This window comes from Pelmatolapia mariae, linkage group LG1 (genome assembly GCF_036321145.2).
Source record: "Pelmatolapia mariae isolate MD_Pm_ZW linkage group LG1, Pm_UMD_F_2, whole genome shotgun sequence".
Taxonomy (NCBI): Eukaryota; Metazoa; Chordata; class Actinopteri; order Cichliformes; family Cichlidae; genus Pelmatolapia; species Pelmatolapia mariae.
Window position 1 is genome coordinate 36,855,923 of NC_086227.1, and position 72,089 is coordinate 36,928,011.

At 40.7% G+C, this 72,089-nt stretch overlaps 1 protein-coding gene and 1 long non-coding RNA gene across 2 annotated transcripts; one reads left to right on the forward strand and one right to left on the reverse strand.

Annotated features, from left to right (window-relative positions):
* Window positions 1–21,781: 21,781 nt before the first annotated feature.
* On the reverse strand, window positions 21,782–48,040 carry LOC134623848 (adhesion G-protein coupled receptor G1-like). The gene is made up of 14 exons (XM_063468859.1): window positions 48,001–48,040; window positions 46,635–46,753; window positions 44,402–44,477; window positions 44,100–44,241; window positions 43,270–43,389; window positions 42,445–42,570; window positions 42,278–42,323; window positions 41,697–41,791; window positions 39,623–39,741; window positions 39,089–39,357; window positions 38,913–39,000; window positions 38,494–38,623; window positions 38,178–38,334; window positions 21,782–22,225 (listed from the first exon to the last, which is right to left on the reverse strand). The coding sequence occupies exons 1-14, from the start codon at window positions 48,006–48,008 to the stop codon at window positions 22,131–22,133; spliced, it is 1,590 nt and encodes a 529-aa protein (XP_063324929.1). The 5' UTR covers window positions 48,009–48,040; the 3' UTR covers window positions 21,782–22,130.
* Window positions 32,397–33,116, forward strand: LOC135933615 (uncharacterized). Its single transcript, XR_010573850.1, has 3 exons — window positions 32,397–32,545; window positions 32,658–32,690; window positions 32,995–33,116. It is a non-coding gene; the product is annotated as an uncharacterized LOC135933615 (long non-coding RNA).
* Window positions 48,041–72,089: the final 24,049 nt, after the last annotated feature.

Here is a 72,089-nt window from a genome sequence, read left to right on the forward strand (position 1 = left end):
AATGTCCTGTTATATTTTAGATAGCAAGGAGCAGACGGCCGAGTTTATTAAACTCCACCGAGACAGCGGTGACGCAAATCTGAAGGCTAGACCGTCCCATTTCACAGCCTCGCACGTCCGGTCTTCTCGGTCTTCGAAGGACCCGGCCCACGTAGACCGCGAAGGCCGAGTCCTCCGAAAGGTGAGAAAGGTGACTGAAGAAGAAATACTCTGTGCATCATGGGAATCCCCCAGCAGCTACACCTATTACAGCATAACTATGGGAAGATTCAGGGTCACCTGATCCAGCCCTAACTATATGCATTAGCAAAAAGGAAAGTTTTAAGCCTAATCTTAAAAGTAGAGAAAGTGTCTGTCTCTTGAATCCAAACTGGAAGCTGGTTCCATAAAAGCGGGAACTGAAAACTGAAGGCTCTGCCTCCCATTCTACTTTTAAATACTCTGGGAACAGCAAGTAAACCTGCAGTCTGAGAGCAAAGTGCTCTAAGATGGGGACTGATTATTCAAGACCTTGTATGTGAGGAACAGCATTTTGAATTCAATTATGGATTGAAATCAAAATTAAATCCCTGGATTTAACAGGGAGCCAATGAAGGGAAGCCAATGTATGAGAAATATGCTCTCTCTTTCTAGTCCTTGTCAGTACTCTTGCTGCAGCATTTTGGATTAACTGATGGCTTTTCAGGGGTTTTTAGGACAGCCTGATAACAATGAATTACAGTAGTCCAGCCTGGAAGTAATAAATTCATGAACTACCCCAAAAGGATGGTTCTGTTTATCTGGATGTTTTCAGTGGGAGAAGCATTTCATCATTCATCCAAGTGACTTCTTCAGTCTTAGCTGACTGCAAGTTTCTCCAACCTGCGTACATTTGCACAGTGATTGAAACGAGCCCACTGAATGAACAATGGGCTGTGTGGTCAGTTCCTTCGTCAATAATATGCAAATTGTCATGGCCTTTGATCAAAGGTCATGACAATTTGCATATTTTCAGGGAGTTTTTAGGACATCCGGATAATAATGAATTACAGTAGTCCAGCCTAGAAGTGATAAGTACATGAACTAGTTTTTCAGTGTCACTCCGAGACAGGATATTTCTAATTTTAGAGATAAGGCAGGGTAGATACTATATTTTCAAGGCAGACTACAATAACCTCAGTGTTATCCGAATTTAGAAGCAGAAAGTTAGCGGCCATCTAGGTCTTTTTGTGTTTAAGACATTCCTTTTTTCTTTCTCAACAGGTGATCCAGGTGATTGATATATGTATTTTTTGTCTGTTTGTTTTGTTGGTTTTTGTTTTTTGCCCTTTATCACCGTTCCTCCTCCCTGCTGTTTTTCTTTCCCTCTGTCTTTCTCCCTTTTCTTTCCCCCAGTCATGTCTGTCCCGTGTTAAGCAAGTGAAAATAAAATAAAATAAACAATAAAAGCAAAGGTGAATCAAATAGACCAATACGGCAAGGCCGGGATGGTCCATTTGGTAAAGTAAATCTGTCGGGCAGCTTTCTTTACCTTTAGACAATAATTCTGATGGCAAAAGAACCAAACGGGACAGGCGGGGAAAGAAAAAAAAAGTATCGAACACCACACTGAGGTCTGGCAGGATAACCACAGAGTGAGTCCACTGTCAGAGGCCACAACATGATCACTTGTAACCTTCACTAAAGCTGTTTCTGTGTTGTGATGAGCTCTGAAAACTGACTGTAACTCTTCAAATAACCTATTCCTCTGCAGATGATCTGTTAGCTGTTTGACAACTACTCTTTCAGGAATTTCTGATATGAAAGGAAGGTTGGAGTTTGACCTATACTTAGTTAAGACTGCTGATCTTATTATGGTGTTGAACAAATGTGTTAAGTCTGGGCAACTTGCATGTTTTGGAAAACAATGCTGAAAGGTATATAAAGGTTTATACCCTCTCCTGATCAGGTTAGCAGTGGAGCCACTGGCTGTCTGTTTTCATTGGGTGGCAGGAGGGGAGGGCATCACCAGAAATTGTATTACCATTGTCAATGGACTTCTAATCTGGACACTGGAACTGTCATCTGCAATGTTCCTTTTTCTGTATATGAAAAAAATCCTAATAAAAAGATTTATAAAACAGCGGATTTCATAGCAGCAGGACATTGCAAAACTGCATACTGCACGGCTTTGTCAGAGAAGACTGAATTGTACTGAATTGCCTCGCCTGCAGTCCAGATCTTTCACCTATACAGAACATTAGCTGCCTCATTAAATGAAAACAATGTCAAAGATGACCACAAACTCTTCAGCAAATGGAAACCTATGTCAGGCAAGAAGGAGACCAAATTCAAACACCAAAACTACAGAAACTCAGAACCTCCATTCCCAGAGGTCTTCAAACTGTTTTGAAAAGAAGAGTAGATCCTACGCCATGGTAAACATGCACCTGTAGCAAGCATCAATTTTGAAATGAGCTAATTTTGTGCTTAAAATTGTAAAATTTATATTATTTATGTTCCGTGGTAAATAAAAAATTTGCTCATGTGACTTGAAAGTCTTTCAGTATTAATGTTTTTCAAATTTAAAGGATGTCGTAGTGTCTACAGTAGTTGCAGACAGTACATTGAGGATAGGATGCGTTCTTCTAAAGTGTAGTAACGTAATTTAATGTAATTTAAAGGGACGTGACATTTTAGGGCTGTGGTAGAATATAGTGTGTACAGACTCTTTATATAGTATAAGAGAAAGAAACACATGTAGCTAAAATTGACAGAAAACAAGCTGAGTTTAGTTTATTCAAACTCATAAAAGGCAAAAAGAAAAAGTGAATAAGCCTTGTTTGTTAGGTTAGAATCTAAATTGTCTGGCTGTCTGGCTGTTGCAGTAATAAAGTAATTCTTTTGTTACAGCAGTTAATATAACAACTTACTTATTGTAGCTGATATATCGCATGCAGTCCTACAGAAAGCCTGTGCCGACAGACAATTCGGATAAAGCATGTAATAAGACACAAAAGGCATCAACCACCAGAATATCCAGCTCTTCTTCCTGTGAAGAGACTCTCTCATTTAGAATGGAATAAAAGGCTATCCTTTTCAGTCAAAGTTCTTTTCTGATTAAAATGTCTTAATTTTTTAGATTAGCACAAAATTTATTTTTTCGCCATTGCTGAAGGTAGATAGAAAGGCATTCCTACTACATTTAATAATGTTTCTAATTGACTAAAAAGGAAATTTGAGTTTACAGTATGGAGAAGGAATAATTGTTACATTTTACTCTTACAGACTGTATAATTGGAGAAAAGCAGGAATTACGTTGGTAATAGCCATATGAACTTATAAGAGGAGGTCACAGTGGATTTCCACTCAAAGTAGGAGTCATAATTCAATAATGTTCTTATATCTTATACTCAAAAGACAGAGACAACCCACCCATAACTGTTCAGGTTGGAATGCAGTATTAGTAATAAATGCACTGGTAAAATAGCACTTATTACATGTAATTTATGTTATCAGTATCAACACAGTTTCAATTTGCTGAATGGTTTCTAACTTAATTGTGAGTTGGAAAGAATTATCATTATCATTATGGTCTGTTTGATCAAGTAAGACCTACAGTCAATGTGGGCATATTGAGACAGCCACCGAAACTCTTACATCACCACCCTGAAGACTCATCATCAGAACAATGCAAAATGTGTTTTCTACATAAAGATTTTGAGTTTTAGAGACTGTACCAACTTGTAAAAAACACAGGTATAGAAATAAAACGAATTCAACTTCTACTCCTCCTATTTCTACTACCAATAATCCTAAGAAATTGAAACAAACACTGAAACACTGATACAAAATCACAAATTAAAAAAAGGTTAAAGTCAAATGTCCCTAATAACACTAACAACCCTTGTTATTAGCATCAACACAGAAAGTAAAATGTATTTTAAAGTGAACCAAAGCATAGCCTACCTTTCCATGTTGCTGTGGAACTAAGTTAATAGAGGACACAGAGTAAAGCAGAAGTGACAGCGTGGGTGGGTGTGTGTGTGTGTGTGTGTGTGTGGGGGGGGGGGGGGGGGGGGGGGGGGGTTGAATTTCAAGAGCTGCAATGGAAGTTGATGAAACAAATGTAAATGCTATTCTGAGTAAGTAAAAAAGAGGAAGTATCAACTGGCAAAAAATACATTAGCCTCCTTGTCACTACTCAGTATGCAGCAAATACAGGATGACATCATTGAAGTATTATACTTTACCCTGTTCACATGTTCAGCACTAAAACTACTACTAAAGCTACTTTTTTTCCTCAAAGCAAGTCATTGATCAATATCAGGAAAATTGCATTATGACTATGGACAACAGAACACAGTACTACATTAAGTTTTGTGTGTATAAAATTGAAAATAAAACTGATTCTGATTTTGAAAAAGAAATTAAGATGAACACAAATTTCCAGTTTATGCACAGTGTGATTTTCCTCCAGCTGTTACAAGTCAAAGTTAAAGCCTGTAGGAAAACAGCTATATCTAATCTTACAGCTTGGTGTTAAAGTTCTGAATTTGCATAAAAACCTTGATTTGCATTGCAAATCATGAACAACAAAGTGATGCTGTAATGCAATGGAACCTGATACTATCTGAGGTTTATCTAATCTGACTGTGTGTGTTTGTGTCGTTTCATCTGTTTTGAGTTAAAATAGGATGACATGTCCTTGTGACTAGGAAAAATAAATGGTTTTCTGGTAACTGTATCAAAATTTTTTGCTGTTGGAGACTGATTAAAAGCAAATGCAGCAACAAGGTGGTCGCATTTCAATGACCATTTCCTATTTAATAAATATGTTCTCTCAAATGGCTGCGCAGGCCCAAAGTGGGTGGGATGAGATGAGCTCTAAAGCTGTATGGGAAGGGCAAACCCAGACTTCTCCCACATTAGTCTCAAATGCATGTGCCCAAAGAGTCACAGTAAAGCTTTAAGGAATACTGTAGTCAAGTCCTCTTTCTTTCAGTTGACGTGGCTGTCAAAAATTAAGCCCATCTTGTCTAGATGCCACCCAGAGACTCTGATCCATACATTTATCACCTCTTGTCTGGATTATTGTAATTCTCGGTTGATTGGAATTAGCCAGGCATCCCCCTCACTTCTACAGCTGATACAAAATGCTACTGCACTATTTTTAACTGGTACAAGCAAACCATAACCTCGGCCTCATTGGCTTCCCATTAAGTTTTGAATCCATTTAAAAAAAATTTATTTGTTTTTAAGTCTCTTAATTGTCTTGCTCCTTCTTATTTTGTTATATCTGCTACACCCTTACATGCTGTGGATCGTTGTGAGAGAATCTTCAGTTTGCTTTGTAGCTAGTCTGTGAAAGTGTTAGGTTGTCATTGGTGTGAATCCTCACTAATGCCTCTCTGGTTTCCTGTAGGATTATGGAGACGGAGGAACGGAGCGGGCGCACTGAAAATATTGAACAAAGGAACGAATCATGTCATTGGAGGAAGACACTACACAGGAGTCGGGGACACATATATATATACTGCACTTTGTTGTCTTTCACACTGTAAATAAACGAACTGTCGTCCTTCAAAGAGTTGGGTCCTGTATCCGCAAACCTGACATTTTGAGTGCGCCAAACACATTTTCTAAATCCCAAAGAGACAGAGTCTTTGCAGTTTCGGCTCCTAAAATGTGGAATGAGCTGCCTCTGGAGGTCAGGCAGGCTCCATCCCTTTCTGATTTTAAAAACTCATTTAAAAACATACCTTTTCTCCTTCGCTTTTAACAACAAAAACAAACAGCACACAAGAAAAGTGAAGGTGAGAATGCAGGCAGGCTGAAGTGGGTGGAGAGTGTCAGCGGGGATTTTTGAAATAAGGACAGCATAAAGAGTGAAAAAGGGTGAAAGGGAAGTGTTAAAGTGAATTGTTAAATGTTGTCATTTTTTGTGCTTACCATCTCTACATTGTTTCAACTCTGTGATCAAAGGAATTCTTTTGTCCCCCTCCCCAGCCTCTCGAAGTTCTGGGGGGGGCTGTAGTGTTTTATCACAAGCACATCCTTGTGAAGGTTTGTTTGATGTTTGGTAAGCTTCCTGCCCTTTTTATGGCTTCACTGTGTATGGTGAACCAATACAGGAATTGAACCATACATTGGGTGTGGGGGAGATTACTGGTCCAGCCCTAACTATATGCTTTAGCAAAAAGGAAAGTTTTAAGCCTAATCTTGAAAGTAGAGACAGAGATGGGCAGTAACGCGTTACTTGTAACGCGTTACTGCGTTACGGGAAAGTAACGTTACTTGTAACGCGTTACTGTAATCCGATTACTTTTTTCAAGTAACAAGTAAAGTAAGGGATTACTATTGCAAAAACGGTAATTAGATTACCGTTACTTTCCCGTAGGAACGCTGCGTTACTGCGTTACTAAAACCGTGATTTTTTTGCGAGAATGTCTCATGACAGTGACGTAAGCGAGTGTGACGTTCGTGACAACAGCTGTGTGCAGATCAACCATGGATAATATATTGAGTGCGGGAGAGAGTATGAGCATGCAGCATTTAAAGCGTGGAAGTACTGACCTTACTTTGACTTTGATTCCATAAAAAGTGACAAAAACATTTGTGTCCGTTGTGCATGGGAAGAAAACTTATTTTTACAGCGAAAAAATCCCCTAAACTTCCAAGCAAGCACCGAGTGCGCTACCACGTAATGGGAAATTCACAGAGAAACTCGCGGATTCTTCAACTGACCGCTGCGGCTCACCTGCACCAGGGTAAACCTCCGCCTACCCCACTCCTGCTTTACAGGTGAAAATAGAGCAACAGAACCGCTAGTCTTTGATTTTATTTATAGACTATGTGCACGTTAGCATATGCTACTTCCGGTGCGGAAACTCCTGTGGGGAGCTTTGTTTCCGGTGTCCTATCCGCGCTTTGTTAACGGCCCAAAACAAGTTAAGCAAATGAATGAATCAAGCGGCGATTTACATTTCTATAGATGTCTCGGGCATTTACCCAATATATCTGTAAATGATGTTCATCGACTTGTCGATATTTTTTCCCCCACACCTCAGAGCAAAAGAGAAAAGGGATTCAAATGTTATATTTCTCAGTATCTGTAAACAGCTGCCCCTCGTTTATCGGGGGTGTAACGTTCTAAAAATAACCAGCAATAGGTGAAGTCAAGTTTCCAATTTTATTTTTTGACGGTGCAAAACGTTTCGTCGACATACAGTACTGCACTTCAGAGTCACACTGCTAGCGATCGATGCATCGATTGTGTACTGTACAGGAGAGACGTCACGGAGGAGATCGTCTGCAGCGATCAGGACGCAGGACACAATGTGATGTAAAAAAAACAAAACTTGCACTTGCACTAAAAAATCTGCGAAACAGCGAGGTGAAAGGTGAACTGCGTTATAGCGAGGGGCCACTGTAATTTTGAAGGTAAGTCACAACATACCCTTCGTAAATACTAATGTATAGAAACCCTTACCAGCAATCATTCATTTTTTGTGTGGCTTTTTTTCACAGTTTGTTAACATGCTGTGTAGGTGTGTACTTGACTAGCTGATATTGACATAACGGGGGAAACATCTGGTTTGACTATTCTTCACCTGTAGTTTGAATGCTGAACATTTGCCTGTTTAAATCATAAGACCAGTCACTATACAGAGATGTGCTTCTGAATGTGGACGATGTGTCTTCTGATTTTGTAATGCAGTTCTGCTTGTGTTGAGTGATGTAAACAACCGATCGATCTAAATGCTTTAAACGTCAAAATTGATCATTAGATTTTTTTTATGACACAACAGTGGTGAGTGTTCCCACCTTCTGCTCTTCGTAACTTAACGCGATCTTTCCGTTTTCGAGTTTTGGACATGATTTTGGAGTATATCTTCGCAGTAGCGATTGACCGCAAAGTAAAACTACCGGAAATTTACAACCTTACATCCGGTCTCAAACCAGGAAGTTAGCATTTTCTCGTGCACAGGTCTGCTGTGTTTTACTTGCATCTATTTGAAAGAGTGAGTGTAAACACAAAAAAATATTTTATTTTATGTGCTGGAATGTGCAGAAAATAGGTTTAAATGTTAAACAAATTTCTTCCAGTCAGAGAATGTTGCATATAATTAAATTTTTGCTTGATGCATAAAGTTAAAAGATTAAAACTAATAAAACAAGTTTTAAAAAGAGACTTTTCCATTTGATTACATTTTGTATGATAGATTATGCAGAAAAAGTAGAATTGGGCTGAAAGATCTATTGCTTTATCACCTATTCAGGTTGTAAATCGTGTTTTTAAAAAGTAACTAAGTAACTAAGTAATTAATACTTTTGAAAATAAGTAATCAGTAAGTAACGGGATTACTTTTTTGGGGAAGTAATCAGTAATTAGTTACTGATTACTTTTTTCAAGTAACTTGACCAACACTGAGTAGAGATAGTGTCTGTCTCCCGAATTCTACTGCAATTCATTATTATCATGAATCATTAGCCGCTCCGGTTCCGTGTGCCAGGACCCTCCGTCCTTTCGCCTGCCGGGACGGCTCCTGGATCTGGTCGGTCCAGCTGCCTGCGGTCTCCGTTTTCGGCCGCGGAGCCGACCCTGCTGCTGGCGCTGCTGTCGACTAGCTGTGGCGTTCGTGGGTGCGCGTGGGAGACAGCGAGGAGGCCGCGTACGGAATCAAGGTTCAGAGGATGGCCCTCTGCTCGGATGAGGCTTTTCATCCGAGCAGAGGGCCATCCTCTGAACCTTGATTCCGTACGCGGCCTCCTCGCTGTCTCCCGCGCGCACCCACGAACGAATCCACGACATGGAAATGAAAATCCGACGCCTTGAGTAGAACGCCAAAAGTAATAAAAATCTGCCGGTGGCCTACGGCAAGCAACCACCGGGCGGAGGGCGTTTGTCGGGAGGAACTCCCCATTCATCAGACCTCTGGCCCCCACTTAAACGGGAGACTCCAAAGAAGACAAAGGAACATCGAAAGACACCCCAACAAGAAACAACTTTGATTATTCCCCTAAAAAATAGATTTGCGCCTCTTAGCTCACCACCGTCCAGCCTGCAAAGACTGTCAGCTGCAGAGCGAGGTCACCGGAATGTAAATAAAGATAAAACAAGCCGCACGAAATGGGCAAAGAGAACAGAGAACAGCAAGCGAGGGAGAGCACTTGCTATTATTCATGACGGATCAATCAAAGGAATTGAACGGCTATGCATCAACACTAGTGTCTTTAATTGTCCACAAATGACAGTAAAAGAAATTTCTGAGAGGATTCCATCAATTATTGAGAATAACCCAGTGCTAGAAAACGTTGTCGTCCATGTTGGAACTGCTGACATCCTTTTGAAAAAAATCCGAAATTTTAAAGAAAGACTTTTTGGATTTACTTCAGAACTTTGACAACCACAAGGTACAACTCCACGTATCTGGACTGATTCCAGCAACGCCCTACGATGAAGAATATAGCAGGATGAAATCGTTCAGCAGGTTTGCTAAAACTGTCTGTGCTGAAAGGTCAATTCGATATCTAAATAATTTTAAGATTTTTTGTGGAAGGAAGCACCTGTTTACAAGAAATGAACGTAACATCAATAAGAAAGGTCAGAGGCTTTATCTTCTGAACTTGATGTCTCATGTGAACTCACCGCCCTGTTCTCAAATCGAGATAAAGACATCAGTATCAGCCGAGACACAAAGCGGACGCCAACCAGCTGTATCACACAGAGACCACGACGTACTTGCACCTTTCAGTGATAAGCCTGCCAGAGACGTATCAGCCGACCCAAAAACAACGGCACCCGACAACTTTCGAAAGAAAAACAGAGTTTCAGCAACGCTGTGCAGAAACACATCAGTGGACATAGCTCAAACAGCTGAGTTACTATGCCAGCCCCCAACAACCTCACTTCCAGCAGAGATTACAGAGACTCCAGCTAAATATGAAGGTTCAACTCCATGCAGAAACTCACCAGCTGATGCCCGTACACCTTCATCATCATCTTCATCAGTGATCATATCACCATTTAAGTCGTTTCCCGATTCCCTTCAAACCCAAATAAACAGAGGGATTCATCTGACACCAAAAGTGGGACCACGCTCACCTACTAATTATAAACAATATGGCTCTCCGATCCATCTAACCGAGCCTGATATCTGATACCGACCGGACGCCGTTACCAGACTGCATCATTCCCACCAAAATGTGTCCGGTCACTTTCATTCATATACTGAAAGCAAAATACCAGTTATTATAAGCAACAGATCCTTACACACTAAAAGTACTTATAATCGAACAGTACAGAATTTGAACATAATACTGTGCAAAAATAATCTCTCAGTCACTGAAAGGAATATTAAAGCTGCTGCACTAAATATTAGATCTCTATCCGGGAAGTCTCTCCTTATCAATGATTACATCATTACACATGATATACATGTTCTCTTTCTTTCAGAAACTTGGCTAGATGGAAATTCAGAACAAGCTGTATTAATAGAGACTTGCCCAACTGATTATCACTTCGTTAGTGAGATCAGAAAAAACAAAAGAGGTGGTGGTCTTGCTGTAATCTTTCACCAATCACTAAACTTTAAAAAGGTATCTCTAGGTGAATTCAGCACCTTTGAATATTTAGCTACTGAAATTAATGAACCAAACAAAGTTTTATTTCTAAACATATATAGACCGCCAAAATCTAATACAAACTTTTTTAATGATTTCAATGACCTTTGCTCTGCAATATGTTTAGACTATGACCAGATAGCAATTGTGGGAGATTTTAACATTCATACTGACAAGCCTCAAGATAGCGGAACAAAAGCATTAAATGATGTCCTCCACAACTTTGATCTAATCCAGCACATTAGTGAGCCAACGCATAATCGAGGACACACTCTGGATTTACTTATTAGCAAAGATTTAAATATCTCTAACATTGCTGTTACTGATATTGCATTATCTGATCATTTCTGCATTTCATTTGATAGCAATATCTTAGCCAATTTGCCTAATCAAAGTAAGTTCACTGTTAAAAAACGATTCCTTAAAGAAAACTCAGCTGAATATTTTAAACTGATGTACACTTCTACCTTATTTAAATCACCAACATCCACCAACACACATTCAGTAAACAAACTGACAGATGATTTTCTATCCAAAATCTTAGACATGATGGATAAGGTTGCACCACTCAAGGTTAAAACTGTCTCTAGTAAAAAGAAATCTCCGTGGAGAAGTGATCCACTGGTATGTAATGAAAAAAGAGAGTGCCGGCGTGCTGAGAGAAAATGGCGGAAAACTCGACTCCAGGTTCACTGCGAGATATATAAAGAGAGGCTGAATAAGTATCAACTAGCCCTGAAGGATGCAAGGGAGTCATTTTTCTCTGAGATTATTCACAGAAACAACAATAATGCTAGGACATTATTTGCTACAGTGGAGAGATTAACTTCTCCTCCAGTGGCAATAGCACCTGAACTAAGCTCCATCAGGGCCTGCAATGAATTTGCCAACTTCTTTATTAAAAAGATCTTGGAAATCAGAAGGTCAATCGGCACATTAGTTTCAACTCCAATCACTTATGCAGAGAAAATGACTCACTTTCAAACAATAAATCAATCAAGCCTCGATAAAATTATTAAGAATCTCAGCTCTGCCACCTGCTGCTTGGATATATTACCGACAGGTTTTCTTAAAAAGGTCCTCCCAGCGATCAGGGAGGATCTGATCCAAATAGTTAACGCATCCATCCTATCAGGTGTCTTTCCCAAAGCCTTAAAAACAGCAGTTATCAAGCCAATATTAAAGAAAAAGAATCTAGACAGTACATTAATGCAAAACTACAGACCAATCTCTAATCTTCCACTTATCGGTAAAGTTATTGAAAAAGCTGTTTTCCAGCAGTTAAACAGCTTCCTCACAAAGAACAACCATTTTGATATTTATCAGTCTGGTTTTCGTAGGCACCACAGCACCGAGACAGCCCTTGTCAAAGTGTTTAATGACATCCGTATAAATACTGACCGTGGGAAATCCACAGTATTGGTACTACTGGCCCTTATTGCGGCGTTCGACACCGTTGATCATGATATATTACTGGAACGTCTAGAGAGCTGGGCCGGACTCTCTGGTACAGCACTCAACTGGTTTAAGTCCTACCTTAAGAACAGGAACTTCTATGTGTCAATTAGCCAATTTTCATCACAAAATATAGAAATCACATGCGGGGTCCCCCAGGGTTCCATCCTAGGGCCCCTCTTATTTAGCATTTACATGCTCCCGTTAAGCCAGATTATAACCACCTATAATATTAACTACCACAATTATGCAGACGATACTCAACTTTACATTTCAATGTCACCAGGTGATGTTGAACCTATCCAAACCCTTAATAAATGCACTGAGCAAATTAACAACTGGATGTCTCATAATTTCCTTCAACTAAACAATAACAAAACTGAAGTACTTATCTTTGGACCCAAAAAAGATCGATTAAATATCAGTAATCAGCTCAAACTGGTCCAACTAGAAACTACCGACCAGGCCAGAAATTTAGGTGTAATAATGGACTCAGACCTGAAACTCCAGGGCCACATAAAAGCTATAACAAAGTCAGCATTCTACCACCTGAGGAACATTTCCAGGATTAAAGGACTGATGACACAAGGAGACCTAGAGAAACTCATCCATGCATTTATCTCTAGCCGCCTTGATTACTGTAATAGTATCATGACAGGTTTACCAAAAAAATCAATTAGACAACTGCAGCTGATCCAGAACGCTGCTGCTCGTGTTCTTACTAGAACTAAGAAAATAGAGCACATTACCCCAGTTCTAAAGTCATTACACTGGCTCCCTGTAGCCCAGAGAATAGACTTTAAAGTGCTTTTATTAGTTTATAAATCCTTGAATGGGTTAGCACCAGAGTACATTAGGGATCTGCTATCATGGTACAAACCCTCCAGATCACTTAGGTCCTCCACCTCTTGTTCATTGACCGTCCCTAGAACCAGAACTAAACATGGAGAAGCAGCTTTTAGTTTCTACGCTCCTCATATCTGGAATACAATACCGGGAGAATACAAAGCTGCAGAAACATTGAACTCTTTTAAGTCTAAAATTAAAACTTACTTATTTAGACTTGCTTATGAGTAACTGATCCTATTATGGCTCTCTACTTGTTTGTTTTAATATCTTCATATAAATTATTGTCTTGATTATTGTTTTATTGTAAATGCTTTCTTGTAAATGTTTATTGTATTTTACTCTTATAGTGTTTTATGTTTTGTGTTCTCTTTTAATCATCTAAAGCACCTTGAATTGCCTTGTGCTGAAAGTGTGCTATACAAATAAAATTGCCTTGCCTTGCCTTATCAGGATGTCCAAAAAACTCGCTAAAAAGCCTTCAGTTAATCGAAAATGCTGCAGCAAGAGTACTGACAGGGACTAGAAAGAAACAGCATATTTCTCCTTTTTTGGCTTCCCTTCATTGGCTTCCTGTTAAATCCAGAATTGAATTCAAAACCCTGCTCCTCACATACAAGGTCTTAAATAATCAGGCCCCATCTTATCTTAATGACCTTGTAGTACCATATCACCCTATTAGAGCACTTCGCTCTCGCACTGCAGGCTTACTTGTTGTTCCTAGGGTATTTAAAAGTAGAATGGGAGGGAGAGCCTTCAGTTTTCAGGCGCCTCTTCTGTGGAACCAGCTTCCAGTTTGGATTCGGGAGACAGACACTATCTCTACTTTCAAGATTAGGCTTAAAACTTTCCTTTTTGCTAATGCATATAGTTTGGGCTGGACCAGGTGACCCTGAATCCTCCCTTAGTTATGCTGTAATAGATGTAGGCTGCCGGGGATTCCCATGATGCATTGAGTTTTTCCTTTCCAGTCACCTTTCTTACTCACTATGTGTTAATAGACCTCTCTGCATTGAATCATATCTGTTATTAATCTCTGTCTCTCTTCCACAGCATGTCTTTATCCTGTTTTCCTTCTCTCACCCCAACCGGTCGCAGCACATGGCCGCCCCTCCCTGAGCCTGGTTCTGCCGGAGGTTTCTTCCTGTTAAAAGAGAGTTTTTCTTTCCCACTGTCGCCAAAGTGCTTGCTCATAGGGGGTCATATGATTGTTGGGTTTTTCTCTGTATCTACTGTACAATATAAAGCGCCTTGAGGCGACTTTTCTTGTGATTTGGCGCTATATAAATAAAATAAAATTGAATTGAATTGAATTGAATTGAATTGAATCTTCGAAAAGCAGAGATGAGATCCTGAGACCACCGAAGTGAAAGCTTTCCACCACTTGGCTACGCCTAGAAATTCTGTCCATAAAAATTGTGAACAGAATTGGTGACAAAGGGAGCCCATCACCCACCAGGAACGACTTATTGCCGGCTATGCGGACCAAGCTCTTGCAACGGTCGTATAAGGACTGAATGGCCCGTAGCCATGGGCCAGACACCTCATACTTCCGGAGCACCCCCCACAGGACCCCCCGAGGGACATGGTTGAATGCCTTCTCCAAGTCCACAAAACATATGTAGACTGGTTGAGCAAAGTCCCATGCACCCTCGAATATCCTCGAGAGGATAAAGAGCTGGTCCAGTGTTTCACGACCAGGACGAAAACCTCCTGTATCCGAGGTTCGACTAACGGATAAACTTTCCTCTCCAGCACCCTGGCATAGACTTTCCCAGGAAGGCTGAGGAGTGTGATTCCCCTGTAGTTGGAACACACCCTCCGGTCCCCTTTCTTAAAGATGGGGACCACCACCCCGGTTTGCCAGTCCAGGGGTACTGCCCCTGATCCCCACGCAACATTGCAGAGACGTGTCAACCAAGACAGCCCTACAACATCCAGAGCCTTGGGGCGGACCAACATCCAGAACTTGGGGTGGACCTCATCCACCCCAGGGGCTCTGCCACCAAGGAGTTGTTTAACTGCCTCAGTGACCTCGCTCCCAGAGATTGGTGGGTCATCCCCTTCGTCCCCAGACTCTGCTTCCGCCATGGAAGACGTGCCAGTGGGATTGAGGAGGTCCTCGAAGTATTCCTTCCACTGCCTGACGATTTTCTCAGTCGAAGTCAGCAGCACTCCACCCGCACTATACACAGTGCAGGTAGAACACAGCTTCCTGAGTCGCCTGACGGTTTGCCAGAATCTCTTCGAGGCCTCTCCGAACTCCTCCCACACCCGAGTTTTTGCTTCTGCCACCACCCACGCCGCATTCCGCTTGGCCTGTCGGTACCTATCAGCTGCCTCCGGAGTCCCACAGGCTAACCAAGCCCGGTAGGACTCCTTCTTCAGCTTGGTGGCTCCCCTCACTTACGGTGTCCACCATTTGGTTCGGGGGTTATGTTAGGATAAATGTACTTTTCCTAGTGCTTATTTTCTGATTATTTTGTCTTATGCAGGCCAGTATATTAAAAGGCCACTTTTCAGTTATAAACTCTGTCATAGGTTATTGCTTAGCAAGACTGAAACTGTGCAGCGCAGGAAGCTTTGTGCAGAGTTGCAGAGAGCATTGGCTACGTTTGCACTGCTAAAAGAGAACAACAAGAAATGACCTTTGGGTTGTAAGAACTAGACATGAGGAACTATGGTGCAGATGCTTTTGCAGCTAGGTTGCAGACATGTAGAATTAAAATAGATAAAGTGACGGTTTTGTAGAGTGATAAATACTTTGATCACTCTGAGTCTGCGTCTTCTCTTTCCGGTCTCAAGAATAAAAGAACCTGGGTCAATAGTTACCATCATGACGGGCACCAACTACCTTGCGGCCACAGCTCCATGCAGCGGCTTCGGCAATGGAGGTGCTGAACATGGTCCATTTGGACTCAATGTCCCCAGTCTCCGTCGGAATGCTGTTGAAGCTCTGCTGGAGGTGTGCGCTGAAGATCTCGCGGACAGGGACCTCTGCTAGACATTCCCAGCACACCCTCACTGTACGTTTGGGTGTGCCAGGTCTGTCCGGCGTCCTCCCTCGCCACCTGATCCAACTCACCACCAGGTGGTGATCAGTTGACAGCTCAGCCCCACTCTTTACCTGAATGTCCAAAATATGAGGTGAGCCCGACTATATCCAGCCAGTACCTCTCAACCTCACGCACTAGCTCAGGCTCCTTCCCCACCAGAGAGGTGACATTCCTTGTCCCACTTGCCAGTCTTGGTAGCCGGGGATTGGTCCACCAGGGCCTCCACTCCTGGTTGCCGCCCGACTCATATTGCACCCAACCCCTATGGTGCCTCCTGCAGGTGATGTGCCTACAGGAAGATGGGTCCATGTCCCTTTTTTGGGCTGTGGCCGGCCGGGCCCCATGGACTAAGGCCCGGCCACCAGACGCTCGCCCTTGGGCACCCTCCCAGGGTCTGGCTCCAGGGCGGGGCCCCAGTAACCCTATCCCAGGCAGGGTGAACTGTTCCCTCAATGGTATTTTTATAGGGGTCTTCTGAATCGCTCATGGTCTGGTCCCTCACCCATGACCAATTTGCCATGGGAGACCCTGCCAGGGGGCAAAAGCCCCCAGACAACATAGCCCCTGAGATCCCTGGGACACACAAACCCCTCCACCACGATAAGGTAGCGATTCGCGGAGGGACACCATAAGGATTAATTCAAAAAAATCTAAATTAGGCGTTAAGACGGCGCTGGCACAGCTGGCAGCCAATTTCCCTCGGGATGAATAAAGTATGATCAATCAATCAATAAATAAATAAATTAGCTGTATGTAAGTGGCAATACATGACAAACCGCGGGACCCACCATACAAGCGAATTTAGGGTTATTTTAATAAAATTAAACATGTCTATGCAGATGCCCATAGCTTAACAACACAACCGCTATGACACTTTAACTTTTGTACAACCAGATTTTCATATACTTACATTTGAAAGTGTTTTCCTCTCCCGCTTCGACCACCATCATTATCAGAAAAAAAAAACTCATTTATGGCCTGCAGTGAATCCTGGGATATGGTAGGACATGAAGTATACATCGAACCGATCCTTAAAATTTGGGGAAAAGTTTTGAGTACTATTTTGAGTACTCTTTGAATTCGGACAGCCTTCATCGCATCGCTGTGACGCCATTGCCTCCAAATATGGCATCGAAGCATCCTTCCCTTGAATTTTGGCACAGCTAACCCTCAAATTCATGGAAAAGTAGGACGCATTTGTCGCCACATTTTGAGCACTCTTTGAATTCGGACAGCCTTCATCCGGTCGCTATGACGTCATTGCCTCAAAATACCTCCTTCGCGGCATCCTTCCCCTGAATTTGGACACACCCTCTGTCCTCACACACTCAGGATCTGAAGTTCTTCTCTTACATGTTTTCAGCCCTACAGCTCTGCTGACAGCTGACATATGAGCTGTTTATTAAAAAAAACAAAAAGCCTTATATACTAACAGATTTTCCAATATAATCTTTATCTTTGAGTTGTTGGTAAATGGAGCTCTGGGAGGTCAGTTCCTTAACCTAATTATGCAAATTCTCATGACCATTGATCAACAACCACTGACCAAAACCCACTGATCAAAGACCACTGATCAATGGCCATGAGTACCATTCACAGAGAGTTGGGGAATGGCTGCAATCACAGCATTGTAAGATGGCGAAATATGTACCCTTAGGCCCCCTCCTTGATTCAGAGATGGTCTTTCCCTTTTCACGTAAATGGCCTCCTTGACCCCACGCTCAAACCAGTATTCCTCCCTGTCCAAGATGTGTATATCCTCATCCTTGAAAGAGTGTCCACTGGCCTGTAGGTGTAAATAGACTGCAGAGTCCTGGCCTGACGAGGTAGCTCTTCTGTGTTGTGCCATCCGCTTCGCCAGAGGTTGTTTGGTTTTTCGATATATAAATCCTGGCACTTAACAGCGTACACTATGTTACTCTGTTTGTGTCGGGGGACCCGATCCTTGGGTTGGACCAGTTTTTGGCGCAGCGTGTTTTGGGATATAAAAGCCACAGAGACCCGGTGTTTAGAAAAAATGCGTCTCAACTGCACCGATACTCCTGACACATACGGGATCACTACAGGTTTTCGCTTGGGCAGTGGATGTCCTTCTCTCCTGGATCGGCTGGAGCTTTCTTTAGGTGCCTTTCCAGCTTTAACAAAAGTCCAGCTGGGATAACCACATTTATTCATTCCCAGCTGGGAAATGAATAAATGAATTCATTAACAAGAATTCAGACAGTTTTTTTAACCTGAATATTTGCAACAAACTAAGTAAAAAATATACAGTGTCAGTGATAAAAAAAATAATCAGTGGAAAGATTAAACATACATTTTAATTTAAGCTGCTAAGCGGAAGTAGTTGGTTTCAGTACATAAATATCGGGCTTTGCTATTTAATCCATAGTTACTAATTAATGAGGGGTTACTGAAGTACAAGTTGTTGTTTTTTTAATTTGGTGTTACTGTCTTTACAGATGTGGCAAGAGACTGAAAACATGCTGCTGCTTGAAGATTTAATAATCAGCTCTGCACAGGAGCTGAAGCAGAGTGCAGCCTGTTGCTTCTACAGTATGATACTCATAATAAAAGTACAGTAACGATAATTAGTGACTGAGCAGCCCGGGGCGTTTCTCTTGATTTCTTTAGTCAGGGTAAATTCATTCACCTGCACGAATTAGCTAAACGAACCTTACAAAACAAGTTTTCCCAACAGCCGAGTGCTCATCTTAGCTAGCTAGGGCTCAGGACCTTGCTAAGGACGTTAGTTACGGATTAGCTTACAAACATGTTTAACTTACTGAAAAAGAAAGAGGAGGTGGGGTTTATGAGCTATACTGCAGCCAGACACCAGAGGGCGATAGAGACGTTTTGGCTTCATTTTTGGGGAGCTGTCCCGTCGTCCATGTTTTCTACAGTCATTTGGCTGAACACAGAGCAGGACTGTCAAAATAAAACAGGAAACACACCAACTACCCTTACAGACAGACTCAAAGACACAGCTTCACACAGAGACATGACTGACAAGGAACAAAGATTAAAAACCTAAAGACTAGAAATTACAGAACCATGAACCAAAAGACTAGTAATGATAACCTATTAAGTAATCAAAGCTTAATAATAATACAAAAAAATCAAAACACTGGTTCATCAACCCAGGACCGTGAAACTCCGGGACAATTGCACTGCAAAACTGGCAGCATCGGTGGAACCAAAACCAAGAGGTGTTCTATTGAATTTAGATGAGAGGAACCCACTAACCAAGTTTAAGGTCTGACAATTAAGGCAAGGATTTCTTCCTGATACCTAAAGGCAGTCATGGCTCCTATTTTAATATTATTAACTGCAATGAAATTGTGTTTGATCTCTGCATTAGAGCATCACTTCCCATTTCTGTTCCAACAAACATTGGTGTTTTTGTGTAGCTTATCTGTCTAGCAATTTAATGAAAACTTATAGATACCTTCTTATTTCATATCGTAATCCTCACATGCTTCATCCGAAACACACAAAAAGAAAACAGTGTAATGTGGATTATTAAATGTTAGGTCTTTCTCTTCCAAATCTTCTCTCAACATGTAAAAGAACCCACCCACCACTTTAATCACACTCTAGATCTTGTTTTAACATATGGCATAGAAACTGAACATTCAACAGTGTTTCCTGAAAACCCTCTCCTGTCTGATCATTTCCTGATTACATTTACATTTACAATAATTGATTACACAGCAGTGGGGAGTTGACTTTATCACAGTAGATGTCTTTCTGAAAGTGCTGTAACTAATTTTAAGAATATAATCCACCCACTGTTATCATCTTCAATGCCCTGTACCAACATAGAGCAGAGCAGCTACCTGAACGCTACGCCAACAGAGGTCGATTATCTTGTTAATAATTTTACCTCCTCACTACGTACAACTCTGGATACTGTAACTCCTGTGAAAACTAAGGTCTCAAATAAAAAGTACCTGACTCCGTGGTATAATTCTCAAACACGTAGCCTAAAGCAGATAACTCGTAAGCTGGAGAGGAAATGGCGTGTCACAAATTTAGAAGATGATCATTTAGCCTGGAGAAATAGTTTGTTGCTTTATAAGAAAGCTCTCCGCAAAGCCAGAACATCTTACTACTCATCACTGATCGAAGAAAATAAGAACAACCCCAGGTTTCTCTTCAGCACTGTAGCCAGGCTGACAAAAAGTCAGAGCTCTACTGAGCCAACCATCCCTTTAACTTAGTTTATCAGTTAGTATACATTAACCACATTTAGTGTATTGTCATCCTTAAATTGTTGTACTTACCAAATATAGTTAGATGGCGATGGATTCAATCCATGCTACTGAACACGGTGCCAGTCAGGCTTGAAAATGGTGTTTTTCAAACATGACTGGCATCTATAAAAAGCCAGGCAAGGTCTCCTTCATGTTTTTCTGTGTTTTATCCTCAGTTACTTTGACACAAAGGGATCTGCTGTGATACTTACAAGGCTGATGAGGTTTCACAAATGTCAGCTTTGTTTTTATACATAGATATAAAAAATATGAACATGCACTGGTAAATGATTAGAATTATAATATTTCTGACTGTCTGAGTCAAAAGTGAATTGAATTTAATCAGGACCTTGTGAATCGGAATCAAATCGATTATAGAAATCAAAATTGATACCCAGCCCTAAGTGGAACACCTGTACAGATGAAGTTAAGAAAAATACATCAATACACAAATTCACACAATTTTTTAAAAACAATAAGGTATTAAGGTATTTGTCACACAGATATAATATAAGCTCAGCAATTTAGCGGGTCTTAACCATACGGTGCTTAGTTTATGTAAAAATGTAAAAAAAAAACCATGGAAGGAGACGGAACTGAGTTTAAACAAAAGGAGCGCCGTTTATTATGGCTGATTAAACATGAAATACAAAAAAAGGCAAAGCGAGGGAAAAGCTAAACTGAAACCTAGACTGAGAAAACTCTATTAAAAAAGTGACATGAACAGAATCATGAAATCTTTAACCTGACGTCACATGGGAGGAAGGAACACAGACGACATGACAAAGACACAAAAAACACAGACTAAATACACACAGGAGGTGATCAGAGGAGGTGGAAACACATGGGGAAGCAGCTGACTGGAATGAACATAATGACACCACAGGGCAAAAGTAAAAATAAGCAAATACATTGAACATGGAAACACAAGACTGTCAAAATAAAACAGCAAACATGGAGAGACGTAGACATGATAACACAGGCTTGACGATATGAAACACGCAGACAAGAAATACATGACAGACTAACAAAGAAGACCTATAGCCTAGACTAAAACTCAAGGCAAACTAATAATAACCCTAGAACTCAACATTATCTCAAAATATAACAAAATAAATTAAAAACATAAACTGAAAATGCTGGGTCACAGACCCAGCCACTGACAATAAAACAAGATTTTGGCATTAGACGGCTATAACTCTAAATTTTATTAGTTGATGAAAGTAAAAATCTGTCTGGCCACATTGCATTACATTAGAATTGTATTCTACAAATTAATAAATATCAGTTGATTCTTAACGAGTCAAGTTGGAACTGTTTTCAGATCTGATTGGTTTAACGTGGATTAGCCTACTGTTTTGGTAATAAACTCGGTAAACCGAAATTGTTTTCCTTTCATGAGCTAAACAAGCATGCAGTAACATGATTATGCTTTTAATACTGGCTCTCAAGGTATGCAAGAATATATGTTCAGATACAAATTTGCACTAAAAAAATATGTTTATATACATTAAAATAATAAGAAATTATAACCAAGATAAAAACTGAATAAGTATCAAAATATAAAACATTCTATAAATGCATGTATGTAAATAACTGACTTTAGGCAGAAAACTAATAAAGACAGTATTCTGTAGTTATCCCTTTACTTTTACTCTCTGAAGTGCTCAAATATGGAAAAGCTTACAATACATAGGGAACCCATCCTCTAAGTTGCTCTTAGGAGAGATTAATTCGTTACCACAAATCTTTTACGCCATGTATTTCACCAATAAAACTTCAACCATAACAATAATGTTCACACTTGCTCAGCTGCCTTCTCTGCTGTGCTGTTCTATAAATAAACATCATGATTTGAAGAAGAAATAATCATGTTGTCACTGTATTACAATATGAATTATACCAACACACACAGATTCTTATGGAGGTGTTGCTACTAGCTGTTAATGCTGCGTGTTTCACTGCTCATCTTAGTAGCCGAGGTTTTAGCCTTTCTCAGTGACATCACAAACCAAAGGAAGATGAAGAAACCTGCAGTCACAAAGGAGAGAGAGAGAGAGAGAGATGTACAGGCTTAGATACGAAACGGATGAGTTCATGAAAGTGCTGCTAATAATGGATCTGTGTCAAATCTCTGTCCAGTAACTGTGTGTCCATATCCAACACAAAATCTTACCTATCTTTTAGTCAACATAAACAGATTTTTAACAAAAATCTTAAATAGTTCATTTGTCGTCATTAGGCAGAAGAGAGAATTCACGTCTCCCCTATAATGGAAAGTAACGTCACTTTTACAGTCTATTATTACACAGCAGCTGTTTAATAATAATGTAGATTTTATTGAGCCCCATGGGTAAATCACTCTCTCTGCATTTGACCCTGAGGTAACCCCTTGCCCAGGGGTACTTCAGAGTAGCCGTTCAGTGGATTCGAACCCCCACCCTTCTGATGATGGGGCAGTCACTCTACCTACTGAGCTATGCGTGCCCTAAACGTATGAATGCTGTGGCTTATCTTTTGATATATTTTAAATCTTTTATTGCTCACTTAACTTTTTAATTCTAATCAACTGATAGGTCATGAGATTTCCTTTTTAATGTTATGCAAAATGTAATTTAAATGGAGAAGGATCTTCATTACATGACTTTTTGTGTGTTTTAGTACAAAAATTTTTGCTGTAGATTTAATTAGAATCCTGGCTGGGAGATAGATCTACTAAGGATCTCAGGACTAGACTCTCCGGCCTCTGACCAAGGACCTGACCCTTAAGGACAAACAAAGACTATATGTTATGCCTCCAGAAATGTGTTTTTTTTACCTTGTTATCACAGTTTAGAGTGACTTGTTTATTTTCGTAACCATGACAACATAGAAGCAGTGCACGCTGGGAGTCAGGAAGTAAATTTACCGTGTGGCTCCGGATATTGTTGTGTGGGCTCACGCAGCCGTCAGCTCCCCAGTTACAGGTTTAATCCTTTTTCCCTCCGCTAAGGCAAAGTCTGTGAGTATAATTCATTTTGTACAATTAAGCGGCGAAGCGTTTTGAACTGTTGTCTGTTATTCGGTTAGCTTTGTTGTGTCTCATATAAGCTATGCGGCTAGGCTGGCAAGCTGTGATAATTAGCCAGATGCTTTGACTTTATCGCATTGATAATACATTTCATATTTCATATATTTCATTGTATTGTGTTTACAGTTTCACAAATGCCCAGTAAACCTCCTGGAATTGAACCGTCCGTGTCCTGGAGTGTTTTTTGGGAGTGTTTAAGCTGAATGGAAACTTAGCCCATGACAGTGAAAAGACTGCAACACAGCTAACAGGGCATACGAGGATTGCCATCTTACGGAGCTATTCAATACTAAGAGATAAGCGGCTTCCACTACAGCTTCTAGAGAGCTTCGCAACAGCCTTCTTCTCCCGATACTGGAGACCCAGCGATACGTAATGTCACAACGTAGCAACGCTAACAAAGGAAATGGAGACAACCAGTCAGAGTGTGTGCGCTCAAGGAGCAGTCGCTCATCTGGTACATCGTCCGGCTCAAAAATCAGCATAGCCATCGCCATGGCAAAGGCAAAAGCTGAAGCCGCGCAAGCTAGAGCGGCACATTCGAAGAGGGAAATTGAGCTCAAAGTGGAGCAAGCACGTATTCAAGCCAGCCTTGACGCATTAATCGACGAAAAGGAAAAGGATGCCGCTGTGGCAGAAGTGAACTCCCTAGTAGCTGGTTTACAAGATATGGGCCTCGAAGTACGCAGCGAAGCTGACAGCCTGGTCTCCCAGTCTATCAAAGACCAGCGCGTCGCTGCCTTCGTCTCCGAGCAAGCCAGCCTATGCAACAAGGGTTTATCAGCTACAGGAGATAACCTTCCACCTTCTCGACCAGTCACCCACCCACATAATGCGGGCCAAACCCAGACTGCTGCTTCTGCTGCTATTATGCCACACCATGCTCTTCAGGCCCCGCGGAAAAGCGAGGCACCGTTACGACAAGGCTTCAAGTCGCCCTTCTACCCCCCTCCAACTCCCCAATTTAGTGGAACACCTCCGCGTCAGAACCCCAGTCAGGATTTCACGTCTCCTGCGCACCAGCCCGCTCATGGGACGCTTTACAGAGGTGACCACGACCATTCTACAACCACCGAGGGCCTCATCAAATATCTTGCTCGCAACCACCTGCTGACTTCAGGTCTCACCACATATGACGACCAGCCAATAAACTACTGGGCCTGGAAAACATCGTTCCAGAACGCCATCGCCAATCTAGACCTGTCTGCCGCAGAAGAACTCGACCTCCTAACCAAACACCTGGGAAAAGAGTCAGCAGAACAGGTAAGAAGAATAAAAGCAGTTAACATTAGGAATCCTACTGGTGGACTGTACGCGGCATGGGGGCGCCTCGACGAAGTATATGGCTCGCCAGAAGCCGTTGAAGAAGCTCTGTTCAGCAAACTAGAAAGCTTTCCAAAGCTCACAACAAAGGATCCACAGAGGCTCCGGGATCTAGCTGACCTGTTGTCAGAGCTACAAGCCGCCAAGGAGGATGGCTACCTCGCAGGCCTGTCGTACTTGGATACCTCCAGAGGAATTAAGCCCATCATCGAGAAGCTCCCATACAACATACAAGAAAAGTGGCTATACCACGGGACAAGATACAAACAAGAACATTTCGTCAGCTTCCCACCTTTCTCTGTGTTGGTGAACTTCATCCGCACCGAGGCGAAAGCACGTACGGACCCAAGTTTCAACCTCTTCATGCAAGCTCCAGCCGAGAGAAGGAATAAATGGGAGAAGCCCACGAAGACGTCCGTTCACGTACACAAGACACAGGTCTCAGGAACTGCCAAGTCTGAGTCTAAAGGAAGCAGGGAACGTATTGACCCGAATAAACATTGCCCCCTGCACAAAAAGCCCCATCCTCTGAAGAAATGCAGAGGTTTCCGTGAGAAGAGCTTAGATGATCGCAAACAGCTTTTGAAAGAACACTACGTCTGCTTTCGCTGTTGCTCGTCAACAGAACATCTTGCAAAGAACTGCACAGCCGAGATAACATGTACTGAGTGTGGGAGCACTGCTCACGTGACAGCTCTTCACCCCCACCCACCTACCTGGAAACCCAAGTCGTTCCCTTCCACCTCAGAGGATAGCGGGGAGGAGGACAAAGCGGATAACCAGGAGGTCAAGTCAACGTGCACACAGGTATGTGGGGAAGGTCTGAGTGCCAGAGCGTGTGCTAAGATCTGCCTCGTCAGGGTGTTCCCAAACGGACGCAGAGGGGAATCCAAGAGAATGTACGCTATATTGGATGAGCAGAGTAACCGCTCCCTCGCGCGGTCAGAGTTCTTCGAAGCCTTTAAGATCTCCGGGCACTCTTACTCATACACACTAAAGACCTGCGCAGGACGTACGGAGACATCGGGGAGGAGAGCCAGCGGCTACACCGTAGAGCCAGTGGATAAGAAATTGAGTATTTCTCTGCCTACACTCCTCGAGTGCAACCAAATCCCTAATGTCCGTGCGGAGATTCCTACCCCCGATGCAGCCTACCATCATGCCCACCTAAAACGCATCGCTGACAAGATACCGCCTCCGGACCCAGACGCCGAGATTCTTCTCCTACTGGGCAGAGATATCTTACGGGTCCACAAGGTTCGAGAGCAGATAAGTGGCCCAGGAGATGCCCCCTTTGCCCAAAGGCTTGACCTAGGGTGGGTCGTCGTTGGGGATGTGTGCCTTGGAGGTGCTCACAGACCACTGGAGGTGAGAAGTTACAAAACAGCCGTTCTAGGAAACGGTCGTACAAGTCATTTCCAGCCATGCAACAACCAGATCAAAGTGACAGAGGTGTTTGGACAAGCACGTAACCATCAACATCATCCAGCGCTAACCTCGACGATGCTAATTGGAGACAACTTGGGGCAAACTGTCTTTGCTCGCACTCCCAACGACCACAAACTTGCTCCATCCATGGAAGATTTCGAGTTTCTGAAAATAATGGAAGCTGAGTGTTACCAGGACAGCTCCAAAAGTTGGGTCGCACCTTTGCCGTTTAGGTCACCGAGACGGCGACTCCCCAACAACAGGAAACAGGTTCTTGAACGCCTTGTCTCACTTCGTCGCTCACTGGAAAAACGACCACGGATGAAAGCTGATTTCCTAGAGTTTATGGAGAAGATGCTCAAGAAGGCACACGCAGAAGTTGCCCCACCCATGCAACCTGGACAGGAGTGTTGGTACTTGCCCCTGTTCGGTGTGTACCACCCTCGGAAGCCAGACAAGATCCGCGTGGTCTTCGACAGCAGTGCATCTTATGAGGGAGTATCGCTCAATGATGTTTTACTCACTGGTCCTGATCTTAATAACAGCCTACTAGGTGTTCTTATGAGGTTTAGGAAGGAACAGGTTGCAATCACTGCCGACATCGAGCACATGTTCCACTGCTTCATCGTGAAAGAGGACCACCGGGATTTTCTCCGTTTCCTGTGGTATAGAGACAATGACCCTACCTCCGACATCGTGGACTACAGGATGCGGGTTCATCTTTTTGGTAACAGCCCCTCGCCTGCAGTTGCAGTGTATGGCTTGCGGCGGGCGGCTAAGGCAGCAGAGGCTGACTACGGCAGTGATGCAAGGAGATTCATCGACCGCGATTTCTATGTCGACGATGCCTTGAAGTCTTTCAGCACAGAGGAAGAAGGCATCGCAGTTCTCCAACGAGCGCAGAAGATGCTTGCGGCTTCTAACCTCAGGCTGCACAAAATTGCATCAAATCGGTCTGCAGTCATCAGAGCATTCCCCCCCCAGGATCACTCTCAGGATTTCAATAGCCTAGATCTCTTCATTGATGATCTGCCTATCCAGCGTAGCCTGGGACTGTTCTGGAACATGCGCACAGACACCTTCACGTTTCAGATCGAGGTCGATCAGAAGCCGTTCACCCGCAGAGGGGTACTCTCAACCGTGAACAGCCTCTACGACCCCCTAGGGTTTCTCGCACCCATCACAGTTAATGGAAGACTGATACTCAGAGAACTCACCATGCAAGCGGAGGATTGGGACGCACCTCTCCCCAAAGACATGGAGATTGAGTGGATTAGATGGAAACAGTCACTCCAAGACCTGGAGGGGCTCCAAATACCACGCCCTTATACGTCCCTCTCCACCACAGGTGCCCTAAGAAGAGAACTCTGTGTCTTCGCGGACGCATCGGTCAAAGCAATAGCAGCCGTGGCCTACATCAGGGTAACCAGCAAGCAGGGACAGACTGAGATTGGCTTCGTCTTTGGGAAAGCAAAGTTGGCTCCCCAACCTGGCTTAACTATCCCTAGACTTGAACTTTGCGCCGCTGTGCTCGCTGTCGAGATCGCCGAGATGATAGTTGCAGAGATGGACACAACGTTTGACAACATCATCTATTACACAGATAGTAAAGTTGTACTGGGGTACATCCACAACCAGTCAAGGAGATTTTATGTCTACGTACACAACAGGGTTCAACGAATTCTTCAGTCACCTTGTCCCGGCCAGTGGAAGTACGTCCCAACGCATCTCAACCCAGCTGACGTTGGGTCAAGAACTGTAGCATCAGCCCTGCTTAGCAGCACACCATGGCTTAAAGGACCAGCCTTTCTCTGTGACGCATCAGGGCATCCATCTGAGCTTCAAGAGACTCACAATCTTGTCGACCCCGACATCGATGCCGAAGTGCGTCCACAAGTGACTACAAGACTCACCCATGTCGCCAAAGGTGTGGTACGCCCACAACGCTTTGAACGCTTCTCCAAGTTCAGCACGCTCCGTGTAGCCATCGCACACTTGATCCACGTAGCTCGCTCCTTTGCTCGCTCGATTCAGAACGAATGTCAAGGCTGGCACATTTGTCGTCCTACAGAAGAAGAGCTGCTGAAAGCCGAAGTGTGCATTGTAAGGAGTGTCCAGGGTGAGTGCTACGCAGAAGAGCTCAAGTGCATCAACTCGGGAACCAACATACCATCTTCTAGCAGCTTGTGGAGATTGCACCCCTTTGTAGACCAAGATCGACTACTCAGGGTAGGAGGTCGGATCGAGCAGTCAGGCTTAGGCATGAACGAGACTCATCCCATCATCATTCCTGGCCGGCATCACCTCGCCACTCTGCTTGTGTCTCACTATCACGAAGCAGTGAAGCACCAAGGGAGACATCTTACTGAAGGTGCCATTCGAGCTGCAGGGTTTTGGCTCGTGGGAGCCAAACGCTGTATCAGCAGTCTGCTTTACAGATGTATCACTTGTAGGAAACTGAGAGGGAAGGCCGAACATCAACAGATGGCAGCCCTGCCGGCAGAACGGCTACAAGTAGCACCTCCCTTCACCTACGTAGGTGTCGATGTCTTTGGACCATGGGATGTCGTTTCACGCCGCACAAGAGGAGGAGTCTCCAACTCCAAGCGATGGGCGGTGATGTTCTCGTGCATGTGTTCCAGGGCAGTGCATATTGAGGTGATTGAAGCGATGAGTGCTAGCAGCTTTATCAATGCCTTGAGGAGATTCTTTGCGGTCAGGGGCCCCGCGAAGCAGATACGCTCGGACTGCGGAACTAACTTCGTCGGCGCCTCCCGTGAGCTGGAGATGGACAAGACAAATCCAGGGTTTGACAGTGTGGAGAAGTACCTCAACAAACAGAGCTGCACCTGGGTGTTTAACCCACCCCATGTGTCCCATATGGGTGGCGCATGGGAGAGAATGATTGGCATCGCCCGTCGTATCTTGGACTGCATGCTGCTTGAACAGAGAAAGTCTCGCCTGACACATGAGGTTCTGACCACGCTTATGGCTGAGGTAGCTGCAATTATGAACGCAAGGCCGATGATCCCAGTGTCATCAGATCCGGAGTCGCCCTGCATCCTCACGCCAGCAATGCTCCTGACTCTCAAAACAGGTCCCACGCCTCCTTTACCGTCAGGCAAGTTCGAGGAAGCAGATCTTTTCAGAGAGGAGTGGAAACAAGTTCAGGGCTTAGCAGACATGTTTTGGAACAGGTGGAGGCGTGAATACCTCAAAACACTGCAACTTCGGCACAAGTGGCAAGGGAAACAGCCGAGCCTTCAAGAAGGGGACATAGTTCTCCTAAAAGATAATCAGGCAGAGAGAAATGAGTGGCCCATGGGCATCATCACGAAAACCTTTCCAGGGAAGGATGGATTGGTCCGGAAAGTCGAAGTGGGAGTCGTCAAGGATGGAGATAGGAAAGGATTCTCTCGTCCCATTACAGAAGTAGTTCTGCTTCTTTCTCCAAAGTCTGATTCTGCCAATTAATGTGGTCTCTTTAAAGACCCCAAGCGGGGAGTGTTATGCCTCCAGAAATGTGTTTTTTTTACCTTGTTATCACAGTTTAGAGTGACTTGTTTATTTTCGTAACCATGACAACATAGAAGCAGTGCACGCTGGGAGTCAGGAAGTAAATTTACCGTGTGGCTCCGGATATTGTTGTGTGGGCTCACGCAGCCGTCAGCTCCCCAGTTACAGGTTTAATCCTTTTTCCCTCCGCTAAGGCAAAGTCTGTGAGTATAATTCATTTTGTACAATTAAGCGGCGAAGCGTTTTGAACTGTTGTCTGTTATTCGGTTAGCTTTGTTGTGTCTCATATAAGCTATGCGGCTAGGCTGGCAAGCTGTGATAATTAGCCAGATGCTTTGACTTTATCGCATTGATAATACATTTCATATTTCATATATTTCATTGTATTGTGTTTACAGTTTCACAAATGCCCAGTAAACCTCCTGGAATTGAACCGTCCGTGTCCTGGAGTGTTTTTTGGGAGTGTTTAAGCTGAATGGAAACTTAGCCCATGACAGTGAAAAGACTGCAACACAGCTAACAGGGCATACGAGGATTGCCATCTTACGGAGCTATTCAATACTAAGAGATAAGCGGCTTCCACTACAGCTTCTAGAGAGCTTCGCAACAGCCTTCTTCTCCCGATACTGGAGACCCAGCGATACGTAATGTCACAACGTAGCAACGCTAACAAAGGAAATGGAGACAACCAGTCAGAGTGTGTGCGCTCAAGGAGCAGTCGCTCATCTGGTACATCGTCCGGCTCAAAAATCAGCATAGCCATCGCCATGGCAAAGGCAAAAGCTGAAGCCGCGCAAGCTAGAGCGGCACATTCGAAGAGGGAAATTGAGCTCAAAGTGGAGCAAGCACGTATTCAAGCCAGCCTTGACGCATTAATCGACGAAAAGGAAAAGGATGCCGCTGTGGCAGAAGTGAACTCCCTAGTAGCAGGGATTTAAGCGATTAACACTTTCCCAGATAGCAAGACGACATTGAATCTATGTTGATTTTTCATCCGAACCGTCGTATATGGTCGGGGTTGAAATGCCAATGTTGTAACAACATTGAAATACTGTGGTAAACCGACGGTCTTACTATAGAGACGTTGTAACGATGTTGATTCACCGTTGTTTTTTTGTCATTGATATTTGATCTATTTATAGTCGACCTGACAACAACAATGTCGAGAAAACGTCTATTTATAGTTGACGATCGATCGGCTCTGGTCACCATCAAAAACCATCGATTTGTAGTTGAGCATTAAATTGCATTGCAACTGATCGGGTATAAAGTACCAGAGAAAGTAGATTTATTGTTCATTTGTTATCAATGACTTGGTCTAGTTCACCAGCTTTAAAAAATCGTGTCTACGTGCAATTTATATATAGTTGACCGGGAAATTAAAGCAGCGATCACTTGGACTATTCCACAGCACCCCTCTCACATTGGTACATCCCTCCAGGTATTCATCGTCTTGTACAGTAGAGCGGGACATTTGATTTACTCTCAGCGGAATTGACCGGAGAAGGCATCAGTTCATGCACTGCACTGGCCTGCACCACGATTAGTATAAGGTAAGAATGAATGATTTTTTTCCTACTCGTTATTTCCATGTTTGCATTTGAATAACAGTAAAAAACTCGTTAATGTTGTACATTAACAAGTTTTTTACAGTTATTTAAGTTGCTCCCACAAAATGTGGGAGCCCGAAATTGTGTCTATACTTCATACAATCCGGCAACAAATAAATTGCACTGCGAACAAAGTATATCAACAAAGAAAACATTTTCGTTTCATAATTTCTTCGTTATATTACCTTACAAAGCTTGCTTTAACGCTTCGAGTTTTCCTTTGTTCTTGCCGTCGCCTCGGCGCTTGACCCAGACTTTCGCTCTGTAGTTGCTTAGTACTACAAAAAATTCTAAATCTGTGATATATGATTGATAAACGTAAAGTTAACTGTATAAACGTGTTCAATGACTTTGTTACTTTTGATGATTGGAGAGCACTCGCTTCAATTCGCACACGAAAACTTTAGACTCAGTTTGAATGCTCACGCAGCATGCGTGACTGTACGTTGCACGCTCACCTAACTTTAAGTTGCACGCGTACATGACTTTCCGTTTGTGCCTTGAATAATGAATAAGGCTACGTCCACACGTACCAGCGTATTTTTGAAACCGCTGATTTTTCTATGCGTTTGCACCTTTTGTCCACATGTAATGTATGGCTGGCCGTACATTGTGTTTGTATTTCCAGGCACATTTCACGAAGCAGAACGCAGTCTTCAGAGATATCCACGTGAACGCTGTGATACGTCTGACCTTCAGTCCGAAGAAGAAACCCAGACCAGTCTTAAAAGAAAGCACAAGTAAAACCTTTTTATTCACAAACATATCTTTGATTGTTAAGAATTTATGATCTTGTCTTTTATACATATCTGTGGTGCTTGCATACTGCAATATCGCCACATAATATAGTCCAAAAAGTGGAAGTTTGTAAACTTTTTAAACATGCAAAGCCGTGTACACTTGTGCACTTCAAAAATTCATTGTATACTGTACCTTCTTGCACGTCTCTTTTTCCTGTGTGTGTTGTTAGAAATCAAACTAACTTTAGGAAACAATATGCCAAAAGCATATTTACAATTACTTAAGACCGTTTTTAATTTATTTTCTTTAGACCAAATCCCCTGTACACATATACGGACTCAGAGGATGAGCAGCCTACAAAAAACGGTTTCCCCAGGCCCCTCGAGTGAAAATACCAGGTAATAAAATACTGTCTAGTGTCTGTGTACATATCTGTGTCTGACACAAGGAAACTTTTTTGACAAGTTGTCTGTATTCTTAAATACTTAAAAAATTATCTTTTTCTAAACAGCCCTCATCACTCCGCAGTCTGCCCCCCAGCCCACTGATAGCAACCATCATAATGCCCCACCCAGCTTCCGGCACCTTTCGCCACTCCGGCACAAACCGACACAGCTTTGCGATCTCCCCAGCATGCAGAGTCTGATGTCTTCCCTATAGATGGTATGCTTTTAAAAAAGCTTTAAAGCTGCATCACAATGTCACTGTACTCTTATCTTCAAAACACCATTTTATACTCCTGAATGTCATCTTGTTGTGATTTTTTTTTCTGTAGATTCCAGAGACTCTGTGAGGCCACTATTGCAAGGCAAGTTTGAAAATCTTGGAATTTCACAGTTTACATGGTATAACAAATATATGTGACAGGCAAAAACTAGTAAACACTTTTAGCAGTTACAAGAACTAACAAATGAATATCCAACAAAAGGGAATAGAAATACATTGTACTGCCAATACTTTGGTTTATTCTTTGTATGACTTGAAAACCAGGCTTTAGGGAAAACCAAATGGCATGTTTCTATCATCAATTACATGAAGTAAACACACAAGCACTTGCATACACATTTAAGACATGAGACACACTAATTCCATCTCTTAAAATGTGTCTATAGGTGAGACGCTTTGCGTTGATTGGTGCTGCTGGACCACACTGGAGGTGCGAGTCCGCCGTGTAATGGTTTATGCCATTACAAAGGAGCTGGCCTCTGTACTCAACTGGGCAGGGGAAAAAAAACCAAGGACCAAGGACCAAAGTCACCAGGCTGATTTCCGCCTGGTGACTTTCATGTTTATCAGCCTAGGAGTTTACATACTTTCTCCCTGCTGAAGACAATTAACAAGAGCTTATTCATGTGCTCTAATTCCCTTTTTTTGTCTTTGTTTTTTTGTGTGTGTGTCTATTTTTGTCCTAGATGGCCTGGCGCAGCAGGTAGGGGCGAACTCTATGTCTGAGTTGGTCTTTGCTCAAGCAGTCCAGAAATGGCTCAGATATGCTCCAGATCGTACGGGTGGCACGCAGGACGCACATCATCCATCCCCATCCCGGAGTAAATAATAAAAAGTGACGTGAAACATAGAAATGTAAATAGGAAACTTTGTCTTTTAATAAAGTATTTTGCAAATGATACATATCTATTGACCTTTTTTGTTTTTTTGTTTTTTTTCAATAAAAAGCAACTGTGCGAAAGAGGTGGAAAATCAACACCATAGCTCAACAGTGTTTCAATATCAGAATCTGACATTGTTTCAATGTCAACAGTGTTAGAAAATATAACATCGAATCAATGTCAGGTTTCAACATTGATTCAACATCAAAACCTGACGTTGTTTCAACATTAAAAATGGGTGCAAGAGTGACGTTGGGTCAACGTCAGATCTCAACGTTGGTTCAATGACATCGCCTGATATTGACTCAACATTGTTTCAATGTTTCCTTGCTATCTGGGTTGTTTTGTAAAGTATAAGACATGCGTTCATTTGTTGTCATTGAAGTGCAGAATAATGTGTAATACTGTTATATATAATGCATTTAACTCCTTGTATCAGTTTCCATTGGTTATCATTGCTACCGAAGACAGGAAATCATCAAAGACATGCCATTTATTGCAGAGGTCAAATACAGACGGCCTGCCCTGTTTTCAGAGACTGAGGTAATTCTTACTAACTTTGTTATTGCAAGTCATTTTCATAAGAACTTGAATTGGAAGAAGAACAAAGTACTGTAAATTGTTAATTTTAAAAGATACGAAATGTTTGACTGAAAGTTGTAACATTCTTGCATGTGGCCTCTAATAAAATTAATAGAGAATACTCTCTATTTAATATGTTTCAGGTTGTTGCAGAGTTCACCCGCATCACCATGGTCCCTTTGTTGTCGACTTTCATGGCCAAGCTGGACCACTACGCTTCAAAAAGAAGGGGGGAACAGCTAAACGCAATATCAACTTAATCATGGCAGCCATGGATGGGGTATGTATTTTAGTTGACCTTGATTGAGCTCTGAAATTATTTGAATGCTTCTTCAACTTCTGTGTCTGTCATTAATCAGAATTTTTTTTTTCAACTGAATATGTGTATATTTGAATATTGTGTAGATACATGATTTTCTGTTCAAATACAAGGTAAAACGCTGAGAGGAGGCAATGATGATGCTGTGTCTCACCGCGGACACACACATGCGCAATCCCACTGCTGTTTCTCTAAATCGCCAACGGACATGTTTGATTACACATGCAATACAGATGATGACTTGATGTAGACTACCTCATTTATTTGACGAATGTGTGTTACATGTTTAATGTTATTGGTCATAAATGTGCTTCAAAAATGCATGGAGTGAGGCTGATGGAGGGCAGTGCTGAACCCTAAAAGCAACATGTATAAGAGGTACACGTATATGGATTCACAGTGTAATCACATTACACTGAGAGCCCCATTGACACAGTGGATAAAGCAGCGCACTTAGGGAACATCAGTAAATTTCACAAAGGACAAATTGACACCAAATCAGTCCTAAGCAATGAGACACACCAATTTTATTTCAATGCATCTCCTATTTATAAATTAATAAATTGATGTAAAATTAATGATTTTTCTATAATTGCTTCCAGGTCATTTGACCAGTTTATTTACTACACACAAAAAATGAGACACACCAAACCTAAATAAATTGTAATGCATCTTCTGTAGGGCTGGGCACTTGCATCGCTTATCAATATTGTGATAACACACATCCTATGTGATTAAAATGATAGACTGCTTTCAAACCTCTAAAAAAATATATGATAATTTAGTTGAGACTATTACTTCCATTAATGTCAAACTTATCATCAATTCAACAAGATAAATAACTGCTGGTTTGTCTAAACAGCACATTTGCTAAGTTTAATTTGCAGTATTTGTGTTTGTGAGGCTGCATTGATAGATTTATAGGCAAAAATACTATTATGATCTTTTATTGTAACTCTTATTGTGAAGAAGCTTGGAAAGAAAAGTGTCTGGACTTCTTGAAGTTGCTTGAAGACATTTCATCTCTCATCCGAGAAGCTTCTTCACTGAAGAAGCTTCACTTTTCTTTCCAAGCTCCTTAGACTACGATGACCTGGATGACTGAGAACCTTCACAGACTTATTGTTATCGCAGAAAATACCACAAAATGTTGTGATAGGATTTTAAGTCCATATTGCCCATTTCTAATCTTCTATTTAATTTTTAATATTTTTAGGGGCACAATTATTAAATATATTGTTGAACAATCTAGAATTGATTAAAGCAAAAATGAAAGCTTTCACGTAATGTCAAAATTGAAAAGCTTTGATTTTTGGGTTCATATATTTGTTGATCTGACTCAGAGGAGTCAGTGCCTTACCAATCATGAACCTCACTGCACGTCACTGATGTGAGTTATGGAACATTGCTTAATCACTTATCTGGATTATGTGTTAATATTTTTGACTTTGTTTTGTAAAGAGGTTGAAAGGAACCAAAATAGGAAACTTCTCTCATATTGAGTTCTTATCTCCACCAGAATCCCAGCGTTGATGTTCGACGGGAATGCATTCTAAAAGCTGTCTGTGTCTACTTAAATGAAAAGCCAGATGACCTGTTCAAGGAATTCTTGGTAAGTTAAAAAAGGAAAACGATCAGTTATTTTCCTTTTTTTAATTTGGGATAGGAAATGGAAGGTGGACTTAATTGTCCATATGTATATGTATGCAATTAACTTATCTTTTTCTTTTATTTTTATTTAAAGGATGTGGATCTTGGTGCAAGCAGAAAAACGGAGCAGCTGACTTTGGGAGTCTATGTTGTCAGACATGAAGGAGCAAACTCTGCAGATACACCTGAGGACATTGGTGTCATCATAGAAGGATGCACTGTGCTGCAAGCTCTTAGTGATGTGGCAAAGGGTTGTGCCCTCCTGCTTGGACTAATCTACAGTCTAAATCTGAGCTACCCAAAGCACCTGAAATACACATTTGAATTTCTTCAGAAGGTGCTGATGGAGTTGGATGGGAACAACCTATCCATGAAGGTGCAGGTTCTGAAAAACAAACTGCTTGAGTGAAACAGCCTACACTGAACTATAGAGGACACTGAACTTTAAGGTTCTCGAACCCTCCTCCTTGCACTTCATAAACTGTTCAGTTTGAATTGCCACAAGAACTTCTGCAAGGCCTTTCACTTTTCCGCGTTCTTTGTTCAAGAATCTTTACCAACATCCAGCTACACTGAAAAAGACTGCTCCTAACTTTGGACTTCAGTTTAAGTTTTGAAGCAAAGGTTATTTTTCTAAATATGGACAAAAATGACACTAAAGTAATTTCTGCCTGCTGTATTGTGGGCTTTTCATTGTAGCCCAATCAAGTTTAAATTAAGTCATGTTAATGTTAAAAATTTTGGAATCACAACACTTTCCAGTTTTAATCATTTCAGTTTAACATGACATTCTGTATCTTGTCTTCCTGCACTTGCACTTGAATATATGTAAAGATTGTTTAGGAAAAAAGATCTAGAAGCATTTGAATTGCTCAAAGTGTGCTTCAACAAGTTTTACACAAAATGTTATTAAAGTTAGGTTAACTGAATAAACTTGTTCGATTTTTTTTAATTTACAAACTTAAATAGAGTAAGTTGCAATTCTGTTAAAGTGATTTAATCCTATAGTTTCAGTAGAGCATGTTTTGGGTGAGTAGATTTATCAGATTTACTTAAAATTTCTTGTTCAAATTAAATATATCATACATTTTATATTTTACTAACCCAGTTGTGTGGAACCGGTTGACATAACTGGGTGGAGTAAATACAACATGTTATTTCTCAAAGTAAGTAGAGCTTGTTTTGGTTGAGTAGGTTTTATTTAGTCTTCTCAATTTAAATCAACAAGGTTAGTTAGATCAGCATTATGATATTCAGCTAGTACAACATGATTCTTTTGATTTGCATTTAATTATCCAAATGTTATCAGATGTACTTAAAATTTCTTGTTCAAATTAAATGTATCATACATTTTAGATTTCACTAACCCAGTTGTGTGGAACCGGTTGACATAACTGGGTGGAGTAAATACAACATTTTATTTCTTAGAGTGTATAAGGAAAATGCATTTGTGTATTAAGCAGCAGAGTTGAGTATGTGTGTCCACCCATAAAAAAAATTTCTCTTTCAAGTCAAGGTTTGCAGGACAATATGGCTGACAACTCTGTCCTCAGACAATCCTGAATAGGCTGCAAACAGCCAATCCCAGTCTCACAGGGCTTAACATGACTGAACTTCACAGTCAGGCCTGTTTAAGCTGGTGTCAGGAACATCTGCACTAGAACCCGAACATGTAGAGGAATGTTATGTTCAGCAATGTGTCCTGAATCTGCCTAAGGCATGGAGTGAAAGTGTGGAGAAAACACAGAGAATGATGTGCTGATTGCTGCACCATGGGTGACAGTGTTTGGTGGAACCAGTGTGATGATGTGAGGCAGCAGCTCCCTTACTAGAAAAGCAAGCCTTGTCATCAGTTTCATCAATGTCAAGGAACAGAGACATTGAGATGAGATTCTGCAACCAGTGGCAGTCCTATATCTCCACAGTCTGGGGCAGAACTCTATCCTCCAAGATAGCAGCATGCACTTCCACAAAGCGAGATTTAGCACATACGACTGAGAACCCTGTTTGTTGAATTAATAAACTGTGAAAATGGCAATATGTCTAGTTTCTAGAGACTTTAATCACAGTTTTTCTATGGGCGCAATCCACATTGTCAAATCTGCCGCTATGATTGTGTGTGTGTGTGTTTACAGACCTTGCAGTGAGTTCAGGATGCAGAAGAGGTAGAGGACAGGAGTGGTCAGGAGGCCGAATGAGAAGAAGACCAGGCCCCAGGTAATGCCGAGCAGAGTCATGACTCCAGCCAAGGAGCAAATGTCTTTCTTTGCTTTCTCAAAGTTATTCTGCCCAAACTGATTTGCCAAATATAAAATGACATAGCAGGTTACAGACAATCTTAAATTTGACACCTTGAATTGTCATAAAAAAACACTTCATTGCTGGTTTTGGGTTTCCAAAGGATACACTGATGGATTACTACTTAAATATTCCTTTTAAGACTACAGAATTACCTCTCTGGTGTGGTGGAGAATCAAAACACGTCTGATTGTCATCCCAAACATGATTACATTAAAGAGGAACACCAAGCTGAACAGTCCCACTGTAGTCCATATTTTCACGTAGTAATTGGTTATATAGCATCTATTAAAAAAAGAGCAGATAATGTTTTAACCTCACAAACTGAAAAATCAACAATGTATTCTGTAAAAGACACATTAATGCAGATCTATGTAGTAAAAGCATCCCCAGGGCTACAAAGGAAATAATGTTTCAATTTTAGCAAGTTAGATGCTTGGTGAAATGAAGCTTTCTGCTTCTCCCTTAAAAAAATAAACATGCATGTTTACAAAAACCCATGTGTAAATCAATTAATAAGTAAATAAGTAAATGTAAACTACTATTCTTGAATTTACATGCTAGCAAATCTTACATTGTAGAGGTGGATGTTTCCAGAGCAACCTGACCATAAAACTTTCTGTCTATGATCACCACCACTGACACAATCACTGCAGGGACGCCTGGAGCCAAAAAAAAAGAAAAAAGATTATTCACCATACCATTTCCAGATTGATAATGACAGGTTCCAGATTAAATTATTCCACTCACCCCATCCCACCATGCTGAGTTTGAGCAGGTATTTCTTGACATAGATGTTGAAGACTTTGACTAAGAGAAGATATAAGTGGAACCCTTCCAAGGCCATCCAGCTGAAAGTGGCCAGCAGGGAATAATGAAGTAAAAGAGCCATGTATAAGCAAAGTCCAGAGGAAGACCCTGCTGCCACTGCCTGACTGGGCAGGAAGTGCAGGTTGAGGAGCATCAGGGCAATTACAAGGTTGATGTGGACCTTCATAGAGACATCTTGTCTGAGTTTTCTGTCACACAGAGAATTGATCTGTGATAAGTAACATACTGTATCACAACTGGAGAAATAGTAGGCCGTAAAAAGAGAAGAAAGAAAAGATGAAGCGATAAGTACAGAATAAAGAGAGCATTTGCTGTAAGAGAGATTGCGATAGAAAGGAGGGATGATTCAGAAAAAGAGGACAGAAACTGAGGCAAATGAGATTACAGGAGGTACTAAAAAGGAGTGGAAGAACTGATGAAGATGGGAAGAATATGAAAAAATGAATTTATTACCTGTTTGTAATAAAGAGCAAAATGGCTATGACCGAAGCAAAAAGGGAAATACTACAGCCAATCACAGTAATGTGTGTTAAAATCTCTTGGTCTTTCTTTGTGATGGAAGGATCAGGTATCTGTGGAGAAAACACATGTTTATATAATCTTGCACTATTTGTATTATAACAATTAGTCACATGCCAGAAGCAAATACTTTCTTACTTATTATTATTTTTTACACTGTAAATGTAACTTTAACTTTAACCCATTAAGTTAATAAGTATGCTTGTTATTTCTAATGGTACAAGTCCCTTGAAGAAAATGGGGGAAGGGCTAAAAAGAGAGTTAAAACAACAGCTGAATACATCTGAAAAATGAAATAAAGCATTAAATAAATATGCTAAATAAATATGCTACATACAATCATAACAAGCATAACATAACAACAATATGCAATGAAACACACAGAATTAAGGTAGGCAAACGAAAGGTAAGCAAGCACGAGCACCACAAACAAACAGTTAAGATGAAAACCAATACAACATAGCAGCAATACAGGAAATGCATGCAATAACAGAAAGCACTGCACACTTCCTGTGTGTGTGATTACAGTGCAAACACTTACTCTGTGTGTGTGTGGACAGTTTGACTGCAGTGTTTTCAAAGGTGGTCAGAGGAATAAAGGAATAGAGTGCAATGATGAGCTATGCCGCAAGCCAGACAGATAGCTCTTAAGTGTGCCCTTAGCAGTTGACCTGCATGTAACATCCCCATCCTCTGACCAGGGAAGGATAGTAATTTGAATGAAAACAAGTTGAGCAGAGCAGGTGAAGGTAGAACACACTCTGTACAAGAAATCTTTTCAGTTTGGTGTCATCTAGTGGCACCATCAAGAATGACACCAAACTGAAAAGAAGAAAAAGAAGGAAATGCACAACTAACATATCTACATTTATAACAAATCATATTTGTTACTATATTTGCATGCATAATTTTTACATTCAATGAATGTGTAGGCTATATAAACTGCGCATTTATTACATACATGTGCAGTAACACGGCAAAAATGTTTCTTTTCTTTGCATGCAGAGAGCAAACTACATCGTTTACTTTCACACACCAGTTACGTTTGAGGATTTGGGATAAATAACTATTGATAACGCATGCGCTTGATTTCACATGGGACATTGTACTTGACCTGAAAACCATTAAAAGGTCCTTACTTAATCCTTGTAGGCAGGATTCAGTATTATGGGGATAAAGAGATTTGCTAACATATAAAAGATGCTTTTGGCTTTTTCTTTCTTTAGTTGTACTAATACAATGAGTGCACAGTTACCCATGTTTTAGTCACTTTAATTTATAAATTTATATCACATGCAGACAGTATGTTGTTTAAAAAAGAGAGTCGCTACAAAGATGGACTTCCTGAATTGTTGTATGTGTGCGTGCGTGCGTGCGTGTGTGTGTGTGTAGCTGTGCAAGTTTATGGGTTTATTACGTTCATCACCATTTCTGATAAAGGAAACTGAGGAAACCGAAGATCTAAAAAAGAAATCTAAAACACTTATCTTTCTGAGAAGCTGTGCGACTTTCAGTCACCACTATGACTAAATTTTGCTGTTTTTTCAAAGCTTGCTCTCTTTTGCCCCACACCACTTGACAAGCCTGTTTGAAGGTTTGAGGCAGAATTAAGGTAGATTGAGTAATGGTCTGGCATGTCCTTGTGAAGCTAGCCAAACAAACATGTCTATATGTTAATGTGCCCCACCCAAGCATGCTGTGCCAGAAATAGATAATCTAGGGGAAAACCAGTTGATGGAGAATGGCTTCTTCTTTTTTTTTTTTAACAGACTAATATGAGAACCACTCATCTGATGAACATCAACTCAGTAACACATTAACACGAGACCCAAGAAATTCAGCTGCAAAGTTTGAAGCAGTTCAGATAAATGTTTGGTGACATAGGTGAGAAGAGATGGACAGACAGAAGGACAAGAGAGCTCTCAAATTCTTTACAGGATGTTGTATTTATACTTTGTTTTGCAGTTCACTGAATCCCTCTTTATATAATGAATGAGTCCAGTCTTACTATGAGGATACCAAAGTATGTGAGGTGGTTACAGGAACAGGTGATGTTACTCTGACCACGTGTCCAGTGTGTGAGGCAGCCATCCTCACTAAAATCTGGTAAACAAAACAAACAGATCCATTTTGCAAAAGATCACATTTCTGAACATCAACTCAGTGTCGGGGCCCTGAGTGAAAACACAAACCTCAATGAGTCCAACTTATGAAAGAAACAGGTGTCTTGCTGCTCAAAAAAGATTAAAGGAACACTTTAAAAACACATCAGATTTTGAGGGGGGAAGAATCACGCTGGTTATCTATAATGATATCAACTGGGTAATGTGTTAAGAATGAACAGATCCCACATTTTTTGAAAGAAAGGGAAATATAAACCTTGGTTGTCTCATTATTATCCATCTAGTGCACCTGGTATTAATTTTATTAACGCCAGATTATCTACCCCCACTGCTACTTAGCTGACCACACCAATAGCCCATAAGTTTAACTGACTTGTTGCTGTACTCTGATTAAAAGGTGTTCCTTTATTTATTTTTTGAGCAGTGTACATTACTGTTCATGACAGATGTGATAATTGTTACTTACTGCATGTTGAATAATTAAAGTAATGACACGAGGGTTTTTGAGTTTCCTATGACACAAAAATATTTCATGTTTGTACAAAATGTACAGCATGTTATATGTATCAGTTAATTATGCAATAAAGTAACAGGAGGTAGAACTGAAATAAATGATCAAAAAAGGATAGTTACGTCGATATCCTTGGTAAACTCCATTGTGATGTTGATGCGCTCCTGCATTCCTGATATCTTCTTGTCCTGCACACTCAGACCAACCAGTCTTTGATCATATACTTCATGTGGGCTTTCAAGAATGCTCTACAATAAAATGCAGATTTGTCAGCAAGTTTAACAGTTTTGCAAAGACAGTTTTAATATTATTTTCAGGAAAAAAAAAACACTACTCAATGATCTAGATGCACTGTTTGATACTCAAGTAATTTACATTTAGTTAAAAAATGTGATTGTTCTTTCCTTGTGTACCCAGCTTCCTTCAAAAATATGTGTACTAATTTACATTTTATTTGGCAATAAAAGGTCAACACACAATAAATACAGAGGCTAACAAGGGAATACATAACAGAAGGGAGACACAGTTGAACCTAATCTGACAAACGAGACAGGGAGGAAGCAAAACAGAATACTCTAACACGGGACACAGGACTGTCAAAGTAAACCAGGAAATACACAAAAATAGAGACAAGGATGACTAGACATAACACAAGGGAAACAAGGGAGGCACAGTAACAAAACCTAAACACTAGAAATCACCAAAAACACTAAAGAATGACTAAATTAGCTATACATATTTCCTAAAAAGTGGTAAAAATAGGAAAAAAAATATAACCTGAAATCCAAATGTTATTTCATTAGACTAAAACAAGCATAACCCACGAGCTCCATGAGCGGTAGTTTAAATTTAATGTGTAAATACAAAATTGGCAAAAATCCTATTGTTCTACAGTTCACCAAATCCTTTTCCTACATATTGTTATATAAGAAAATGTAGTTTATGACCTTGTTCATTTCAGGCCACTTAAACATGCAGAACACAATCTTGTTATTCGGTCCAGCACCCAGTTCTCTTGGCAGCTGGACAATGACTTTACTGTTGAGAAGAGGCACATCTGGCGTTACCTGTATCAGTATCAACATGCCAAGAATAGAAAGAGAACAACTGCATGTGAATAGTAGTAACATAATGCAACTCTTGCTACTGACATTGTAAATAAAATACATTGATGTCATGGTGTTGCTCTTTGGAAAGTGAACTGAATTTAAAAGTTCACTTTCCCAACTTTTTCACAAAAAGTATAATAAAATGTAACATATTATATTTTATAAGAAATATATATATAATAATTATAATATAAAAATATAATGTTGATAACTATCCAGACCTTAATCTGCACATAAACTAATGCCCACAGACTTCCGTGAAATAAACAATGTGTAAAGAAAAGTGGGCTGAATTTTTCTTCTCTTCCTTACACACAGATTTGAGCTGACAAATAGAAGTGGAGTAAAACACTCAAGGTAATGCCAAGACGTTGTCATACATTTAATAAAAGCTTTCCTAGTTTGACATTTATTTCCATTATTTCCTTTTTTACAAAGAGTTAATTACCTGTTTGAGGTAATTAAGTTCCCTATAATTAACTTGAACAGAACATTAGACTGATTACAATGTATCAGACCTTAAAAAAGCAGGTCCTAACCAATATCTGACCCAACCTCAAAATTGGACCCAAATATCAGCTCAGTAGTTGGTAGGTATTTCTGGCTACACTTTGAGTCTGACTACAAACCATTGTTCAATAGGATCATGTGATGTTCTTTTTTTTTACCTGTGTGTCATCAGCATAAATTTTAAGGCCTCCAAAGGTATCATTGGGTTTGTGCAGAAGCGCCACAAAAGTCTTGACACACACTTGCATGCTCACATTCACCTCTGTTCTCTCTAGAACACTTTCTAGAGTCCTAATGGCTCTTGGGGAGGAGAATAGGAAAATATTAACAATATTAATGATTTACATCCTTTGATTAATGTAATTTTTTTTCAACATAATTCATAAACACAAAAAACCCACACAAAATTGAAATCTTGTTTTAAATACTGAAAATTTTGTGTAATAATTAAAATGTTTACGTCATAGTGTCAATGAGGTTTCCAGTTCTCAAAACATCGTCTGTATAATTCATACAACACTCGGTATGATTGCGACCTGTAGAGAAAATGTAAGAACACACATTTTAGCCTTGTACAATTAAACCACCCACATGTCCCCAGAATGTATGAAAGTTTAATCTTAAAACATTATACAATTTCATATTTCGTTATGAAGACATTTATAGGGGAATGAAGATGTGAGAAGCAGAGTTGAGAGGTTCATTTTTAAATGCAATATCACCATGTAAGAAAAATGGCTGTTCAAAACAAGTTATAGTATATAAAACCTGAATTCCAGAAAAGTAGGGATATTTGTTAAATTTGGACAAAAATGAGAACCAAAAGACTTTCAAATCACACAAGCTAATATTTTATTTACAACAAAACATAAATAATAAATGTTTGAACTGAGAAATTTTACATTTCAAACTTGATGCTTGATACAGGTCACAAAAAATTGGCATGCACGCAAACAATGGCTGAAATAGCAAGAAAGATAAAACAGTTTCAGCTGGGAGAACATCTAGCAAGTAATTAAGTTAACTCAGTAACATGATAAGCTATAAAAGGGATGTCTTACAGAGCCAGAGTCTCTCAAAAGAAAAGATGGGCAGAGGCTCTTCAATCTGTGGAAGAGTACCTTAAAAGATTGTGAAATACTTCAAATGTTCCTCAACATCAAATTGCAAAGGGTTTCCAACTTTCATCATCTGCAATGCATGACATCATCAAAACATTCAGAGAAACTGGAGATGCGTCTGTAACCATTTACACTGAGGGTGCTACAGTCTCTGTGCATAAAGGACAAGGCTGAAGATTTTTATTAAACGCCCATGGTCTTCGGGCCCTCAGACAACACTGCATCATTCATCGGCATGATTGTGTCACTGACATTACTAAGGGGCCCAGGAAACCACTGTCGATGAGCACAATCTGATATGACATCTGCAGATACTAACTAAAGCTCTGTCACGCAAAAAGGAAGCCATGTTTGAACATGATCGAGACGCGCCGTCATGTCCTGTGGGCCAAGAATCATTTGAAATGTACTGTTTCAAAATGGAAAAGTTTTCTATGGCCAGACGAGTCCAGATTTGACATCCTAGTTGGTAATCACAGACGTCTCATCCTCCAGGCTAAAGAGTGGGAGACATTCCAGCGTGTTATCAACTTTCAGTTCAAAAGTCAGCATCTTTGATGATATGGGTTGGAATAAATGCATTCAGTAGGGGCAACTTGCGTGTTTTGGAAGAAACTATGAATGTTGAAAGGTTCTGGACCCCCTCCTATTCGGGTTAGCATTGGAGCAACTTGTTGGGTGGCGGGAGTGGAGGGCATCACCAGTGACACTGGAACTGTCATCTGCAATATGTTCTTTTTTTCTGTATATAAACAAAATCCTCATAAAAAGATTTATAAAATAAAATACATAAAGGTTTTAGAGCAACATATGATCCATTCCAGAGTACATCTATTTCAGGGAAGGCCTTTTTTATTTCAGCAGGAAATTGCAAAACCACATACTGCCACTATTACAACAGCATTGCTTCACCGGAGAAGAGTCTGGGTGCTGAATTGCTATGCCTGCAGTCCAAATCTTTCACCTATAGAGAACATTTGGTGCATCATTAAATGAAAACAAATTCCCACACCAAAACCCCAGAAACTCAAAACCTCGATGCCCAGACGTCTTCAAAATGTTTTGAAAAGAAGACCAGATGCTACACTATGGTAGCAAGCATCAAATTTAAAATGAGCTCATTTTGTGCTTAAAATTGTAAAATTTCACATTTTAAACATCTGTTGTGTTATTTATGTTCTGTTGTGAATAAAATATTGGCTCATGTGATTTGAAAGTGTTTTAGTTTTCATTTTGTTCAAATTTAAAGAACATTTAAATGAGGATTGAATGCTTTCTTCTAAAGTGTAGTAAAGTGATTTAAAGGGACAACATTTTATGTCTGACATTTTAGGTAGTATTAGGTAGTATTAGGTAGTATTTGTGGTAGAATAGGAGAGGAGGAGTAGGAGAGAAATAAACACATGTAGCTAAAAGACTTACAGAAAACAAGCTGAGTTTATATAAACTCATAAAAGGCAAAAGGAAAAAGTAAATAACTCACACTCGCCCCTTGTTTCTTGGGTTAGAATCTAAATTGTCTGCTGTCCCCAGATTTAAGTAATTCTTTTATTACAGCAGTTAACAACTTACCTATGTTAGATGTTATATTGCATTTAGACTCACAGGAATCATGTCCTGATACCCAATTCTGATAAAGCATGTCATAAGACACAAAAGACATCAGCCACCAGAATATCCAGCTCTTCTTCCTGTGAAGAGACTTTCACATTTAGAAGGAAAAAAAATCTATGCTTTTCAGTCAAATGTTGTCAAAGTTCCTTTCAGATTAAAATTGGTTGATTCATTTAGATTAGCATTATTTTACAAAGCTATTCAAGCATTATGTTATTTGTATTTATTTATTTTGTTGCCATTATGCTGAAGGTAGACAGAAAATCATTCACACCGCATTTAATGTTTCTAATTGATTAAAAAAGGTCATTTGAATGTACAGCATGGGGAGTGGGAAACTGTTATCTTTTACTGTCTTACAGAACGTATGATTGGATAAAGGGATTTAAGTTGGTACTGAGCCATATAACAAAGCCATATAACCATAAAACTGAGCCATAAGAGAAGGTCTCGGTGGATGGAGGGGTCGTCAAACCATTGGAAACTGCCCTTGCTCCTGTTTCAAACTGGAAGTCAATGTCCCTTTGATGTATGGTCACCCCATACCCTAAATATATGTTTATTCTTTTGATCCTTAATTCTTTATTGTTTTCATTCTTAAATATTAGTAATACTTTTGCATTTCCACTAAAAGTAGGTGTAATAATTCAAGGAATGTTCCCACATCTTATATTCAAAAGACAGGGACAAACCACCTATTATTGTTCAGATTGGAATGCAGCATGAGTAATGAATGCAGTGGTAATGTAGCAGACCAGAACTTATTACATGTTATCAGTATCAACACTGTTTATAACCATTCAGCAAACTCATTGTAAATGAGTAACAGGTTCAGATGTTCAAATTCGTCTAACTGGACACATGTGAGATGGTATTGGTTCCATGTCATAGCATCTTACATTGTACTGTAGCACACAGAAAGATTTAATGTTATACTGTTAAAAATTTTGAAATCCAAATACTACAAAGATATTTAAAGCTAAGTTATCATTGTGGTCTATTTGACAAAGTAAGACCTTTAGTCAATGTAGAGATATTGAGACAGCCACCATCACCCTGAAGACTCATCAGTCAAAGTGTTACTCCACAAGATGTTTTCTACATAAAGTGGTCGAGTTTTAGAGACTGCACCAACTTATTAAAAAAACACAGATTTAGAAATAAAACTAATACAACTTCTTCTCCTCCTACTTCTACTATTAGTATTACTACCAATAATCCTAATAAATACACTGAAATAAAATGTATACATTTTTTAACCCTTGTTATTAGCATCAACACAAAAAGTGTAATGTATTTTAAAGTGAACCAAAGAGTAGCCTACCTTTGCATGTTGCTGTGGAAATCAGTTCATCTAAGAACAGAGAACACAGCAGAAGTGACAGCAGGTGAATAAAGAGCTGAATATAAAGAGGTGCAAAGGAAATTGATGAAACAAATGCAAATGACATTCTGAGTAAGTAAGAAAGAGGAAGTATCAACTTGCAAGAAAGCTAAAAATACACGTCTTCCCTTCCTTGTCACTACTGAGCATGCAGCAAATACAGGATGACGTTATTAAAAATATTCTACTGAACACTGTTCACATGTTCAGCACTAAAACACTTTCTTTTCAAGCTACTTCTTCCCTTAAAGCAGGTCAAATTGCAATGTCACTGTGGACAACAGAAAGTACCATGAAATTGTGACAAATACCATATTTATGTATAAAATTGGTAATAAAACTGATTCAAATTCTGATTTCAAAAAGAGATTAAGCTGAACAATTTATATATATTGGAATTTTCCTCCCGTTGTTACAAGAGTGAAATTCAAATTAAAGTCTGTGAGAAACTAGCTGTATCTAATCTCTTCATGTTAAAGTTTTGCATTTTGAATAAAAACCTTGATTTGCATGAACAACAAACAAGCATGAACAACAAAGTCATGGTGATGAAACCTGACATTGTTATTACCCTAAATTAAACCTTCGTACTAAAGGCTAGTGGACAAATCTGAAGTGTGTCTACTCTGCATGCCTTTAATGACTGTGTGTGTTTGTGTCATTTCATCTATTTAGAGTAAAAATAGGATGACAAAGGGAAAAAACTGGTTTCCTGGTAATTTCAATGAAATATTTTGCATTTGAAGACTCATTAAAAGCAGATGCATTAACAAGCTGGTCACAGTTAGGTGACCTTTTCCTATTTAATAATATGTTCCATCAAAAAAGGTCGTGCAGGCCCAAAGTGGGTTGATCCAGATGAACTCTGAAGCTGTGTGGGCCGCGCAAACCCAGACTTATCCCAAATGTATCTCAAGTGGATGTGCCCACACAGTTACAGTAAAGCTGTAAGGAGCAGACATAGCAAAACTAGATGCGTTTGAATAACAAAGAGTAAGAGTATAACAAAGAAGTAGATCAGAGGGACAATTCAGGTTAATCAGTTTGGAGACCAAGTTAGAAAGGCAAGGTTGAGATGGTTTTGACATGTGCAGAGGAGAAGTAGTGAAAATATTGGAAAAAAGAAGCTGAATATGAAGCTGCCAGGTAGGAGGAAAAGAGGAAGACCACAGACAAGTGAATGCAGTGAATGAGGCCATGTAGCGGGTTGGTGTGATGTTAGGGATAGCGTGCAGAGATATTGAGATATTGAACTGGGATAAGGACAAAAAATATGTCCGAAGCACATACATTTAGAAAGTAAGGGTAAAAAACAAGGGAGAAGAAAGTTTGCTTAGAAGAAAACCTATCATATATTGTCATATGCACCTTCACAAATAGAGCTAGCGTGGGAATGTTTCTCTGAGCAGCCACCAGTCCCACATGGTGATATGTGGTAAAAACCGCTGCTTTTTTCCACTATTCTGTGTTGTAGACATTAAATTACTACACTTTTGATATTTAAACTATGATTTACCATATGATAATGATACTGAACAAAACTGAGATTTTCCCTTTAGAATGCCCATAACTCGTAAATGTCCACAAGGTGAAGGTAAAATTCTGTTTAATTTCAAAAATATGCAAAGTTATTTTACAAAAACATCAGCTATAAAGAAACTTTGCTCATTTATTTTTCCTGGAATGATACCAGAAAATACATGTGCAAGTAAAAAACCATGTGCAGTGAGGCAGCTATTACTCTTATTAATGACACCACAGCCTTTAGTGATTCACAGTGTGCTTTAATATAAAATAATTTTCAGACCAGTTCAGTTACAATAAAACGCTGTTCGTGCAGTCAACATAGCAGCCTCTTAAAATACTAAACTAATAATGCAAGGTGAGTTTCATTTAAAACTTAGATCGGATATGCAGACTGGTGAATATGTGACAAAACAGCAATTTTCTGTTGTTTTACCTCTGATCTCTGAAAGCAGGTGGAGAACAGACACTTGATCTAGTGTCTGTCTTCCAGTTATTCTGGACTATCTTTACTGCATCATTACTTTAATTTTCACTCTCAGAAGTGCCCCAACAATGAAAAATTTTAAAATGCATTATCATCATATGTTACATGCTCTGGTGGAAAGATAAACCCCTTGCCACAAACATTTTGTCTGTTGAAATACAAAGAAAACTTCAAACTAAAGTGGAACTTTTAAAATCTTCACACTTAATACATTCACATACATTCTTTAGTCTCAGTCGCTGTCTTATCTGAAAAATTGTGTTATACCTGAGCTTAAAAAGAAAGAATGTTTTTAGGTTTATATTACATTATACATTCCAGCAACACACATAGGCACGTCTTGGGGTATTGGTAGTTGTGTGTAAGCTAGGTGCTTGTGCTTCGTGTTTCACTGCTTGTCTTAGTAACTGCGGTTTTAGCCTTTTTCAGTGACATCATAAACCACAGGAAGATGAAGAAACCTGCATGGCACAAGAAAGAGAGCGAGAGAAACAACTGTTTAGACTGTGTACAGGAGATGCAATGATGACGCACATTTGAAAATAAAAGTAGTAATTCATCCGTGTGTCAGAATCTGCAGGATGTACAGATTGTAGGTTGTGAAGGACCAAAATACAAGAATGTGGAGACAGAGTGCGTTAAACCTAAAGTGAGTCATTTTTTGAGCGACTACAAAAGGAAAGTGAAGTCTAAAAATCTAGAATTTAAAAAAACACACTGACTACAGCATGAAGCTCAGGAGAGACGCAAGACTAGGGAGGAGCAAACAAAAAAAAAAACACTGAGAAGGGAGGAACAGAAGCATCTACTTTGACGAGGGAAGAAGAATTAAGACAACAAACAAGGAACACAAACTCTAAAATAACACAGAAAGTGAGATAACTAACCAGAGAAAACACAGACACATGAATGAACTAAATACAAGATGCCTGAAACAGAAGGAAGGATACACAGTGGGGAACATTTGACATACTCCTTGGTGCCATGTGAAACTAATTTGAACCAGTCTAACCGGTTGATAATAAATTGTGAAAACTTATCATTTGAGCATATTTGTTTTCTCTCTCATAAAAAACTCAAGCACCATGTATAATAGAAAGTGCTTTCCCTTAAAAAGAAATGCATTGGAAACAATATTATCCCCCTCCTAGCTGTTTCCACGTCCAAACTCCTCCTGAGTTTCCAAACTCAAAAAACACTGCAGCATCACTGAGAGTTAAAAACTGTCTATTTATCTTTAATGAAATGATAAGTGTGGCTGGTTTAACAATAAAATTTAACATCCAGATGTCTATAAAAAACAGGATTTATGAAGTTTAATGGAGTTGGAAGTTAGCAGAAAGTTAGCTCTCTAGTTTCCATTTAAAGATGATATAGCATGTTCTGACTGAGGGATTTCTGAAAAATTAAAACGTACAGCTCTGCTGTCACTTTGGACATAAATGAAGAAAAGAAAGTTGAGCTAGCTGGTATATCATGGTGTGCTACGTGGTGACTAGCTACAGAGCTATGGTTAGGATAATATAAACACAGTGAAGCAGGAGGATGAATGCTAACTAAGAGAACGCTAAGAGAGGGCAAAGACAAATACAATCGCATGGCAGGAAGAAGATGCTGAAAACAGACCAAACATCAGTCAGGAGAACACCTGAGATGATTCGTCTCATCGTCATTAATACACTGCTGCATGGTTTGGATTACTTGCTATGAAAAATGTATGATTCTCACCTTCATGTACCCGTTCATATGTTTGCTAGCCTCAGAGTGATTCCTTTTTGACCAGTTCAAATATTTGGTGTCTGGCAAACCATGAGCCATTGGACTGTAGTTACATCATAAGGCTTTAAAAACTGAGCTTTAGATGCAGATAAACAGTTTTACTAAAAACCCAGTAATAAAAACCCAGAGAGGCCGACAGACCTTGCAGTGAGTTCAGGATGCAGAAGAGGTAGAGGCCAGCAGTGCTCAGGTATCCAAAAGCGAAGAAGACCAGGCCCCAGGTAATGCCGAGCAGAGTCATGACTCCCAGCAGGGTACAAAAGTCTTTCTTGGCTCTGTCACGGTTACTCTGCCCAAATTGATTTGGCAAATATAAAATAACAACTATGATTATGATACAATCTAGCACAGAGAAATGTGTTCGTCTATATCAATTTAAGTATGTGTTTTTAGTAAATAACTATAAAATATGATACAAAAGAAGAATTAAAGGAACACTTTGATAACACAACAGACCTGGAGGATCTCCTCCCAGATCTGGACCAGGGCATTACTGAGCTCCTGGGAGCATCGGATTGTTGTTCTATTATATTTAGGTCAGACAAGTATGGGCCAGTCAATGGTATCAAATTCTGCATCCTTCAGGAACTGCCTGTATTTTTTTCACCAAATGATACCAGACATTGTCATGCACCATGAGGAAACCAGGACACACTGATCCAGTTTAGGGTTTGACAATGGGGCTGAAGATTTTATCTGCCTAATGGCAGTCAATTTGTTGTTAATTTCATTAACATCAATCAATCAATCAATCAATCAATCAATCAAGGCTTTATTCGTCACATGCAGGGGGGTCCTGCAGTGAAATGGGACCCCCCCCGACCTTACATAGACACACAAACATCACATGGGGATACAGTTGGAGATTGGTAGCATTGGAGAGAAAAACATTGAAATGTACATTACAATGGGAAAGTACAAGAGGAAAAAAAGAGACCCCTTCTCATGCTATGCTTCCATGGTAGGACAGCACGAGAACAGGAAACAAAAAAACTCCTCTGCACAAAAAAGCACATAAATGTGACACAACATTGGGAAGACATAACAAGCCACACGGTAGGGTGATGGGTAAGGAGCAATGTGAAGCAAACCCAGCAGCCGCCTCGCACAGCGCTATCTTATCCAGCGCGGCACGTAGACCCGCCGTGTTCCCCCACAGGAAACAAGCATCGAAGGCGTTTGGAAAGGGAGGGGGATAAGTGTGTGGTTTTCAGTGTAAGTGTATGTGTGTGCGTGTCCATAGTTCAGCGGAGACAGTGTCCTTCGCCCTGCCAGGCTAAGTAAACAGTCTGCCAGCCAACCCAGGTGGCCTTAGAATGGGGAGGAACAATGTCAACACAGGCGTTATCTCGGATTGTTTTGGTCGGCTCCAGCCTTGAGCCCGCAGCTGGCGCCGGAGGGGTAGCCGTATTAAGATGGTGATTTCTTTCCAACAGCTCATGAGAATTTCGAGCTGTATTGTTTTAGCACTCCGACACTGATCTCTCCATCTCCCATCTCAGCAGGCAGCTTGGTGGGGGTTTGAGCAGTCAGTCCCGCTGTCTTGATTCTCCGATAAGCCAGGGCCAAGCCAGCTCCGATCAGCAAGAACCCTGCTATCATGGTTCCGAATAGGTAGATATCTTCAGCGTCCTCGATCGACAGTCCCGCCAGGCACACGATCCTCCATGTCTGCCACCCGTCCATCGTGTATCCAGCAGGGAAAGTCCCTCCAGGGCACTCAGGCTCTCCCGAGCCCAAACTTCTCGTTGAGAAGAGGGTGTCAATAGCATTCAGAGACCAGTTGATCAAATCCATAGTTCTCTTTAGGTTTTAGACACCGGCTGTGAGAGAGTGTTCCAGGGTAGTAAGAAGAAAAAAAAGCACGAGACAAGACAAGGACATAAGCTAAGCAGGGAAGATAGGGGAAGGAGGAGAGGAGAAAAGTGCGACCGCCTTCGCTGAGAGCCAAACGAGATGAAAGTGGTTAACCACTCCCTCAAGTAGGTAACTGACCAGCTCGATATCCCAGAAGTTCACTTAAATCAAGTTGGTTTGAGGCTACACTTTGATTAGGAGGGTTCCTTTAATCCTTTATTTGGTCAGAAAAGCTAACAGACAACCCACCATACAGTCTTTCCTTTAAAAGGAAGCTATAAATATTAAATAATAATTAACAATAAGGGTGACTAGAGACAGTCTTTATATTTCCTGTTATATAAAACTACCAGTTGTTAATTAGACTAATTTCTTATTGTTTTTTTGAGCTTTCATAGGACATGTTGACAATAGCAACACAAAACTGCCCATACCTCTGTGCTTTTGCGCAAAATCCAAACACGTCTGATTGTCGCTCCAAACATGAACGTGTTAAAGAGGAACACCAAGCTGAACAGTCCCACTGTAGTCCCCATCTTTACATTGTTATTGGTTATATAGCATCTAAAAGAAAGGGAGTGCACATAATACATGTTTCAGTCTTTCACACTGTGAAATTAAAAAGTGCATTCTGTAACAGAAATGTTATTGCGGATGATTTGGATACATGTAGTAAAATATGCCAGAAACTACTCAGTGTCTCAATTTTAGCTAATTAGATGCTTGGTGAAATGGGGTTTCCTGCCTATCCCTTTTATGATACTTTTCAGTTAAAAATGCAAATGTAGAGAACCTCTCATGCATATATCCATTTTCTTCCGCTTACCTGGGGCCGGGTTGCGGGGGCAGCAGCCCAAGCAGAGAAGCCCAGACCGCCCTCTCCCCAACCACCTCCTCCAGCTTATCCGGGGGAACACCAAGGCGTTCCCAGGCCAGCTGAGAGATATAATCTCTCCAGCGTGTCCTGGGTCTGCCCCGGGGCCTCCTCCCGGTGGGACATGCCTGGAAAACCTCGCCCAGGAGGCGCCCAGGGGGCATCCTTGTCAGATGCCCGAACCACCTCAACTGGCTCCTTTCGATGTGGAAGAGCAGCGGCTCTACTCTGAGCCCGTCCCAAATGGCCGAACTTCTCACCTTATCTCTAAGGGAAAGGCCAGCCACCCATCGGAGGAAGCCCATTTCCGCCGCTTGTATTCACGATCTCATTCTTTCAGTCACTACCCACAGCTCGTGACCATAGGTGAGGGTAGGGGCGTAGATCGACCGGTAAATTGAGAGTTTCGCTTTTACGCTCATCTCTCTCTTCACCACAACAGACCGGTACAGTGTCCGCATCACTGCAGCCGCTGCACCAATCCGTCTGTCGATGTCCCGCTCCCTTCTCCCATCACTTGTGAACAAGACCCCGAGATACTTAAACTCCTCCACTTGGGGCAGGGTCTCATCCCTGACCTGGAGTGGGCACTCCACCCTTTTCCGGCTGAGGACCATGGCCTCAGATTTGGAGGTGCTGATTCTCATTCCCACCGCTTCACACTTGGCTGCGAACTGTTCCAAGGTGAGCTGGAGGCCATCACCTGCCAGACGTGCCAGTGGGATTGAGGAGATCCTCAAAGTATTCCTTCCACTGCCTGACAATTTTCTCAGTCGAAGTCAGCAGCACTCCACCCTACTATAGACAGTGCAGGTAGAACACCACTTTCCCCTCCTGAGTCGCCTGACGGTTTGCCAGAATCTCTTCGAGGCAGTCTGAAAGTTTTCTTCTTCCATGGCCTCTCCGAACTCCTCCCACACCCGAGTTTTTGCTTCTGCCACCACCCACGCCGCATTCCGCTTGGCCTGTCGGTACCTATCAGCTGCCTCCGGAGTCCCACAGGCTAACCAAGCCCGGTAGGACTCCTTCTTCAGCTTGGTGGCTGGTTACCACCACGACAGGCACCAACTACCTTGCGGCCGCAGCTCCGTGCAGCGGCTTCAGCAATGGAGGTGCTGAACATGATCCATTCGGACTCAATGTCCCCAGTCTCCCTCGGAATGCTGTTGAAGCTCTGCCGGAGGTGTGAGTTGAAGATGTTGCCGACCGGGGCCTCTGCTAGATGTTCCCAGCACACCCTCACTGTACGTTTGGGTGCGCCAGGTCTGTTCAGTGCCCTCCCTCGCCACCTGATCCAACTCACCACCAGGTGGTGATCAGTTGACAGCTCAGCCCCACTCTTTACCCGAGTGTCCAAAACATATGGCCTCAGGTCTGGTGATACGATTACAAAATTGATCATCGACCTGTGGCCTAGAGTGTCCTGGTGCCACATGCACTTATGGACACTCTTATGTTCGAACATGGTGTTCGTCATGGCCAAACTGTGGTTTGCACAGAAGTCCAATAACAAAACACCGCTCAGGTTCAGATTCGGCAGGCTGTTCCTCCCAATCACGCCCTTCCAGGTCTCACTGTTGTTGCCCACGTGAGCATTGAAGTCTCCCAGTAGGACAACAGAGTCCCCAGGGGGAGCACCCTCCAGTGCCCCACCCAGGGACTCCAAGAAGGCTGGGTACTCTGAACTGCCACTCGGCGCATAAGCACAGACGACAGTCAGGACCCGTTCCCTGGCCCGAAGACGAAGGGAACAAACCCTCTCGTCCACTGGGAGAAACCCCAACATACCAGCAGCAAGCCAAGGGGATACCAAGATACCCACCCCAGCCCGACGCTCTCACCAGGGGCAACACGGACACACAAACCCCTCCACCATGATAAGGTAGCGATTCGCTTCGTGGCCTTATGCATATACCAACAGTTAATAAATAAATGTGAATTATTATTTTACATTTTACATGATTGCAAATATTTTCCTTACATTGCAGTGTTGTTTGAGTTAGACATGTCCAAAGGGGCAAGGCCATAAAAGCCTCTGTCTATGATCACCACCACTGACACAATGACTGCAGGAACACCTGAAACACAAGAACTGAACAGTTCAGATGATGATAATAACAGCTTCTTGCTTAAATTATTCCACTCACCCCATCCCACCACACTGAGTTTGAGCAGATATCTCTTGATGTAGATGTTGAAGACTTTGACTAAGAGAAGGTAGAGGTGGAATCCCTCCAAGGCCATCCAGATAAAAGTGGCCAGCAGAGAGTAGTGAAGGGCAAGAGCCATGTATAAACACAGCCCAGTAGAGGACACTGCTGCTACTGCTTGACTGGGCAGGAAGTGCAGGTTGAGGAGGATCAGGGCAATCACAAGGTTAATGTGGACCTTCATAGAAAGATCTCTGACTTTTCTGGCAAATACAGGAGATGTTATTCATGGTAAGTCACAACTTTCATGCAAATTGGTCATATTGTGTTTGGAAAAAGTTAGCCCAATTCCAGTAAGGGAATAAAAAATGGATTCCCTAAATAAAGAAGGAAGGAGAACACAGAATAAAGAGGATTAAGAAGCAAAATGATGGGATAAGAGAAAAAGATTTAAAATAATGGGAAAAAAGATAAAAAGGATAATTAATTGACATTAAAAAAGTTTTAAAAAAGACTGGAAGACGAGAGCAGATGCTGAAGATTTGATGAGAGAAATTCAACAGAAAACAGATAATTACCTATTTGTGATGAAGAGCAAAACAGCGATGACCAGGGTAAAAAGAGAAAGACTACAGCCTATCAGAGAAATGTACTTTAAAATTTCCTGGTCTGTAGATGAGAGGGACACAGTGCCATTTGTGCCAGAGCCAGAAACAGGTAGCTGTGGACAAAATACAGTTCCATAATATTTTGATTAGGAAAGAAATGGGAATAATCAATGAACCAATAAAGTGTGTGTGAATAAAGACAGCTGTAACAGAGAAATAAAGATGGTAGTCATGAATAGTAAAGGGTGTATTTGTAGCAGGAAAAGATGACCATTGGGAGATTTGTTTGAACTTCTGTGGCATCTTATGGTAGTATCAGGAATGACAAAGAGAAGCACCCATTGCAGCCACGTTTAAAAACATATTATGGTTGAACCTCACTTTTTTGCAAGAGATTATTGTTCTATGTATACTGTACAAAGGCATCTTTCTCTTTTAACAAACAGTACAATCTAGAGTATACAGTAATCTCAATACTATGAAAGTCTCGAACCATGGTGGTGAATCCTTAAAAGCGGAAAATGGACAAAAGAAGAAGTGACAGGTCAAAAAAATGAACAGTATCACAGAAATCACGTTTTTAAGAAGTAGGGAAAAAAGAGCAAACACTTCACATTGCAAATAACAGATGCTTTTGCCAAAATTAGTGGCAACATTTCGCTTCTCATCTGAGAAGCTTCTTCAGTTTTAAAACTAAATGGTGAACAGTCCCAGGTATTTAAACCCTAGTGGGGTTCCCTTAATAGGGTGGTTAACCCACTAGTGATCTTGTGCCTCAACAAATGAAACAAGGTGTGAAAAAAAAAGGCATGGGTCATTATCAGCAGAGTTTTTGGGTGAAACCATTGTGAAACCTTGCCTCACACTATCATGTGACCTATTGAGATTACCTGACAGAAGATGTGGGAGTTGAGGGTTGGGATCTCAAAACTGCATTGTAGGTGGCAGAGAGTTTGCGATGGTCATTCACACCATCTGATGATGGTCATTCACAGTGGACAAACCTTATTCACGACCATATTTTTTTAAAAAACAAAACTTCACATTCCCATTATTTTGGGAACAAATTTGCCTGGGTTTAATCATTTGTTTGGGTCAGTGTGTGGGGATGTACAGATGTACAGGCACTGCTGACATTCCTGGGCCTGGAACAAATTCTCTTGTGATAACCTCCCCAAATTATGCAGCTTTGCTCTCAGGTCCAGAACATATTGAATCTCATTTTTTGCTTGGGTTAGAACTTCATCCCATTTTTCTTTAAATAGGTCCAACACCCCCCGCCGCTATGCCAAACAGCAGTTCAAAGGGAGAAAATCCCGTGGAGGCCTGGGGCACCTCGCATATTTCAAACAACAGACGGTCTAACCAGCGATCGCAATTGCGTTCATCCTTGTGAATGAACTTATGAATCATGGACTTTAATGTCTTATCCAGCCACTCCACCAGCCTGTCAGTCTGAGGGTGGTAGATGCTGGTCCAAACAGATTTAATGCCCAATAATTCATACAGTTTTTTAAGTATGTCAGACATGAATGACGTGCCCTGATCAGTCAGTATCTCTTTCAGGATACCGACTTGGGAAATGACCTGAAACAGCGCCTGTGCCACACTCTTTGCAGAGATGGTGTGCAGCAGCACTGCTTCAGGATATCGTGTTGCAAAATCCACCAGAGCTAATACCATTCACAGCCCATCAGAGGCAAATTGTTCAGAGAGAATTAGCTGAAATACTGAGGCTGGGAGTAATATGTAGAAGAGTTGTACGGTGTGTGGTGTAGCCCCATAGTTCTTGTGTTGAAGAAAGACGGGTCTATACGGTTCTGTGTTGACTATCACAAGGTAAATGAAATGTCACAGTTTGATGCTTATCCCATGCCCCGGGTCAATGAGCTCCTCAACCGGTTTGGCACTGCTCGCTTTGTCAAGACACTGGATTTGCTCAAGGGTTACTGGCAGATTCCCTTGTCTGGACAGTCCACTCCGTACGGGTTGTACCAATTCGTCACACTTCTTTTCGGCTTGTTCAGAGTCCCTGACACTTTCCAGCGCCTCGTGGACCAGGTGCTGTCTTGACACACTGCACATGCTGCTGCCTATTTAGATGATGTCATGATCCACAGTGACACCTAGGAGGAGCATATGACGTTGGTGGCTGCGGTCCTGGAGACCCTGAGGCAGGCGGGGCTCACGGCCAACCTGAAGTAGTGTGCAGTTGGACGGTTAATGCCCGGCTTTGTGGACCCGACCAGCCTCTTCACAGATCTCACCTGAAAGGGTGCCCCAGATCTGGTCCAGTGGACGGAGCAGTGCCAGACAGCGTTTGTGCCGGTGAAAAACGCTCTGTGTGGGGAGCTGCTGCTGCACACACCTAACTTCTCTCTCCCTTTTACTTTGCAGACAGATGCCTCAAACTGAGGCCTGGGGGTTGTTTTGTCCCAGCAGGTAAGGGGGTCGACTGCCTGGTCCTCTACATCAGCCAGAAACTGACAGAGAGAGAGAACAGATACAGCATGGTGGTAGGTAGATTTGGACAGACCGGCCTCAGTTGGGCGGTGGGGTTGTGTGGCAGAGGAGTGGTCTCTGACTCCGCTGCAGGCAAGGGGTGGAGCAATGAGCTTGAGGGGCAGTGCTAGGCTGGCAGGCAGGACAGCTGTGGGGGCATCTAGTAATCAAGAGCCTTCTTTTTTTCAGTGATGCTGCTGCAGAGGATGTGATTTGACTGGAGAACCGTCAGTCTGGTACTGAAAAGGTCTAGCCAAAAAGTGTCATAGAAAAATAAAAACATCGACTACAAGCATGGTCTGTCTAGGAGTGGTGACTGCGGTTCACACCAAGTTTTTCAATAAATACCCTATAAAGGATTAAATCAAAGTTAGTTTTATTTAGGACAAGACTTCTTATGATGGTTAAACTTAGGGTTAAAGGACTTAGGAACAGATTAAATTCAGTCAGTGTCTTCACAAAGACGTAGAAACACATCTGTGTTTTTATCTTTGACTTTCCCCTACACACAGAATGTCATTACTGTCGAAAACAGTAGCACAGAACATTTTTTTACCAAAGCAGGAGATCCACATAGTTAAACTATATCAAACTCAACATGAACCTGTTGGATTGTTAGCAGAATACCTGCCAACTCTGAAGCAGATCAGAAAATGGTTGTTTAGATAACTGAAGAGAGATTTCACATTTTATTACTGAGGTTTGTCAATATTTTGTTAATAAAGTTTCCCTCAAGTCTAGAGAGATGTCACTCCTGAATTCTGCTTATTATGATGTAAAAGTTCACTCCTACCATGAGCACAACAAAGTATGTGAGGTGGTCACAGGAACAGGTGACATTACTCTGACCACGTGTCCATAGTGTAATGCATCCATCCTCACTAAAATCTGGTGAGTTAAACAAAGAGATCAGTTATGCACAAAATACTTTTGCATCGTATCAACTTTGTGATCCCGAGGAAAATCACAAACAAAAATAAAAAACCATGTTCGACATTATTTATGGCAGATGTGAAGCTTGGTTACTCACTGTTTGTTGAGAAGTTAAAGAACTGACACGAGGGTTCTTTGGTTTCCTATGGCACAGAAATATTGCATGTTTTAATATTACACATACATAATTTTTAGTGACTTCTGTTGAACAAAAGATAAAATGTATTTAATAATATGATTATGTTAACAGGCAAAACAACATAAAATGATAAATTAAGTTTTAGTTACATGTATTTCCTTGGTAAGGTTCATGGTGATATTTACACCCTCCTGTAGTCCCGATATGTTCTTGCCCTCCACACTCAGGCCAATCAGTCTTTCATCATACACTTCATATGGGGATCCTAAAATATCCTACAATATAGCATGCATTCATCAGTTGTTTTTTCCAGGAAATATTTATATAACATTTGCCATCTATTATGAAATAAGTTTACTATGATTTCCATTTTATTAAAAGGTTGTGGTGATTCTTTTCTGGTGTACCAACCTTCCTACATCAAATATATGTTTACCAGTCAAAAGTTTTAGAACACCCCAATTTTTCAATTCTTTTAATTGAAAATTATGCAATTTAATGTCTCATTGCATTCTGAAATGAAAGCATAGTACAAATACGCAATTGGAGTTAAAAAAGAAATCATGGAATCAACTTGTATTCTAAACTTTTGACTCATTAAATCCAATCCAATCCAATTTTATTTATAAAGCACTTTAAAATACACAGCACAGGACCAAAGTGATGTACAAAAAGTAAGTTAAAAACAATAGAATAACAGAAAACAGGAAAAATAAATAAATAAAACACACAATACATAAAATCCCTATATTAAAAAAGAAAACAAGATCAAACAGCATAGAATCAACTAAAAACAACTAGAATAAAAATAAAAATGAAAACCAACATCTCACGTGGTGTCAAAGGCCAGGGTAAAGAGGTGGGTTTTCAGGAGTGACTTAAAAACAGGTAGGGCAGTGGCCTGTCTAATCTCTAAAGGAAGATTGTTCCACAGTTTTGGAGCTGCTACAAGAAAAGCATGATCTCCTCTAAGTTTACGCCCAGTCCTGGGTACATTCAGGAGCAGCTGATCAGCTGACCTGAGAGACCGGGTGGGTGTATAAGGCTGTAGCAGCTCAGAGAGATAAGATGGGGCTAGCCCATGGAGAGCTTTAAAAGCAAATAAAAGAATTTTAAAATGAATCCTAAAAGAAATGGGCAGCCAGTGAAGTGAAGCTAAAATAGGGGAAATGTGCTCAAACTTTTGAGTGCGAGTTAAAAGACGAGCTGCGGCATTTTGCACCCTCTGTAGATGAGTAATATATGATGCGCTGACCCCAATATAAAGTGCATTACAGTAATCTAGCCTAGTGCTAACAAAGGCTTGGATCACTGTCTCACTGTCACTGTCTCAAAGTGCTGCCGTGAAAGAATTGGCTTTATTTTTGCCAGCTGCCTGAGCTGAGAGAAGCAGTGTAGTCCGTGCTGTAGGGAGAAAGGACTGACATACCCGTTATGTGTCTGTGAGCGTGAAGGAGGGAGAAAAAGGAGAGTCAAAAATCAGTTTATTGGCCATGTATATGCACACACATACAAGGAATTTGGTTCCGGTAGATGGTGACTCTCAAGCACAGCAGTGTAAATAAATCTCAACAATGTAAGCAACACAATACACCCACTCACACACACACAGTGGGTGTGAGTGTACACTTGTACACAAAAAGTACGAGTTGTCACCGACCAGAAACGGGAGATGGAAGCATGTAAATATACCAATAACCACTTCAGCCAAAAAGAGTGCCTGACGAGCCCAGTTGTAAGTAAGCTATTAAGACTCAACTGTACACTGTGTTTGTGTTTTCCTCTGAAACAATAAGTTCCATTGGAGCAGCCTTTCAACGCATCTCTCTTGTCTCTCGCTAGCAAAGTTGACACAGACAACAAAGTAAAGCTGTTAACCCTCAGAAGCTTGTCCTCTGATTCATGCAGTTCAACTGATGCACACGAGGCTATGGTGCCACAGTGTGTTCCAACCAGTGTTGGTCAAGTTACTTGAAAAAAGTAATCTTACTGATTACTTCCCGAAAAAAGTAATCCCATTACTTTACTGATTACTTATTTTCAAACGTAATAAGTTACTTAGTTACTTTTTAAAATGTGATTTATCCCCCGAATAGGTAATAAAGCAATAGATCTTTCAGCCCAATTCTACTTTTTCTGCATAATCCATCATATAAAATGTAATCAAATGAAAAAGTCTCTTTTTAAAACTTGTTTTATTAGTTTTAATCTTTTAACTTTATGCATCAAGCAAACATTAGCTTATATATGCAACATTCTCTGACTGGAAGAAATTTGTTTAACATTTAAACCTATTTTCTGCATATTCCAGCATATAAAATAAAATTGTTTTTTGTGTTTACACTCACTCTTTCAAATAGATGCACGTAAAACACAGCAGAAAATAAATAAAATCAAAGACTCAGCGGTCCTGTTGCTCTATTTTCACCTGTAAAGCAGGAGTGGGGCAGGCGGAGGTTTGCCCTGGTGCAGGTGTGCTGCAGTGGTCAGTGGAAGGATACGGCAGTTTCTCTGTGAATTTCACATTCCAGCGGCAGCGTATTTGGTGCTTGCTCGGATGTTTAGGGCTTTTTTCGCTGTAAAAAGAAGTTTTCTTCCCACGCAGTGAGCTGTGGACGCTAATGTTTTTGTCACTTTTTACGGAATCAAACTCAAAGGTCAGTACTTCCACGCTTTAAACGCTGCACGGTCATATGCTCTCCCGCACTCTTTATATTATCCATTTTTGATCTGCACACAGCTGTTGCCACAAACGTCGCACTCACTTACGTCATTGTCATGAGACACTCTCGCAAAAAATTCACGGTTTTAGTAACGCAGTAACGCAGCGTGCTTACGGGAAAGTAACAGTAATCTAATTACCTTTTTTGCAATAGTAATCCCTTACTTTACACGTTACTCGAAAAAAGTACAGTAACGCGTTACTGCCCAACAGTGCTTTTATGGAGACAGAGGGATTGTAAGCAATCCAGAAAAATTGGAACACCTGTAGGAATTAGTGGCACCAGCGTTCAAGGCTCGATCAACCTCCATTGCTACAGAACAGCTTTAATTTGTTAACCACTTTTGTATTCCCTGAAAAAGGCCTTGTTGTATCATTCTGAAATGTTCTAAACCAGCGGTCCCCAACCTTTTTTGCACCACGGACCGGTTTGTGCCCGACAATATTTTCACGGACCGGCCTTTAAGGTGTCGCGGATAAATACAACAAAATAAAACTAGTACCGGTACCGAAAAAAAGAAGATTTATTCATAACACACATGAAAAGACCCAGGACCCAGTTAACGAAAAAAACCATAACAAAATAACGCTAAAAACCGATCAAAACCCTGAAAACCATACATTTCACACCCGAGTCTCAACTCTCGCGGCCCGGTACCAAATGACTCGGGCCGCGGGGTTGGGGACCGCTGTTCTAAACCTTTTGACTGGTATATTTTGGTATATAAGCAGCAACATTAAAACAAATGACAGGTGAAGTGTATAAAGTTGATTTCATTACAATGCAGTGTTTTACTACAAAACCTTGGGGCTTGAATTTTCATAAGGTTGTTACTTAAGCTGTGCCAGTTCTGCAGAGGTCTGCACTGAGAAAAGAGATTGCCTCTGCAATCTAAGACAAATATTTTGCATGTTTATAACTGTGACTCCATTTCTCAAGGGTGTACAATGAGTATATGTTTGTATAGCATCGGCCTGCAGTAAGAAACCAAATAGTTTGAATTGTGTCGTCCTGTCTACTCCACTGTAAGCGATGCATGTAGATATTGGTGGAACGTTTGGGGATTGATGGCCTGTAAATGGCCTGTATTTGTATAGCGCTTTACTAGTCCCTAAGGACCCCAAAGCGTTTTACACAACCAGTCATCCACCCATTCACACACAGGTGATGGCAAGCTACATTGTAGCCACAGCCACCCTGGGGCGCACTGACAGAGGTGAGGCTGCCGGACACTGGCGCCACCGGGCCCTCTGACCACCACCAGTAGGCAACAGGTGAAGTGTCTTGCCCAAGGACACAACGACCGAGACTGTCGGAGCCGGGGCTCGAACCGGCAACCTTCCCATTACAAGGCGAACTCCCAACTCTTGAGCCACGATCGCCCCAATTAATGAACGTCCGTCATCAAGAAAGTGAAAGAAAGGTTTCTTATGAAATTAAAACAGGGTAACAAATAAGGCTCATGTGTTGCCCTTTTTAAAAATAAACAAAAAAACAACACAGTTTAAAAAAAAAAAAAAAAAAAACTTACTGGGCCGAAACAAGTACAAAGTTTCATCTCTAACCTGGTTTGTTTCAGGCCACTTAATCATGCAGAACACAATCTTGTTCGGTCCAGCAGTCAATTCTCTCGGCAGCTGAACACTCACTGTACTGTTTTGAAGAGGCTCATATGATATTATCTAGATTATCACCACAATACCAAAAAACAAGAAGAGCAACATTACATGTGAACACCTGCAATAACACAATGAACTCAACTAAGGTTGGGGTTTTGTGTTCCAGAACAAACTAAAATATGACCTGACAGTGATGATTAGAACAATAGTTAAATGTTAATTAGCATATTCCTAAATGTGTATGCTAAATATCTTGGGAATCCATTACTGCCGTTTAGACATTTTAGTCAAAATTATGCCAAATTTGCAAAGGCAATCAAAATGCATGTACATTGTTTGTGTCTTATTGTTTTCCCAATGTTAAACAACCCATCCTGTTTCTTTACTAATTTTCTTTTTAAATACCTCATTATCACTGACATAAATGTCGAGGCCTTCAAAGGTACCAGTGGGTTTATACACGAGGGCAACAACGTTGTCAGAACTTATTGATGAATTGGTCTTGTTTATTTCTTCCTTCCCTAGAATCTCTTGTAGACTCTTAATAGCTCTTGTGGAAAAACACAAGAAAACATTATTATGCCTTATTCTGATGTAAACCCTTATATTAAATTCATACCATAGAGCATCTTAAATAAGTGTTTTACTCCCACATACATGTTTCATCAAAGAGTTTTTACAAATACAAAGCTCCAAACAATTAAAAAAGTATACACTGATGTAGAATTGAAGGTTTACTTGATAGCCTGTCTACGCTTTCCACGTTCCAAAATGTTGTCTACATGATTCATACAGCAACAGGAATCACCTGTAAAATTAAATAAATAACACATATACACATTTTCACTAAATTCAAGTTATTAAATAATTTAAAAGTCATACAGAATGTATGTGTAGCACAAAAGTGTGTGGCTGGGACACTTCAACCCTGAAGAATGGAAACAAGAGCCTCAGATCAATATTAACGCAACATACCTTTTCTCTTACACTGATCCTCCCTGGGACTCGGGCATCCTGAATTTTTATTTACCTTACAGTTTCTTTTTAGAAGACGAAATGCAGAGGGTTGGTGTGACAGAAAAAACACCAGCAACCAGAGAAGCCACCACTTCATCCTGGGAAGTAGAAGCCATTTAAAACAACGTATAAGTGCAGACAAACATTCATACGCTATGTCATGAAAGATTAATGAACTTTTACTTTTATTTAGATATAGTACAAGACTTTTGAATTTAAGAGACATATTTGTGTGGAAGACTGTGGGTGGGTTCTAACAACAGTTTAAAGTCTATAAAGGATGCAGATATCACTGCAGAAAAGTTTTTTTTATGGAATTTCAAATTCTTGCTTATACAGTAGTGAATGGGATGATATCATGATTTTGGAAGGTAACAAAACACTGAATCCCTAAGACTTCAAAATGATCACAGATGTTCTTGAGGACATGTTTAATAAGAATATGCTGATGTTTGCTGAAAATAAATTGATTTCCATTTTTTATTAACTTCTCAATATGTGCTGACAGAGCAGTGAATGTGGTATATTGGGATTTATGATTTGTAATAATTTCAATTTTCTCCATCCACATTGTGTGAAAATGGTCGTAGATATGCCTGAGAATTTGAGAATATGGTGCCCAAAAAGTCAATTCTCTTCATCTGGATGTAGGGTTTTCAGTGGATTGATTGATTGATCTATGATCATGAGTACCATTCACAAATAGTTGGGAAGTTGCTGCAATCACATCATTGTAAGATGGTGAAAAATGTATCCTTAGACGCCCTCCTTGATTCAGAGATGGTCTTTCCCTTTTCTCACCACCAAAAATTAAAAGAAAAACACATGTAAACTTAAAATAATATTTATTTTAGGAACACGCTTCATGACTGGTTCTGACACGTGTCACAAATATCAATAACAGAATATACACTCCATAAAAAAGTCTTGATGTATGCTCAATCATCTAAGTAAGGACATTCCAAAAGGTTGATTCTGTTCATCTGGATGTTGCGTTTTCAGTGGGAGAAATGTTTTATCACTCATCCAAGTGACTTCTTCAGTCTTCAGCCTCAACATTATGAACATTAAATTTGCACAATAACCTAAACTAGCACCACTGACAAACAAATGGCGGTGAGGTCAGTTTCATGATTATTAATACTTAAATTGTCATGACCATTAATCAATAGCCAAGATACCATTCACAGACAGTTGGGGAATGGCTGCAATTACAGCATTGTAAGGTGGTGAAAGAGATGGTCCTTCCCGCAAAGCTCTCCAGAGAGTAGTGCGGTGTGCTGAACGGATAATTGGAGGTGAGCTTCCCTCCCTCCAAGACATCTACAGGAAGCGGTGCCTGAGGAAAGCGGGGAGGATCATCAAGGACTCCAGTCACCCCAGCCATAAACTGTTCAGACTACTTCCATCAGGAAGGAGGTTCTGCAGCATCCGGTCCCGTACCAGCAGACTGAGAGACAGCTTTTTCCACCAGGCCATCAGACTGCTGAACACGTCATAGACACCTCACCTTCACTACTGGAACTTCAACATCATGCACTCCATACTGTACATTAATGCCACTGTTTTGCACATGTCAACTACCGACCTCTGTATATTTTATATATCTTATTTTATTGTTTACTCTATTTCATTTGTAAAATATGTATATACACACTCACACACACACACACACACACACACACGTAGAAAAACATATTTAGTATACACATCCAGTAATGCATATACTCTTATATATTGTACATATATTTATTACTTTCAGATTTAGCCATTCTTATATTTTGCTTGTTTTACGTTATTGTATTTTTGCACAACTCTGTTGCTTGTGAAGCTCGCACACAAGAATTTCACTCTCATGTACTGTACCAGTGTACCTGCACATGTGATGTGACAATAAAAGTGATTTGATTTGTTTTGATTTTAAATGGCATCCTTGACTCCCCATGGTACACATTGCAACTGATCAATGGTTATGACAATTTGCATATTAGTGATCATGAAACTGACCTCTAGCCCATTGTTAGTCTCCGTCTTTATACAACTGTACTGTTTATAAGGTTGGAGAAACCTGCAGTCAGCTGAGACTGAAGAAGTCGCTTGGATGAGTAACGAAATGTTTCTCCCACTAAAAACCACGTCTAGATGAACAGAATCAACTTTTTGGGATTTCCTTTCCTGGATAATTGAGCATGCATCTACATGTTGTGACAATAGTTTGATCTCATATGAGAGCAGTATTCAGGCACTATATACATTCATGTATATAAGTTGGTACTTTTTTAAAGTAACACTTTTGGAGTGCAATGTTTAAAAGGTGTTTAATGTGACCAAGTAAGGAAAATAATGCATGCGAGCTGTGATGAGTAATGTTGATGCTTTATCTAAATGTCATTAGTCCTATGTTAGTGACTTTTTAATTGTGTTGTTCCATCAGAAATATAATTTTAAAAAAATCACAGCTTTGGGTGAATGTTATAAGAAACGATTTGGTAGAGACCAACATGCAATCTTATGTTATGTATGTTGTGTTTTTAATTGTTCTATTTTCTATCAGTTACCCTGGGTAGTAAGGATTGATTACTAATGGGCAATTACAGGTAATTTCTTTAAAAAAGTAATGCTGGTCAGTCATGGTAATAAAAGCCAGCAGTAACACAGAACTGCTATTTTGTTGTGTTTTAGAGTAATAAATCTCAATGTCTACCTGGATGAACATTGTCTTGCTTCAGCGTGTAACATAATCTGGCAAGCCAGCATTCAGGAGTAAGTGAGCTAAGACAACTGGGTCAATTGATGGCTTTTTAAGTAGCAGTTAAGTCAGCCAGCCTGTTCACCAACAATGAAAGAGCCATTGTTTTGAAGTGCTTACTTCTCTATGGGTAAACATATGTATATCTAGTTGATCTGAATATTCTTTGATTGAAATACAACCAACAAGAAGGAATCATTTAATGACCATAAATATATTTATATTAATAAAGTATTTTTATATATCAGTAATCAAACAAATGCCTTAGTTGACTTTTTTAAGTGTAAAGGTCCATTACAAATAATGCCTTTAAAAGTGTTACGCAGGCCAGACACGTAATGATGGTTATGGAAGCCAACAGTAACTGAAATGCTATTTTGCTACGTTTCAGAGTAATAAACCTGCCAGGGTCCTGGGTTTTTTTGACCCAGTGTTTTGAGTTTCCTGTGTTTTTGCCATTATGAATTATGTATTAAGTCCTCTGTGTTAGTCTTTAGTTATTCTATAGGGTCTAGTTTATTGTGTTCCTTGTTTAGTAATTTTCCCTCTGTGTAGTTGACCTCTGTGTCTCCCTCTGTGTGTCTAAGTGGATATAGTAATGTGAGTATTGCGCTTTGTTCCCACTTCTTGTGTTCTGTGTTTCCTCATCCTGTCATGTGCTCCTCCATGTTCTCTTTCTCCCTCCAGGCTGTCTCTGTGTACTTCCTTTTTTACTTTGAAGGTCTGTGTCTCATGTTAATGTATTCTACTTTGCTTCCTTTCTCGTCAGTTCTGATTAGTGATGGTAAATTCAATTCTTTTTACTGAATCGAGTTTGAATGAGTCACTCACCAAAATGAATCGGGTTTTTTGAGTCATTTGAGTCACTGAGTCAGTTGCCCAGAGAGTGCAAAAAATTTACATTTTCAGTCAAACTTAACAAACTTGTTTCTCTTTTCATGTATATGCTACTGCTAAGATGAGTGATTGATAAAGAAAAACAACTATTTTTATAGAGCAAAAAGGAGCAAAAAAAATTAAGATTTCTAAAGGGAACATTTATTTTATTTATTTTTATTTTATTTTATTAGTATTTTCCTCAAATGTGTCAAATATATATTTTCTCATCTAAATGTCCACTGAGCTGTGAGCCAGGGGGCAGTAATGCACCTTAACATTGGTTACCAACCAAGAAGAAGAAGAAGAAGCTGTGAGCCAGGAGGGAGGGGGTGAGTGAGTGAGTGAGTGATTCGTTTATGCTACAATTCAGTACAGCAAGGGAGGGGGTGAGTGAGTGAGTGATTTGCTTACCCTACGATTCCGGACAGAAAGGGAGGGGGTGAGTAACTCAAATGTGCTGTTAGCATGTTAGCAGAGCGATGCTATTGTGAACTGAGGAGCTATTGTCTTGATGTGAGCTTTCTACTCAGGGTTTTTTCTTCCAGTTCAGAGCAGAAATGTTTCTGTCAGGAAACTGGCTGTTGTTTTTCCCCCACAATTTTAATTATAAGCTAGATATATTTCTACTAATGAAATTAGTTTGCTAACAGCTACAGGGATGAGTCAGTGAATGAGTCAGTTGGGCTTGTGAATCATGATTCACAAGTCAGTAAAGTGATTCTCGAGTATTGAACGATTCGTTCATGATTCGCACATCACTAGTTCTGATTTCACCCAGCTGTGTTTCTCTCCTGTTTCCCATTCCCTGAATCCCCCTGTGAATATATAAGCTCTGTGTTTTCTCCTGCTGTTTGTTGGTTCGTCTGTGATGTCTTCCCGAGCCTCCCTGTGTTTCCTCCACATTTCTTCCTGTGTTCCTTTGCATGTCATCCCGTGAGTTTTGCCTTCATATGTTTAGGTTTTTCCAGTTTAGTTATTTCTTAGTTCCTGTCCTCACCCTCTCCACTTAAATAAACTCACTCCTCATACCAACCTCTGCCTTCACTTGGGTCTTTACTTCACCTTCACACGTTTGCCATCGCAACCGTGACAAAACCTCAATGTGCACTTGGACAAACATTATTGTCTTCCTTTGGTGTGTAACACATGCATAAATATGACCATATTTCAGTGTGTATTTTGTAATTCTTTTAATTTTCTTTCAAGTTTTGTAAAACATGAAAGCTATTACTTTCATGCACTGATGATATGTTAAAGAAGTCTTATGGAATTTGGTGATAAAAATTACACTTCTTCTGAGATAATACTTTTGAGATAAAACATTATTGTTGTGTGTTTAGCACTCAATTATATTAAACAGTGCATGAAGAGGAACAATAAAGTGAAATAAAACCTAGCAAAGAAAAATTACCCCCCAAAAAAGCCTTTTAAAAACCCATATCTCTTTTAGAGTATAGATTACAGAATTTACAAGTTGCACCTAAGCCACTGTGAGGCCACCTCATATTGAACCATAATGTAATGTTGGTGTGCAAATTATTTTCAAACGTAGATGGCATTACAATGATTTATATTAGGGTGACCGTGGTTCAGGGGGTTGGGACGCTCATCTGTAACCAGAAGGTTGCCGGTTTGATCCCCCAGCTCTCTCTGTCCTGGTCGTTGTGTCCTTGGGCAAGACACTTTACCCTACCGCCTACTGGTGTTGGCCAGAGGAGCTGATGGCGCGATATGGCAGCCTCACTTCTGTCAGTCTGCCCCAGGGCAGCTGTGGCTACAACTGTAGCTTGCCTCCACCAGTGTGTGAGAGTGAATGAATAGTGGAATTGTAAAGTGCTTTAAGGGTCTCGAAAAGCACTATATAAATGCAATCCATTATAATAATTATTATTTCACGACTGGTGCTCCATGTGTCTTGGTAAGCTAATTTATAACTTGTGGTTTGTGTTAAGTGTTAGCAATAAGATTATTTATGTGTTGCATTTATGCTGACTCTCTTCATTCATCTGATGTATGAGAATGGGGTAACAGATCAAAGATTAAGCCTGCTTCTAAATACAGGTCAGGCCTTTTATTGAGTCATAAGATCAATGAAGAAGTTCCAGTTATTCTACTAGATAGCGAACCTTCCAGCATGAGCCACAGGCTCTAAAAATATGGAACTAGTCAGACAGCCAATGATTTCTCTG

Coding starts and splice junctions, on each gene's coding strand:
- LOC134623848 (XM_063468859.1), bottom strand. Junction 39,742..41,696: donor CATACTTTGGTATCCTCATA/GTAAGACTGGAC, acceptor TTTTCTCCACAG/ATACCTGATCCTTCCATCAC. Junction 22,226..38,177: donor CATCCTGAACTCACTGCAAG/GTCTGTAAACAC, acceptor TTGTGACTGCAG/GTTTCTTCATCTTCCTTTGG.